The 72,089-nt window shown below is 37.7% G+C and overlaps 4 protein-coding genes across 6 annotated transcripts; 3 read left to right on the forward strand and 1 right to left on the reverse strand.

The window, feature by feature from the left end:
* Positions 1 to 20,322: 20,322 nt before the first annotated feature.
* Positions 20,323 to 26,651, forward strand: LOC115996340 (GEM-like protein 4). The gene is made up of 2 exons (XM_031235547.1): positions 20,323 to 20,495; positions 25,996 to 26,651. The coding sequence occupies exons 1-2, from the start codon at positions 20,410 to 20,412 to the stop codon at positions 26,531 to 26,533; spliced, it is 624 nt and encodes a 207-aa protein (XP_031091407.1). The 5' UTR covers positions 20,323 to 20,409; the 3' UTR covers positions 26,534 to 26,651.
* Positions 26,652 to 32,074: 5,423 nt separating this feature from the next.
* On the forward strand, positions 32,075 to 33,183 carry LOC115997304 (GEM-like protein 4). Its single transcript, XM_031236840.1, has 3 exons — positions 32,075 to 32,291; positions 32,380 to 32,460; positions 32,563 to 33,183. Exons 1-3 carry the CDS (start codon positions 32,141 to 32,143, stop codon positions 33,018 to 33,020), a joined length of 690 nt encoding a protein of 229 aa, XP_031092700.1. The 5' UTR covers positions 32,075 to 32,140; the 3' UTR covers positions 33,021 to 33,183.
* A 6,667-nt stretch (positions 33,184 to 39,850) lies between these two features.
* LOC115996767 (pentatricopeptide repeat-containing protein At2g13600) lies at positions 39,851 to 43,344 on the reverse strand. 3 transcript variants are annotated; one of them, XM_031236168.1, is made up of 2 exons: positions 43,024 to 43,344; positions 39,851 to 42,154 (listed from the first exon to the last, which is right to left on the reverse strand). In XM_031236168.1, exon 2 carries the CDS (start codon positions 41,966 to 41,968, stop codon positions 40,118 to 40,120), a length of 1,851 nt encoding a protein of 616 aa, XP_031092028.1. In that variant the 5' UTR covers positions 41,969 to 42,154; positions 43,024 to 43,344; the 3' UTR covers positions 39,851 to 40,117. The 3 variants fall into 3 exon arrangements, with proteins under 3 accessions (XP_031092028.1, XP_031092026.1, XP_031092027.1); XM_031236166.1 differs by having other exon boundaries at positions 39,851 to 42,225; XM_031236167.1 differs by having other exon boundaries at positions 39,851 to 42,347.
* Positions 43,345 to 54,036: 10,692 nt separating this feature from the next.
* On the forward strand, positions 54,037 to 58,101 carry LOC115995951. Its single transcript, XM_031235098.1, has one exon. It carries the CDS (start codon positions 54,037 to 54,039, stop codon positions 58,099 to 58,101), a length of 4,065 nt encoding a protein of 1,354 aa, XP_031090958.1.
* The last annotated feature ends 13,988 nt before the right edge of the window (positions 58,102 to 72,089 follow it).

Below are 72,089 nucleotides of genomic sequence, written 5' to 3' on the forward strand. Positions count from 1 at the left end.
TTAGATCAATGTTCGGGCTGGGTCCTCGGCCTCGAGACTTGACTAGTCAATCTCGACCGTAGAGAAAGGACAATATCACAAAAAATATTTTTAACGTCGGTTTGTTAGATCATACAACACTGGTTAAAATTAAACGTCGTACAAATAGACGTTATAAATGATACGACGTGGATTATATAAAAACCAAAGTCGTATATTATTTTTAATTTTTTAAATAAATACATACAATGTTGGAATTTAGAAAATACTCGACGTCATAAATTAATTAAATATAAAAAAACAAGGGAAATAAAAATATACGACTTTGGTTTTTAAAGTAAACCGATATCATATATTTTAAATTTTTTTTAAATAACATACCACATCGCTTTTTAACAAAAAACCACGTGGTATGTTTTTGTTTATTTTTTATTTAAAAAATATACATAACCAACCACGTAGATTTTTTATCAAAAAAAAAAAAAAAACCGATGTGGTATGTTATTTAAAAAAAAATTGTTACTATATGATGTTAGTTTTTTGACAAAATCGACGTTGTATATATATATTTTTAAATATAAACATACCACATCGGTTTATGTAAAAATCTGACATGACATATTTATTTGTTTATTAAATATTAGATTTTATTTATTAATTTATACTCAAAACTTGCTCAAATATACAGATCAGATCACATCCAAACCTGCGCAATTTTATATTTATAATCTCACAATTAATCAAGCTAATAAATCTCCCAATTGATACTAATTAATAATAACAATTTAAAACTAAAATTATCAACATCAGTTATTTCACTGAACAAGTATTATATTAACCCATTTATCAATTAGGAACTTTGCCCATATGTCTCTAACTTATTCATTAATCTCTTGTTGATTATACCTCAATCTACCAAATTTGACAAATTATTGTGTAAACCATGGTCCACGCAGTGCTGTGTGGACCATAACAAAAAGTACATTTAATATACTAAAAGTACATTATTCGAGTACTAAATGTACATTATACAAAATAATATATTTTCGATACTTAAATAATATAATTTCCCTGAATACAATATACATTTTTTATATACTAAAAGTACATTATTTATGTATTGAATATACATTATTTGATAGTATGGTCCACACAGTTGTGTGGACCGTGGTCCACATAATAATGATTGAATCTCAGCTCTACAAAGTTGAAAATAAATAAATAATCAATAAGCTAGTATTTTTAAATTTTGAAGGAGAAATGTATTTTATTAAGAGTTAATGCCATATGGGGTATTCCGAGTATGGTGATTTTTCCATATTTATTCTTAAACTTTCAAATTGACCACTCGTTGCCCAAATTGTTACCATTCATGGTCCAAGTTTACCACCCATGGTATGGTCCTTCAACTTTCAAAATTTTAACCAGTCGTGGTAATCTTGGAAGGACCATGAATGGTTAATATTCGATAGTTGAAGGACCATGGATGGTTAACTTGGACTACAAATGGTAACGATTTGAAAGTCGAAGGACCACGGGTATTCAAGTTGAAAGTTTAGACTAAACGTGCCGAAACCATATACTTGGAGGATCCTAGATAGTATTAACTCTTTTATGATACCCTCTAGGGTCCTTTGAGTATAATGATTTTGTCACCTTTAGTCTTAAACTTTCAAATTGACCACCCATGGTCATTCGACTTTCAAATTATTATCATCTGTGGTCCAAGTTAACCATTAATGGTCCTTCAACCATTGATGGACAATTTTACTATATGCCTTCACAAGTGCACGAATTAGTTGAAGTAATAGTGTGCAATAGCAATAGCAAGGATCGAACCCACAGGGAATTATAACAATGCAATTTAATAAACTAATGAAATTAACAATTTAAAGTGCTAGAATCAATTACCAATTCCAATAATAAAGATCAACTTAAATGCAACACAATTGAATCAAGACTCAGGAAAGTGAACAGAAAAATTACCAAGATTTAGAATATCAAATAAACAATCAAACTGGAAAAGCCTAAGAACATGAATCAAATACTCTTACTAACTCTGCATTTTGAGCCTAATATTGCCACCCCATTAAAGGTTCGTTCTTTCATTAATAAAACCACCCTGTATGGCGTCCAGAGCTAGTTCCGTGCATTAACAGTTGATACGCCTAAACCTTTTTTCGAACCATTTAAACTATTATGCCTAAAAGAACTTACGGGATACTCGAGTTTAAGAACCAAATAAACAACCCAACAAGACAGTCAGATTATTTACCCTTTTATCCTACCGAGCCTAGAATTAACAGGCATGATTTATACTCAATTAATCCTCTCAAATCAATTAATCAATATGCTAAAGTTGGCCACCTTATAACACAGTCAATTAACAATTTACGATCAAAGGATAAATCATAATTCGAGTGACAATATTAAAAGACAATGCAAAAAGTTCGTGGTTAATAATAATTCTTGTTAATAAAAGACAAGCCAAGGACCTTGTAGTCCAGTGGCATCAAACCCTTCCCTTTATACGGGAGGTGGTGGGTTCGAGCCTTAGTGGGAGCAATACTGACTCTTGTGCTTCAATACTTTGAGAAAGTAGTTTAGTATTCAAAAAATAATAATAATTCTTGTTCCTAGAATTGCAATTTAGCTAGACATCCTTTAATTAACAATAAAGGAATAGCAATAGTAAAGCTAGCACTTAGCACCAGTGCTCTAATTCTTCAAAGCAATATCCACTCAATTCACATTAAGAAATTAAATATTGTACGTGAATAATGTATTGCAAGAAAAGGGAGAAGAAATTAAATATGAAATTAAATAATGTATTGCAAGAAAAGGGAGAAAAACCAGAGAATTCCGACCGCCAAAATCCAGAAATCGCCGAATGCCAATTGCGATGCTGTATTATCATATGAAAATCGAAGGTTCGAAGGTTCTGATCGTAAGTTCAGAAATCTCCGAATTGAATTTTAGTGAGGAGACTTGAAGTGTGATCGGTGGTTCCGATCGTGATTCCTTCGTTGTGAATTCCGCCCTCAATTTATACTGCTCAGGCTCAACATTTCTACCAAAATTTCTCCGGTCGTTAAATGCTTCCATCGGATCTCCAAGGATTTGTCGAAGACTCTGCTGCCATTCGTCGACTGGTTCGCGTGAACTGTGCGTCTCTCCTTCTTTCTCTCTAATAATAATAATAATAATAAAGCCCAACATTTATTTTACAAAACTAGTTAATAAGTAAAAGTACAAAATTGACTAAAAAATAACAAATTAATTATAACAAAGTTATTAAAAATAACATAATAAAAATGATCATCAACCATCAAATATTAACCAATCGTAGTCCTTCTAGGCAGATCATGGCTGGTTATATTTTAAAAGTTGAAGGACCATATGTGGTTAACTTGAACCACTGATGTAACAATTCGAAAGTTGAAGGGACCACATATGGTCATTTTGAAAGTTTTGGACTGAATATGACAAAATTAGAGTTAATTCCATTTTTTGTCATAGATTTATAGGTGACGTCGACAATCCACTTTTAGTCTTTTTTTATTTAGAACATCCACTTTTGGTCCTAGTATTATTGTGGCATGACCAATTTTGGTCCTTTATCAACAAATCAGTTTAAATATCGTTAAATACAATGACATTTCAGTCTTCAATTATGAATGTTTTCAAAAAAATAAACATAAAAAATATAGCGGTTCAACCTACTTTGTATAAAAGAGATTGAAATGTCTTTGTATTTAACGATATTTCAACGATTTTGTTGCTAGGGGACCAAAATTGGTCATGCCACAATAATACTATGGCCAAAAGTGAATGTTTTAATAAAAAAGGACTAAAAGCGGATTGTCACCTATAAATCTAGGACCAAAAATGGAATTAACTCACAAAATTACTATACTTGGAGGACCTCATATAGCATTAACTCTTGCTAATATAATAGTTATGATAAATGAAATTAAAAATACTATAAACAAAAAAAATTACTAAAGAACTTATTACCGTATAAAGAACTAAAAACAAGAAATATCTAAAGTCTCCATATTTAAGAAACGCATGATCTCCAACTTCTCAAGATGTAAGTCAATAAGTCATAATCAGCATTGCGCACAATACCATGAGGCATATGCATCACAAAATTTTATTCAAGATTGCAAACAATTTTATATGCCTTTTTACATAGAGTACTCAAAGAAATCAAATCAGCTACAGTCAATTCAAGAGGAGATTGTTAGTTGTACAATCGATTGACAAGTCAATTTGGACTTTCCTTTTAACTGTTACGTAACAATTATTATTTTTAAAAAGTAAATGAAGTACTAATTTTAAATCCAAAAATTTACAAAATACACACTACAAGAAAAAATGCGATTCGTGACAGAACATATTCCATCGCAAAAATCGTCATGAATGGACAATAGATTACATTCCGTCACGATTTGTGATTTTTCTTGTAGTGACATACCTCATTAGCTTGAGTACAAAACTCTACCATCTTCTTTGACGAAATAATAAAGTGTTGAATTGCAGGACCTAAAAGCTGAACCTCATCGATGAGGAAGGTTACCTTTGCACTTGAATCAATAACTTTATTTACATTCACCTTCAGTTGATTTACATTTAGTTCTACCATTGTGAACCTTTCCACCATTATAAGCTATCCCAAATGTCACTGTACTGTACGTCTAATGGGATCTTCTAAATACAATTGGCACTAGTGTTCCTAATTGCTTGATTTCATAATTACAAATCATCTAAAATGTTATTAATAAATAATACGTAGTAATAATAAGATTAACTATAAATGATTATTTAGAGCCGGTAAATCAGTAAAAGGGTTTGGAGAACTAGTTTTCATCACTATGAAATTGTGGCTCAACATCTACACATATGTCATCCTTTTACCTTGATTGTACAACTTGAGAAATAGGAGTCCGCATATTACTAAATTGCTTCATCATCTCAACCATGGTTGCTTGAAATTCCACTTTTTGTTTGGCTAACGCCTCAACAATTGCAGAACCAATCATTTGTTTAACTTCTTCTAAAGACATCTTGCTTTGACGATGTTTTGCATGGCCAAAGACACTTTGTATGTCATATCCTCTTCCCATGCCTCTAACACCCCGGGATTGTAACACCCCAATTTTTAAAGTTGGAATTTTGAAAATAAGAGACATTTTATTTATTTAAAATAAGGATTTAGATGCGGAAATGAATTAAAAGAACATTTAACACACAGGGTGCTACCACTACGTTTGGGGTATCAACCAAGCCCAAATGCACAGGCTAAAAGGTTTTATCTAACAACAACATCACTATATATATAATCCAAAAAACTAAACTACAATTCTACAACATTATACAACATTTATATACCATGCATCAAATATTTCTAATCTATTACCATCTACAAGGTACTACGCTTCTACAACACGCTCTCAAGCTAGCCTCAACTCCAATCCTAAAAACAACAAGATTTGGAAAAGAAACAAAGTAATAAAATTAGCATAAAAATGCTAAGTAAGGTTTACTCCGCCTTGTTAAATAAGTACATTTTTAGTTTGAAAATAATTTATATTTGCAAATAGGTTTTGAAACTCGGATAGACTACAGTTTAGAAAACATTTAGGCAATGACTTAGAAAGAACATTTTCAAAAGAATTATTTTTTTAGAATACGTAAAAGGCAACATTTAACCCAATAAGAAGATTTTTCAAAAGGAGAGAGAGACTCTACAAGCATGACTCACACTGAAACATGTGGTTTTTTTTTTCCAAATTAAAACAAGGATTTAAGATCATTTTTCTAGAAAGTAGTACACACACTGAATTGAAGATAAGATTTACTTAAAGAACAACATTTGCGACTCTAGTTACACAACAAGTACCAATAACCACACTATAACCTAACTTTTGTAAAATAAGTTTCACTTGACACCATAGATAAAGGTTTATAAAACTTATATACATATATTCCAAAATAATTTACCCCAAAGTAAAATAAGTACCATATTTATAATACACACTATTTGAATATAATTCCATAAGTCATAATGGATAATAGATTTTAAAATAATAATATTCAATACTTTGACATCATAACCATAGCACACTGTACTCAAAACATAGCATATTGTTCCATATAAGATAGCAGATTTCTCAATAGAATAGTAACTAATTTAACACTTTCATGACCTTACAACATAATCAATACTCAAGCATAGAACTTAATTAAAAGTTAAAATTCAACAATATTTACATAAGTTTAGACAATAGAAACCCAAATTGGAGTATAACATTAGATATAGGGAAAATTGTAATTTATGCACCTTCACAGTATGCCAATTATCAATGTGACTCTTGAATTATTAGATGTATAAATGTTGCCCCTCAATTTTTAAAATGGTACATGTATCCCCCCCCCCCCATCGCGTCACGGACCTGGGGTTTAAAACGATGCGGTTTTAAAACGGATCTAGGGCAATATATGTACAATTTTAAAAATTGATGAGGGGCAACATTTACAACATTAATAATTTAGGAGTTACATTGATAATTGGCATATTATGGAGGGGCATAAATTACAATTTTCCCTTAGATATATATTAATAAGTTGGAATCATAAGTTAAATATGATTGACTCAAAGCCCAAGTGAACGATAATCCATTCTACCGAACATTCTGCGAGTTTGTCCCTTTCGTGGAATAAAGGACTAAAACATTCCGTGTGTACACTCCCATTGGGCTTCCCAGTCCCAAAGAGTAGTAACTAGTTCAAGTAGCTCAAGATGTTTTCTACCAAGCCACTTTGCATATTAGGTATCCAGGATGTTTTCTACTAGATACAAACTTACTAAATGGAGCCAGAGCTCATACTACATAACCTTCGAACATCCTGTTTCATCAAAATATACATATAGATATACATATAACTTTACCGAAGATATGGTTTTATAACATTACTCCAAAACATGAACCGGAACCATAACTTCACAAATTATAAGTATAACTATTTTTATACTTTAAAATGATCAAACTGTAACATAAGTATTTTTGCCACATAGAACATTTACAAATAATTAAATGTATTTTATTTTAAATATTCCAGTTTTAAATTCAAAATACATACAAAATAATTCATAATGTTCGAAATATATATACAATAATTTCAAATTTTCAAAATATATACAAAATAATTCATAACATTCGAAATATATATACAATAATTTAAAAAAATACAAAATATATACACAATAACTTATTAAATTTAAAATATATACCTAATAATTCCTAATATTTGAAATATATTAAAACATAATTCTAAATATATTAAAATAATTATTTTCAACTCATAAAAATTCAAAATTTAAAACAATATTCAAAAAAATACAAAAACTCACAATGTAGGAGGTGGTGGTAGCAGCGGTGGTGGCACGGAAAACGGAACGATGGAGTGGCGGTGGTGGAGGAGAACGACGGTAGCGGCAATAGAGGTGGAAAATGGTAGTGGCAGCGGTGGCTGCGACTGGAGCGGAGAGAAGAAAAAGTAGAGGTGGAGATCGGCTTTGGTGACAGTGAGAGGTGGAGAACGGCGGTGACAGTCGTGGCAGCGACTAGAGTAGAGAAAAGAAGAAGAAAAGGTGTAGACCGGGGGTTTGGAGCGGTGGCAACGGCAGTTTGGCGTTTGTGAAGGAGTAAAGGAGAGAAGAAGAGAAGAGTCTGCGGTCTATTTTCGAAATTTTTAGAGGTGTTGGTTACTGCAAAGAGGGAAGAGAAGAGGGAAAATTAAAGGATTATATGTCAATGACGCTGGTATGTTTTTAAAAAAATCGACGTCGGAATTGAAATTTTATCCTGGGTCTTGAATGCAAGAAACACTTAAAGTTCTACTCAATTTTAAACACAAATTAACTTATCCTTCATTAGATTAATTTAAGAAATAAAAGAAAAAAGATAAGAAGAGTATAACCAGAACACAGCAAATGGTAACGCTGTTCGGAGCTAAACTCCTACGTCTGCGGGGCACTCACGACAGCCCAATCCACTAGATGCTTGACAAGATTACAGGGAGATGAAATGCTAATCATACACAAGGTCCAAAACCTACTACATAAACATTCATCAAACAATCTTCAAAACATCTTCAAGTGATTGGATAAACATTCATCAAACAATCTTCAAAACATCTTCAAGTGATTGGATTCGTGCAGCCTCAACACGCCTGACTCAGCACCATGCCATGGAACCAAAACCCAGTAATAAGAACACAGATTAAGCTGACACACTGTCAGAAAACTCTTCAGATTAATGTTGTTCGAATTTCTCACTTGTAAGTTGCTAATTAAAGCTTCAAAACTCCTTCCTTCCTTATATAGTAAAGGTAAGTAACAAACTCTCCCAACAATATGCTTGATAATCTCCTTAGAAAAATGCTGTCCATTCATTTAAAAACCAACTACAAGACATGCTGAAATAAAACTGATTATTGTTAGGAAAATTCGCTGGTAACACTGACCCAGATCCAGTAAACCGGTGGCTGTGATCCAGAAGACCAACTGTGAGCTTTGAACGAGTCAAATGAAATAATGGACCAACCTAAGCTTAGAAAATATAAATAAATGAAAACTAAGGTTTGTCAAATGATTTAGCCAACTAAAAATACTAATGTGCATCATTTGTGCACTTACAGTAGCATATTTAATTTCTTTTTTAAATAGTGTAAGGATACCACGTGGGTTTTATAAAAAATAAAAAATAAAAAATTGACACCGTATATATTGTGGTTTTTTTTAATTAAAACAAAATACAATATCAGTTTTTTTTTAAAAAAAAACCTGGATATATATTTTTATTTAAGAACATTGAAATTTAAATTCCTATGCATACGACGTCGGTTTTATTAAAACTGATGTCATATACTTAATGATTAAAAAAATAAAAAATAATAATAACAATACGACATTTGTTTTATTTTAAAAACCAACGTCATATATCACCTATTTTAAAATTTAAAAACAAATTGAGTAGGACATACGATGTCAGTTATATAAATAATCGACGTCGTATGTATTTTCTTTTTTATTATTTTTTATTTTTGATATACAATGTCGATTATTACAAGTAACCAACGTTAAAGGTTTTTTTTTTAAAAAAAATATTATAATTTTTTAAAATATTTTTTACGTCGATTTATTTAAAAATCGACGTTATATGTGAGACGTTGTATGTTATTTTTGTAGTAGTGGAATTATATGGTAATTGCGCGTTTATGGATGGACAATCAAGGTCAACATAAATCATCTCCTACTTCCTAAATTATCATCTTCTTTCCTAAATCACCTCATCCTCCCATTAATTGCACCACTATACCATAAATATCCAATTACCATAGAGAGCCCATTTACCATATAATCTACATATTCTTCTACTAACAAAGGCCTTAGTTAAATACAAGAAGGGGAGAAAAAGATATCAAAATTGTACATGTACAAAATTACCTACAAAGATAATGAATTTTGGCTTGGTACTATCGAAAAAAAGACCTATAATTTTCACTTTTTTGGTTTCCTTGTAAAATATATTGTGTCTATTTAATTTTCCCTCTCAATTATTTCTTTTGTTATTGATCTGACTGATTATGTTGGCCTACCCACTGACTACCTGGTAGTCATAAAACCAACTTTAGCACTGTCGCAGTGGGAAAGATCACCTTTTTCTAGCTAGGTGTTTACCGTGTACTTCGCTTTAATAATTACATCATCCAATAGTTATGCCGTGGACCCAAGTCCACCTTGCAAGGTGGACCTGGGTCCAATACGACGTCGTTTCACACTTTAAAAAAAAAATTAACAGTATTAACGGCTACTCATCGCAACAGAACACAAACTCTACATTCACAGACCCTATACTCTATATTCACAATTTGAAAACTCCACATTCACACATTACATGGCTATATGTTTAGTAACTATATTACCATTGTTATGCATTCACACATTCAAAACTCTATATTCACAGGTCCTATACTCCATGTTCACAACTTGGGAACTCCACATTCACACATTACAGGGTTACAAGTTGCTAGAACTCTGTTAACTCTACTATAGATTCACAAATTCTATACTCCATATTCACACCACATTCACACATTTCAAGACTATATGTTTAGTAATTTTTTTTAAAATAGTGAAACGGCGTTGTATTGGACCCAGGTCCACCTTGCAACGTGTACCTGGGTCCACGGCATAATTTGCATACATCATCAGAGTTGGCTTTTGGCCTGACATATATATTTTTAGTAGTAGGAATATTAGAGGATTAGTCAGCTGATCTTTTCTAGCCAGCAGTCGGAGAGCGTGGCACTCAGGGGAGCTGTGTCCTTCTTCTTTTCGGCGACAACAACAACAAAAATAAAAGTGGGTGACCCGCTGATGATAGCTGGGCGTTAGGACAAGGAATAACTGGTCAGGGTGGAGTTAGTAGTCATCGGAGTTTTGCCCTTCTCACTTGCAGATGGTTTTTTTTTAATACAACTGACCATATTACCTTGTAGTATCTGTTCATTAATATCGTCATTGTTTTCTTGTACTTGGCTTGATAAAGTGCTTGGCGGTTAGCCATCTCAATTGTGCGGTCGGTGGTAAGGTCGACTGGCTCTTGGAGTGGGGCTAGAGAGTGACGGGCCACCAAAATATCTAGCTAATTTGGCTCAGGTTCCTTTTGTGAGGATTCCTCATTATCGTCATTGCTTGAAAATAGAGAAAATGGTTAGTCAGCAATGGAGGAACAAACTTGCTACTCGTGAGAAAGGGTCGTCGGTGCAAGACAAGAGGTGGCAGCATTCTCAAGCAATAGATTAGCCTTTTGCAAGGCTCTTAGTCGCACTAAGAGAGCTAAGGCGGCTAAATAGGAGGGTGACTAGGTTCGCTGCCTCGTCATCGCAAGGCCGCCTTTTGTATGCTAAAATAAGAGCTCCGCCATTAGAGAGAAAAATCAAAGGATCGATGATGGGGGCAATCGGGGCTAATAAAGAGGAACATTTCCTTCTACTTTTTGTGAGTAGATTCCAAGTCAACAAGGATGCATTGACCATCTATCCCTTTGAGAAATTTGGATATAGCAAAGAGAGGTAGAGCCCATTTTAATCACTAGGTATAATTGGTTAAAGGGTAATGGACTGACTATACAAGTTCGAGTGACTCTCAAATAGTTAGAAAGCAAATAAGTAGTCAATGGGAGGTGGGAACAACTTGTAAAACCTTTCTCAATATGGCCTTAATAATGTGGTACAAGTGGGCTAGGCCCATTAAGCTATAGGTTGGATTGGACATCTAGGTTTAGTTCAATCCACCATATGCCTATATAAGCCTGCATTGATGGGATGCAGGACAGACAATCATATAGACACCTATAGACATGTATTCACACTGCTCAGACAATACCAGGACACCATCTAGGTTTCTGAGTCAAGTGTGAGACAAAACGATTGAGACAAAACGATTAACACAGACAACACAACAAGGCATCAACTATGGCTGGAGATGGACACGGTCTATGCTTCCGCTATTACGAGGTTAGGTTACTCGTAGTTTCATTATATATATGATTAGACAATATTTTGTGATATTACATTTGGTATCAAGAGCCTTTGTAATCTCTGTCTAGTTATAACCTGGTTGATTGTTTGCCTGAAATAATATTAAGTTTTCATGTACATTAAATTTGTGTATATGATTTTTTTGGATCGCTAAAAATTATTATTTTTTAGCATGAAGCGTTATTCTAATATTAAAAAAAAAAAAAAAAACATCTGTTTTTCTGATTTTTTTTTCTTTTTTTTTTTCTTCCGTCGTTTTTTGGCCATGTTTGCCGGTACCGTTTTTCCCTCCTGTTGCCGGTTGCCGTGAGAAACTACGGTGAGCTCGAGGGCGGTGGCGTGCGACTTGGAGTCCCGGGCAATGGCGCGGCGTCGGCGGAGCAGCGAGATGCGGAGGAGATGGGCTGATCCCTCTCCTTCTTCAATCTGCATCTTCGCGTTCTCCTCTCCATAAGGGCGTCAGCGGTGCTGCGGTGGCACTGCGAAAAGGTCTATCGGCGGCGACGAGGCTGGGCTCCCAGAAACGTCCGGTTTCCTCCTTTCCTCCTGGCAACAGATTGTCGCTACTTCTCTATCGGAGTGGTGCTGGTTCATGGTGACAACGGTGAGTGGCGCTGGTTCATGGTGACCGCGGTGCTGCGACGGCGACAATTGGTCATTTGTGACGTCGTCCTACGGTCGCTGCTTCTTCATCGACGATGCTGCTGGATGTCCGGCGGCTTCACAGAGGCTACGCGAAGAAGACGGAAGGAGTATTTCGTACTGGTACAATTCCTGCAATTATTTTATTTACCATATATTTTATTTACCTTATTGATAATTACTTATTAAATATGGTAAATGGTTTTATTATTGCCATATTTATATTACCTTAATCAATTTGTATATTATTTTTTGCAAATGGTAATTATATAGTAATATGATACATATTAATTTTGGTAAATGGTAATTATTTGGTTTAATATTGCCATATTAATATTACCTTAATTAATATTGTATATTATTTTTGGCAATGGTAAATGTATGGTAATTACTTGTTTTGGAATATTTAATACCTTTAATTTTTTTTTCCTTCATTGTGGTATTAAATTCATAATTAAATTATTATTCAATTTTGAACAAATTTATTAAGTTTTAATTTGTTTGAATTTTAATTTTAATATTGAATATTCAGTTTAAATTGTATTCAGTGTTACAGTTTAAATATTTAATTGTGTTTAAATTGTATTCAGTGTTACAGTTTAAATATTTAATTGTGGAGTTTGAGTTCGTAATGTTACAGTTTAAATATTTAATTGTGGAGTTTGAGTTCGTAATATGCATAATCTGAGCATTAATTGTGGAGTTTGAGTTCGTAATATGCATAATCTGAGCATGCTATATATGTTTTTCTTTATTGCACTAATTATATTAGTTGATTGTTATATTTAAATCCATAGAAAAGCATGTTCATTAAGATTGAATTTAGAGCCTTTTAGGACTGAATTATATGCTTATTATACATGTTTTAATGTCTTTTAGATGAATTTAGTGCCTTTAAGAATAGATTATGCATATTCTTACTTTTTCAGTCAATACTCCACTTCTTTTGGAGGATTTCAAAGCACATAAAGTACATAAAACTTTTCATAGTACTACCCTATTTAAAGCCTTATCCTTAGGTGAATCTACATTCTTATAGATCAACCAAACGATTTTACTTCAAATATGAGAACACATGATTTAGGGAAGTTTCTTGGGGAGGAACACTAATTTTATGGCCCTGGCTTAAAACGCCTTGCTGGCTGAAACTGCTTTTATGGCCCTGGCTTAAAACGCCTTGCTGGCTGAAACTGCCATTATGGCCCTGGCTTAAAACGCCTTGCTGGCTGAAACTGCCATAATGGCCCTGGCTTAAAACGCCTTGCTGGCTGAAACTGCCATAGTGGCCCTGGCTTAAAACGCCTTGCTGGCTGAAACTGCCATAGTGGCCCTGGCTTAAAACGCCTTGCTGGCTGAAACTGCCATAGTGCCTTCAGCCATATTGCTACTAGTCCCCTTGCGACGCTACTCTGTCTAAGGAGTTGTTTTTTAATGGAGCCTTAGCACCAACCAACTTTCCTGGGAGTATACCTAAGGATTGTCTATCATGTTTTGGTTTAATTTGTTTGATTAGACTTTAAATACCCTTGCCATTGTGATTATGTTCAGTTTTGGTCAATTAAAGAGTAGCTACAACATCTTTAATTTACTTAAATTACATATTAAGGATTAATCACATAAAGTTTTAGCAAGAAACCTTGTAGTTAACTCTGCATTATATAACGAAATTTAGCCCACAGGCAATTATGTTATATATTTAAAGGGTTAATTAGGATAAAATACTAAGCTATGATCATATTTTGCCCAATGCGAATATGCATCGGCATATAGCTTAGTAGTTTTGTCATTAAGGGTGGATAAACCTTACCCATTCCGTTTCCACCATTAAGTTTTGGTAATATTATGTACTTCAGTTACTCTCTCTCTCTCTATTATGTGTTTTAAAATCCTCACCAAGCCTTAAGTTAACCGCTTATTTGGACTAATCACATATGGTATCTTTATAAATATGGAAACATTAAGAAGGTGTCTTACCATAATTTGGTTGTCATTGTTAAATATTAATGGTGGTTATAATGTTGATTATTACCATCAAATATTTTAATTAATGAAACCGTTAATGTTAATATGGTATTCAGTTATAAATCCTGAATTGTTTGCAATTAAGTTTATGTGACAATGTTCCAGTAAAGAAAATTTTTTGGTCATTATTATATTCTTGGCATTTTTAGGACTTTAAATTTTATTAAGTTTCAAAATTATATCCGAGAATGTTTCTACGGTTAGTGGTTTTAGCTTTTGTTTTTCCATATTTAGTCTCCTATTTAATGTGATAATATTATTATGGCTATTGCTTTTTGGATTATTTGTAATTTGCCATTAATGATAATAATATTATTAATTGGGTTATGGAGAATCAATTTAGTAATTTTGGAAAAATGTATTTGCTAAGCCAACTGGCTATTGCCACTAATTGCATAATTCTTTAAGTTCTTTGAATTATGATTTTAGTACGTTAGGCCCATAATTGATTAAGTATGAATAAATAATATTTAGTGTAAACACACTTTGTAGTTGGTTCATATTTTTCAGTTAGTTTTATACATTCAATCACATTAAGTGCATAATATTAAGTTTAACTATGCAATTTTAGTTTGTGAGAGTTTGATTTACAAATGACAATATATACTTTTGGTTAGATATTGTTGAAATTTGTAAATTCGGTCTATTTCTCATAAATTTGATTTTTATATTAAACCATTTTTTTCATGGGCTTAAAGTTTAAAATTTCAAAGTATATATCCATTATGTCATTATTAAAAATGTTGGGTCTCTTTGATTTGGACTCATATTAGCATTTGGATATTAATTCTATATTTTGAAAGCTCATATTAAAAATTGTTTTAAGTTATGCAATTTGTTTGGAATACATGAGTTTAATGCCTACTTTTATGCATATTAATTTGTCCAACGCATAATATTTTGTTATGCAAAATATTTTTTTTATTATGCCTTTAGCAATGCATAAATTTAGGATGGAATTATATTAGTTCCTAATTAAATTGGACTTATGCATAAACTTTAGTTACGGTAGTACCTGATCTTAGCACATTTGGTCAGTTGATTTAGTTCACCCATTTAAGCTTTAATCATAGGTGAACCATGTAATTTTGGTGTATACCCTACAATTTTAGGTTTATACCCCAGACAGTTATACATTGAGTACATATGAATTGATGAGGGATACTAGTTTTATGGCAATGACTTAAGAACATCTTGTGCCACTAGTCCCCTTAAATATCATATATTTGGATTTTCCCATCACAATCTGGTATAATTTGTTTGTTAAAATTTTTTTTTTTCCTTGCCAATGTGATTTGATTTCAGTTCATTAAAGAATAGCCATAGCATCTTTAATTTACTGATTTCTCTTAAATTTGAATCACATAAAGGTTAGGCAATGAATTGATAATTGTCTAGTGATCTTATAATTTTAATTTGGTTGGGGAGTAGCCACAGCATCCTTTAATTAGTTAAAATTATATATTGAGCAGTTTATCTTGATCACATAAAGTTTTAGACATATCATTTGTGATTAATTGTATTTAATATGATGGAATTTAGCCCACAGGCAATTTCATTATATTTGTATGATTAATTAGGAATAAATACTGGACTATGATCATAATTTAGCCCACAGACAATTATGTATCGGAATATAGTTTAGTAGTTTTATCAGTGATGATGGAAACAAATAAATTTATTTAGTTTATGATTATTTCCATCTCTATCATAAAGTTTAATTTTATGATGCAAACTTTAGATCATATTTCTTAATTTACCCACAGGGATTAAGAAAAGGAACATGATTTCTTAAGTTTTATCATAATAGTTGTAATGAATCTCATTGATTAAAACTTTAGCCTATATGCAAGTCTTATATCACTTGATTCTTCAACTCATTTGATAATTGTTTCATCATAAAATTTCAGTTGGATCTAATTGAGTAAAACTTTAGCCCACAGACAAGTTTTATGTCTCTAGATTCTTCTGTCTATTTAATAATTGAGATGAAATTTTATCATAAGGGTTTTAATTGGATTTAATAGAATTAAAACTTTAGCCCATAGGCAAGTTTTATGTCAATAAATTCATCACCATTAGATAATAATTTTATCACAATTTCTTAGAATTTATAAATTTAGTTAAATTATACTTCTAAGTTTTCATGGTTTGCATTGGCAAAACATGTATTTAGTTACTTCCCAAAATTTAACCACTTTTATTAATTATTTCGCGACTCTTGCTCGGTTATTTGGACTAACTGTAGTAAGTTACGTGATATATTTGATATACCTCTTTTGGTTTTCAAGAATAAAAATGTACCTCTTCGAGCCAAATTCCAACTTGGTTTTGAAAAGTGTATTTTAGTATATCCAACTAATGGTGGGGAATTATATCTTCATTATTTAGTTGGATTGGAACCAAATATTGATTATTTAGTATGCCCAACTAATGGTGGAGAATTATATATCTTCATTATTTAGTTGGTCAAATCAATTCTGATTACGTATATCATTAATTCTGCTGAAGAATATTTTAATCAGTGGGAGTGGTAATTTAGAAAAAGATCATTAAAATGCTGCATTAAGAAATTCCACAAGTATTAACCTTGTATTTGTTCATATAAATTCATAAGTTCAAATTATTGAACATTTGGTTGTGCAACATATTTATGAAAATGTTGTAACAATATTAAGGAGTTTATTAGAACAAAACATTTAACTTGTGATACTTATTTAAATAAATTCTTTAGCATTTAATAAAGTCTTTAGTTTCTTCAAAATTGATCCTGGGCCATTCTGGTTTATAAGGCTCAAGACAATTTTGCAAGAAAGTAGGACTCATAATATTCAGTTTATTATAAAGTGGACCTTAAAGTTATTTGGGAAGTTATGGTATATATTTAAAATTTCACATTTATGGACTTAGAATTTTAGTTTATTGTCTAAGTTGTTGGAATGCTTCTATGACTAAACTATCTTTTGGCTATTTTGATGAGTGGGAGTGACAGACGTGTCAACTCCAAACTCTTGGCTGTTAGAGTTAGTGCTTAAGTTAAGTCATGGAACATAGTTAGCATTATGCTAACATTAAGAGATCTCTACTTAAGACATAGTTAACATTAAGGATCTTAGAGATCATGAAGTGTATTCTCTTATACAATTTGAATGGTTTTTCTCTTTTAAGTTGCGCATATATATTTTATTTTGAGAAACATCCCTTAAGGTACCAAGAATAAATGTTGGGTTTGTTCATAAAGAACTTAAGTTGGGGAATAAAAATGCATGTGATGCATAGAAGATATTACTCTGTCGAGTAGAGGACATGTCGCTATGATTCAATTATGATCAGGAACAAATTATTTATTTCTTTATATTATAAAATGTAAACAAAGTTGTAAACCTGTATATATGACTGATTAATTGTTGAAACTCAAACATTTCCAACTCAATAGCAATTGTTGGAGCATTGCAATCTTCTTGTAGAAATCAATTAACATTAGTGAATAGTGACATAATTTAATATAGCAATGGTGGCACTTGTAGGATCAAATCAGCATATTCTTTTATCACAGTATTATTGGATCAAGTTGAATATATATATATATATATATATATATATATATATATATATAGGATCGCGTTCAAATGCATACTGGCCGCCCAGAGAGAAATGCGGACGAATCACAGCGTGCCACGTGTCCGGAATATAGTTGCACCTAACGTTATAACTAGGTGCACGTCATGTTATAACTAGATGCACGTCATGTTATAACTAGATGCACATAGGTGCACCCAGTTGCATAAATGTTAACAAGGTAAATTACTTGCACCTGCAAGTGAAAATAGGTCCACACGTGCAAGTAAAATGTATTACAAGTGCAAGTAAATTGTATAATGAGCATCAATACTAAGTGCACCTAATGTTATAACTAGGTGCACATAGGTTGCAACCAGGTGCATGAATGTTAACAAAGTAAATTATTTGCACAAGTGCAAGTAAAATGTATTGCAGATGCAAGTAAAATGTATTATAGGTGCAAGTGAATTGTACAGTGAGCATCAATACTAAGTGCACCTAATGTTATAACTAGGTGCACCTAATGTTATAACTAGTTGCACCCAGGTGCATGAATATTAACAAGGTAAATTACTTGCATTTGTAAATGAAAGTATTTGCGAAATTATGTACACGAATATTAATAAGGTAAATTACTTGCACTTGTAAGTGAAAATAGGTGCGAAAATAGGTGCACTTGTAAGTGAAACTAGGTGCACCAAAGTTTCAGTTATTTACGAAAATGCCACCGCGTCATTTTTTTAAAATTGCATTTGATTCGTTGATCTGGACACGTGGAGGACTGTGGAGCGTTCTCATTTCTTACCTGGGCGACAGTTCGCATGGGAGTGCAACCCTATATATATATATGTATATATATATATATATGGGTTAAAAAGTGTTGAGCTGGAGGATGATGTGTTAATGTGCACTGACCTTAAAATGCATGTAACATTCAGTCATAAAAAACAATCTAAGATAAGGATCCTTAATTTGGATAGTTAGTTGTCTTACAGCTTATAGCTTTACACATCAAAGAAACATAAACAAAAGGAGCAAAGTAAGACAAGCAAAGTTTTTATGGTGGAGATTCACATACTATACGCATTCACTTGTATAGTATGTGCTCACCCTTAGCTTTAACATACATAATTTCTCGCCATCATTGTCAACAAAAACAAAAGGAATACAAAGATGACGCAAAATCAGAGGTTCACAAGAATCAAGGGAATATGCTTCCAATATATACTACTGGCCTGGCCATGTTTATCAACTCAGCCAACAAGGAATTGGCTTATTATATTATAAGGTATTAATCCCAATTCCAATATATACTCCATTTTTTCAAACTCAAATGAGTCTATTTTGAACATCTTCATTTGTGATTTATGGGATTTAAAAGCATTCAAATAAACTTGATTTGAATGATTTAGTCAGTTTTGTCAAAAGAAATAATGGAATGAAAGATGCAACACATAGCTACAGCACCGGCCCAGTAGATATTACACGAACATGCACGGCAGGTTAAGAAAGAGTGCAACCAACATGAAAGTTCTGTTTTATCCAAAATAGGTCCAGTTTGTCCACAATTTTATCCACAAAGTTCTGCCATCAGATCGAATTCTTTATTCACAAAATTGAATTTTATGAATTCAAGATTTGATGAATTGAAAGAGGGTGATGTACAATGACCTCAAAAGTAACATTCAACTGTAAACAACCTGCCATCAGAACATTTTTCTTGACAGGGTTAGTGTGATTGGGATGGCTGGATGGCCTAAAACTTACACCTTTACACATCAAATATGAGAAAAGTAATTAAATGTTTAGATGGTGGTGATGCAGATAAGCACTCAAACACCTGCTTTTTCACAACTTGTGGCCTCACCTGCTAGCATGTGGGAAATAATTTCCGTAGCCCATGAATCAAAGATTTTATTTCATGAATCAAAAATTGTAAGTACATATTAGGATCAAATTAAACGCTTACCATTATGCCAAAAGGTAAAGCTAGTAGCGAATGTGTAACTTTATTTTCTTGTACCGCCACCCATTTTCAAAACGCTGAATGCTGGACTTGGTCCTTTAACCCCTTTACCCAAACAATAATCTCCCAACTACCGGGTGATAGGTGGCCTTTATCGACCTCTGTCCAACTACCGGGCGATAGGTGAACTTTACCGATTTTTGCCCAATAGTATGTTACATCACATGCAAGCTATCAACATAAGAATGCTGAGTCGACCTATCATCTACCTGTTAATTAAGACCAGGCACCACCCAACTACTTTTTGACACAGGGAGTAGTATGATTTCTGACTCATCATGTAATGCTAATGTCTACTTTAATCTTTTAAATAATATGTATGATATCTTTCCTAAAAGGGTTTATAGTCATCTTCTCACTTTTTTGTCTCATGATGACATAAATCTGACTCATCAGACTCAAACTTCAGATCCACCAACTCCCTACTTAACCCCCTATAAATACACATTATTTGTGAAAGAATTAGTTATCCCAGAAAGCAACTCATTCAAGTCTACATACTCACCCAATAGCAAAGATAATTTCTTGTTATCCTTGCCAATACAAAGAAGAAAATTTTGTCAGAGATGAAGCAAAATCAGACCATCAAATCAAGAATTGAGAGCCAGGTTCCAATAAACTGGGCAGTTTTATTGAATCAAAGCTCAAGAAAATGGGCTCTTCCTGATTCTGCCACCCAATGCCATCTGTCTCTCTCTTCAAAGCCATCAAAAACAAGAAATGGTAAGACTTCTACCACCTTAAAGATAACAGACAGTGTGAAGGGCAAGCTGATACTAGGGGCGAAACTTCTCCGAGCAGGCGGTGTTCAAAAGGTGTTCAAGAAGAACTTCGGTGTTAGAGAAGGTGAAAAACTGTTGAAGGTTTCTCAATGTTGTTTATCAACAACAGCTGGTCCATTGGCTGGTTTACTTTTTGTTTCTACTGAGAAGGTTGCTTTTCTTAGTGAGAGATCAATCAGAGTCCCTTCTTCTAGTGGGAAGTCAAAGAGAATGCATTATAAGGTGTTAATCCCAATTGCTAAAATTAAAACAAGTAAGAATTTGAAGAATCCATCAGAGAAGTACGTGCAAGTAGTGACAGAAGACCATTTCGAGTTTTGGTTTATGTGGTTCCAACAGCATCAAAGAACCTTGAAATATTTGCGGGATGCAATTTCTCAATCAGCTCAATATCCATAGAAACATTCATTATGATGAAGCAAAAAAAAAATATGTTTCTTGTAAAATGTAGAACTCAAAAGCCTGTATATATGATTTGACAAATTATATTATATTGTTGAAGCAGTTCTTGAAATTTGTTAAGTATCCACATTAAACCTCTCCCAATATTAGAGGATGAGAATCTATCTGAAGTCAAAAATTGATTTTTAACTGCTGTAGTTTTGTGGTGGTTTGGTTAGGACAAGATTAAACCATGACTTGTAGAAGAAAAGGCAATCAAGTTGGCCGCCTTCAAGGTTGGTCTGCCTCCAAAAATAAATAAATAAATAAAAAGCAAGATAGAAAAGGAATTCCTAAAAGGATCGGAGCTAATCCAAAAAATCAATTCATATTGATTGGTTATGGCCCTATTTGGTAAATAATCAGCCTATCAGTCAATTTTGACTTATTTGACCACTATTAGTTGTTTGGTTAATAAGCTAACAGCCTTTTCAATTAGTTTTTTGAAAAAAGAAATTATACCAAACAGCTATCAGCTAACAGCTAATTTATCAAACAACTTTCTACAATCAGCTAATATTATCAACAAATCATGGCTCTGTTTGGTAAATGGTTGTTGGCTGTTTGGGTTAAAAGGTATGATTTGTTGATAATATTGGCTGATTGTAGAAAGTTGTTTGATAAATTAGCTGTTAGCTGATAGCTGTTTGGTATAATTTCTTTTATCAAAAAGCTAATTGAAAAGGCTGCTTTGAGTAGCCTTTTGAATTTTAGCATTTTGGAGTTAAAAAAGCTTACTAACCAAACAACTAATAGTGGTTAAATAAGCCAAAATTGGCTGATAGACTGATAATTTACCAAACAAGACCCATACCTTCTAACCCAAACAGTCAACCGTTATTTACCAAACAGGACCTATTTGAATTAAGAATGTGGGGAATTGGAAGCTCCTTCCCTGTTAAGTATCATTCCATTTTCTCAAAGCCTCTTGCTTTACTACCTAAAGGCAAATTAATTAATTAATTAAAAACTGCAAATTCTTAACCTTTTTACAAACAAAATGTTTTAGAACAGCGGTAAAAAAAGGGATTGAATAAAAATGGTTTTACTTTGTTAAAATTTGTTTGAGACCGTCTCACGGATCCTTATTCGTAAAACGCGTCAGATCAAAATAAAAATGTAATACTTATATTGGAAATGTAAGGAACAAACTATTTACCCATTCTCTGAGGATGATCTTAAACAAATACACTCCTCAACCAGAAGCTGACATTGATCAGGATTGGGACTCCCTTGCTAGAACCCTCACTGGAGGACGGAAGAAGTATTCACTGATCAACCAATGATAGGATATGCTCTTTGCAGCTGATTTGAGTTGTAAATATGTCATATTTCACTGACGAATTGGATTCCTTCAATCCATTCTCACACTCTTTCAAGAGATTTGTGTGCATTCATTTACAGGATTGGAATGAAAAAGGCGTTTTGATCTTGGCGCAACCATCTTCATTCAATCATATTAATTAAGACATTTGTGAAGCCAAGAGAGCTGAGCAAAAAGTCAAATTGCCCTTCCCTAATTTGATTTATTGCATTCTGATTGCACAGGGACTGGGGATTTAAGACTGACGGTAAGAATGTTACCGGTATATTTTGTATTATTAATCTCAATGTGAAAGTACAATAGTGAGTTCAGTCTAGTCAATGTTGCGTGTGTAATAAACAAAGTGTCTCCCCATCGTCCTACCACAAGTCTGCTACTTATACTATGGCTGCAACGGCTCTTCTTCTGGTGAGTGTAACGGACTGCTAGTAATGGTAAGCATACATTTGAGTGTTGGCTCGTAATAATGGAGAGTCGTTGGAGTAATTATCATCTCATTAATGTCTAGACTTTGCATAATTGGTGGCCATTTGTCTTCCTCCGGGTCAATGCTTGTAGTTCGGGTTCAGGTGTTGCTTGCCTGATTACTCTGTCAAAGACAATAAAGTCAAAATGAAGGTTGTTTATTCTTACAGGGTTGACCATAAGCTGCTGAAGGGTAAACATGTGAAAGATGTCACCCCCATCATGTCTCCACTTATCCCGGTCCTTGTTTCTGATGAGCCAGAAGATGATACCCCCAGGAATTGATAGGAAGCTTGCTGCTTCCTTAAAGAGACCTCACTGCAGGGTTAAAGACCATAATAGGACGAAAACCAAAATCATGGACAAAAATAGAACATTTTAAAAATTGGTACAAAAATAGAAAAAACTCATTTCCCAAATGCTTTTGTTGTCAAACCCGGTCAAATACAAATGCAAATAGGATTTCCGTATCTCAAGATACGCAAGTGAACTTGTGTTGTGTTTTTTTTTAATTTGGTCTTCGGCGACCAAGCTGGTAGCTGGCTTCTCCTTCGTTGAAGAAGCTGGATTGGTAGCCAGAGACCAAATTATTTAAAAAAAAAAAAAAAAACACACACACACACAAATAAGTGAGATTTGCCTATCTCGAGATATGCAAGTCCCATTTGCGTTTGTGTTTGACCGGGTCGGACAACAAAGGCATTTGGAAAATGAGTTTTCCTATTTTTGTACCAATTTCTAAAATGTACGTCCTATTTTTTCCATGGTTTTGGTTTTTGTCCTATTATGGTCTTTAACCCACCTATCCATTGCTCAAAAGTTGATAGGTCAGCAGCGCTCCAAAAAGATCAAACTGATCTTGCAGTTTTTCCATCTCTAGAGGATAAGCATTGCTGATCGAGCTTGGACCTGAACTATCTAGAGCCTGAAGTGGAAGTAGATCATCTTGCTAAGGAAAACTGATCTTTGACTATCCATTTGCCAAAAGGGGGAGTAATATGAGAAATTTAGATTTTTGTTTTTTGATAATGCTGCTGTGTAGGGGAGCATTAGAGTGTTTATCCCTGTTTTTGATTTGGTCGTTGGAAAATCTACTACCTTGTTGAAAGTAGATTTTATGATTGATGGTATTTTAGACAATCAGACATTTGCCCTTCATTCTGCTCCGTTTATGTTTAACGTACTGTTGAATCTAATTATTATTTTCTAATGTATTTGATATGATCTTCTTAAATTGTTTTTGGCCCTGTTTGGTAAATGAGTGTTAGCTGATTGAGTTAGAATGTATGATTAGTTGATAACATTAGCTGATTGTAGAAAGTTATTTGATAGATTAGCTGTTAGCTGATAATTTAGTATAATTTTTTTTCAAAAAGCTAATTGAAAACGCTGCTTTGAGTAGTATTTTAAATTTTAGTATTTTGAAGTTACAAAAAGTTTATTAACCAAACAACTCATAGTGATCAAATAAGTCAAAATTGACTGATAATAAGCTGATTATTTACCAAACAAGGCCTTTGTATAGCATGTAAAATAGACAGGACTAGAGTACTAAACTGATTATTCTTCAGTCTGCCTAAAAGGCATAGTAGTTACGTTGAAAGCAAAGCGAAATTTGAGTTCCTCCCTATTTTGAAACTATCTGAAATTCTTAAAAAAACAAAGCCATGTTTGTTACCTGGACATATATATACAACAGGCAAATTAAAATCTTGCCTGCTACGTTGTTGGCCATCATATTCGCCTATATACGTAATATTTCAATAACTTATCATTAATGATGACAAAATTTCTTATTCCAATTCAAATCGGATCAGAGCTTCTTTCTCTTTCGACCCTTAATCCAGATCTTAGCATAGCGTACGCATTCTAGGCTAATCAAACCAACCATGTCTCTCTCTTATATTATCAATTAATTAATTACTCATCATCTCCATCAATAAAATTGCCTTAAGAATGAGAGCGATCTCTCAATCTCAATAACTTGATCAAAATTTGTCTGTATACTTAATTTGAATGATTCAATTAGTTTTGTCTTAAGAATGAAATAAGGAAAACAAAGATGCAACACATATATAGCTACAGCCCTAGTAGATACTACAAGAACATGCATATATATGGCAGCTTAAGAAAGAGTGCAACTAACTATAATGAAATTAAATTCTGTTTTATCCAGTTTGTCCACCATTTTATCCACATCAGATCGAATTCTTTGTTCACAAAATTGAAGTCTATGAATTCAACATTTGGTGAATTGAAAGAGGGTGATGTACAATGACCTCAAAAGTAACATTCAACTGTCAACAACTTACACCTTTACACATCAAATATGAGAAAAGTATGTAAAAGTTTAGATGGTGGTGACGCAGATAAGCATTAAAACACCCTGTTTTTTCACAACTTGTGAGTGATCTCACCTGCTAGCATGTGGGAAGTTTCCCTTGCCGCATACATGAAACAAAGATTTTATTTCATGAATTGAAGATTGTATGTATATGTTTGGATCAAAACCTTACCAATAAGCCAAAACGTATAGCTAGTAATGAATACGCAACTTTATTTTCTTATATCGCCACACATTTTCAAGGCGTGAGTGCTGGACTTGACCTTTAAGCCCTTTACCCCAACAATCCCAAGTCACCGGAGATATATTTGACCTTTACTGACCTCTACTTAACAGTCCGTTACATCGCATACAAGCTATCAACATAAGAATGCTGAGTCAACCTATCATCTACTTGTTAAGATCAGGCACCACCCAACTACTTTTTGACACAGGGACTAGTATGATATCTGACTCATCATGTAAAGCTAATGTCCACTGTAATCTTTTAAATAATATGTATGATATCTTTTCTAAAAGGGTTTATATTCATCTTCTGACTTTTTTGTCTCATGATGACATAAATCTGACTCATCAGACTCAAACTTCACATCCAAAAACTCCCTATAAATACATATTGTTTGTGAAAGAATCAGTTATCCCAGAAAGCAGCTCATTCAACTCTACTCACCCTTTAGCAAAGATAATTTCTTGTTATCCTTGCCAATACAAAGAAGAAAATTTGGTCAGAGATGAAGCAAAATCAGACCATCAAATCAATAAACTGGGCAGTTTTATTGAATCAAAGCTCAAGAAAATGGGCTCTTCCTGATTCTGCCACCCAATGCCATCTGTCTCTCTCTTCAAAGCCATCAAAAACAAGAAATGGTAAGACTTCTACCTCCTTAAAGATAACAGACAGTGTGAAGGGCAAGCTGATACTAGGGGCGAAACTTCTCGGAGCAGGCGGAGTTCAAAAGGTGTTCAAGAAGAACTTCGGTGTTAGAGAAGGTGAAAAACTGTTGAAGGTTTCTCAATGTTATTTATCAACAACAGCTGGTCCATTGGCTGGTTTACTTTTTGTTTCTACTGAGAAGGTTGCTTTTCTTAGTGAGAGATCAATCAGAGTCCCTTCTTCTAGTGGGAAGTCAAAGAGAATGCATTATAAGGTGTTAATCCCAATTGCTAAAATTAAAACAGCAAATGAAAGTAAGAATTTGAAGAATCCATCAGAGAAGTACGTGCAAGTAGTGACAGAAGACCATTTCGAGTTTTGGTTTATGTGGTTCCAACAACATCAAAGAACCTTGAAATATCTGCAGGATGCAATTTCTCAATCAGCTCAGTATCCTTAAACATTCGTTATGATGAAGCAAATATATATATATATATCTTTCTTGTAAAATGTAGAACTCAAAAGCCTGTATATATGATTTGACAAATTATATTATATTGTTGAAGCAGTTCTTGAAATTTGTTAAGCATCCACATTAAAACTCTCCAAATATTAGAGGATGAGAATCTATCCGAAGTCAAAAATTGATTTTATTTTAACTGCTATAGTTTTGAGGTGGTTTGGTTAGGTCAAGATTAAACCATGACTTGTAGGAGAAAAAGCAATTAAGCTGGCTGCTGCCTGCAAGGTTGGTCTGCCTCCATAAATAAATAAATAAAAAGTATGATAGAAAAGGAATTCCTAAAAGGAGCTAATCCAAATAAGCAATTCATATTCATGGTTATGTGAATTAAGAATGTGGGGAAGCTCCTTCCGTGTTAAGTAACCCCTTCCATTTTCTCAAAGGGTCTTGCTTTACTACCCACGTCTAGAAATCTTCAAATTTCTTACCACCGTAAAATATAATGATTAGAAATTTTCAATTTCCGGTCAGAAGGAATGATTTTGAAAGAAGAGGAATCAGAAGAAACAACTTAAGAATGAAACGGTTGGAAGGAAAGACTTCATAAGTGAAGAAAAATCGAAAGAAGACCTTTGGAATCAAGTCAAGGATGCCTTAAACGTTCTATCAAGAACATTCTCCACTACCACCAAGCTACAAAAAGTCTTTAATGAAGGCTTTTCATGGAAAATCATCGTCGGAAGAAGGTCATACGAGGAAGAATACAAGAGCTATTAGACACATTGTAACTTGTTTGACACCTACAAATCTACACAGAAGACAAAATGGTGATAAGTAAGGGAAGGTTTTTGACCCAAAATGTGCTTATACACGAATAGGGAAACAGTGTCTATCCTATGGTTCACAAGTTGCACAAGTAAAGAGATTTGACAACGGATTTTCGAGGATTGTGGTAGATTTTGGACGGCTGAGTGACAAAGTGCAAATTAAAATTCAAGTTGATGCTCACCCTTCTCATCTATAATATGAAGACGCCAACATTAGAAGAAGAGGCTGAAAAAAACGATTTCTTGTCATCAAGTACTGAAAGCTATTGAGTAAAACTGCTACATTACAAAATCTAGTCTTCTAAGCTCCAAGAAAAATCTCTTTGATTCTTTAAAGGTTCAACACTCAACGAACATCATCTTTTCAAGTTGAGGAAGTTGAGAGATTATTCTAGCAATGCGACTTGATGATTGACCCTTAGCTTGTTTTGATCCCGCAGTGAAAGATAAGTCAATAGGAGTTTGTAACTATCCCCAGGATGACCCTCAGGAAGAACCTACAGGCTTGTAATTCACTTGTAATATAATGTTGTAACCCAAAATACATAGTGATAATCCTCTTTAGAGTTGGGAAAGAGTGAAGTAGGAAGTTTTTCTGAACCACTATAAATCCTTCTTCCGCTTTACATTTCATTTCTATTATTTATTCTATCCAACTAATCACATACTCTATAGTCCACACACACTTTTACATGTTAATCTCATCAAACTTAGCTACACTTATTTTGTTGGCAAGCTCTAAGAGAACTTGTTTTCCTTTTTCTTTTTTTTTTTCAATTTTTAAATTCAAGATTGCTTAAAGTTATCTTTTGAAAAGTATTTAAAAGTCTATTCAACCCCAAAGACTTTTAGTATTGCTCGGGACCAACAAGTAGCATTAGAGCAGTTATTCTAATAAATGATCTAACTAGTCTGACCATACAGAGTTAATCGTGATGATCTCTAACCATAGTTGATATCCTGTTAGTCGTTTTGTCTTACTATAACTTTGGGTACTATATAATTATATATCATGCATCCCATCAATACAGGCTTTATATAGGCATAATGGTGGAATATGAACTAACCTAAGATGTTCAATCCAACCTATTACTTAATGGGCCTAGTCCACTTGCACCACATAATTAAGGCCCACAATATATAATATATATTGTATGAGAAAAGTCTTACATGATCAACTGGTTTGGTCATCTTGACCATATCTCAACAAAATCATTTTTCAAAACCTTGCATTGTAGCTAAATATTTACAAATGCATAAGAGTATGGATCTTTATTTATGTCTAATAATTACTCTCAAGAAGACTTTGAAGAATGGATAACAAGACTTCAAATTCATATTTCATCTATACACTCTCAAATGTGGGACGTTGTGGAGGACGGATCGGACCAATCAAGATTGGGAAGATCAACATTGTGCATCTAGCCACACATGTCGAACCATTAAGTACAAGATCACAAGAGGAGGATAAGGATGAGTAAAATGATGAAGAAGAAGCACCACCTCCACCTCCAAGACCAATTAGGGTTCCAAAACCCTATGATGAATGGACAAAAGAGGACCATATTCTAACAAAGCTCGACAATGATGCCAAAAATAAGATCATGAAGACCCTTGATAAAGTTATGTTTGGAAAAGTGAATGGCACACGGCAACAATGAAGCAACTTTGGGACAAACTAATATAACTTTCTACAAGAAATGAACATATTAGGGAGAATAAAGTAAACATTGTTGTGTAAAATTTTGATTCATTTGAAATGTTACCAAGGCGAATCCATTGACCAAATGAAATAAACCAATTTTACTAATATTTTGGGTGGGTTGTCTGTGTAACAGAAGCATTATACACTACAGAAGATCAACTCCAAAATTTTGAGAGCACTACCCGAAGAATGACTATCCAAATTCACAATCATAAAAAGTTGTAAGGAGTTTTCCACCATTAATACTAAATCCTTATTTTGGGATGTCAAAGAACATGAATATGAGATGGTGAGGGGTGAGACTAGTTAGACAAGAAAGAGGCTGACATAGTGATGATGATCTGATGCTCAAATGATTATATGAATATAATTTGGAGTCATTTCCATTTTTGGTACTATTATTATTGTGGCATTGTAAATTTTAGTTCACTTCATTAATTTTTGTCACATTGCGGCCAATCTTATTTAGTCATTGCCACTTTTAGTCCACCGTTAAAATTTTCGTCCAAAACAGAGACATTTTGATCTTTTCATGCTTTGATAATCTCATTTACTCTTTGTACTCTTTGTAGTGGTTTTCCTTACAGATTTTCATCCAATGAAGAGGTCCCACGAAAGCCATGGCTTTGTAATGTGGCTCACATGACTTTCACCGGACCTCTTCAATGGATGAAAATGTGAAAGGAAAACCACTGCAAAGGGTCAAGGAGATGACCAAAGCATGAAAAAACCAAAAATACCCCTATTTTGGACGGCAATTTGACGAAAATTTTAACGGTGGACTAAAAGTGGCAAGGACTAAATAAGACTGATCACAATGTGGCAAAAATTAATAAAGTGGACTAAAATTGACAATGCTCCAATAATAGTAGGACCAAAAATGGAAATGACTCATATAATTTGTAAATGAGGCATCCTATACTATTTCATTTCTTGCAGGTAGTTCTTTTATGGCTAAATTTCATATATCACTTTTTTTTTTTTTAAACAAAGAGAATTTTATTGATAATTAAAACCTAGGGGATGAAAATCCCCGCTGATCATACAAAAGAGCCAGTTTGACCTTTATAGGTAAAGAAGTACAAGAGTGAAAAAGAGCGGGCGAGCTACTGTTAAGTCCTTCTGAAGCAAGTGCGTCAGCCACCTGGTTGGCCTCCCTATAGATATGTGTCAGGGTTGAACCCCACAAAGAAAGGCAAGAACGGATGTACTGAACTGCTTCCATTATCTTCCAAGGATATCAATTCATTAATAAATTTTAGTGCCCAATAGTACTTGAGTACGTGTAATCATACATGCAATTACAGCATCTTATCAATAATGTTCAAATCCTAATATACAAATGTATGTTCATATAAATTATGTTACTACATAAAATGATATTTGTTCCAAGAACAGTGAATTAATGTTATAATGGTTAAAATAACATCAATTACTATATCAACCTCCGAATAAAGGTAGAGGTGCCTTGTCAACATCATGGGAAGGTGGCCTCGGCCAACCTCCGAGGCTCTGAGGTCCAAATCTAAATGACCAAACCTCTCAAGATATTTCTAAATTTGGACCTTGAGAGCTATGGTTGACAACTATATATGGGTATCATTAAAAAATATTTAAAACATTTTAATGATAGTCATGGTTGTCACAAAGATAATCAGCGCCTATTCAACATAGGCGGCAATTGCCGACTGTCCAATTATTGGTTGTTTTTTATTGTTTAATTTTTTAAAAAAAATATTTGTATTCACTTCAGCATAAAATGTTAACTGTCTAAGTATAAAATGTTCATGTGTCAGTCAAATTAATAGTAACATGTTGAATAGGTCGCAACAAGCTTAATATCACTTTTTTTTTAACAGTTTAAGAGGCTTAGATTGATTTTTTTTTTTTTTTCAATTAGCTAGGGAACTTAATTGCACTATTATCTTGATTAGGGATTTATTTGACAAATTTTCCTACAAAATATGTTACTTAAGATGATGTGTTTCGACAATAATAAACTAATGTTCAAATAGTTAAAATGACATGAATTACTGTATCAATATATGAAACTTGAAGATATCTTTATCTGGATATATAGAATTGATATGATATGATGCTAACAGGTCCAGTTTGTCGGCCATATCATGTTATAAAGTTGTGCAATCAGAAATCTTTGATCACAGATTTGAAGTTTATGAATTCAAGATTTGGGGATGGAGGGTGATAGACATTGACCTCAAAAGTAACATTCAACCGAGTCGGCCATACAGGCACCAGGCTTCATGTAACTTGTGCCTTTACACATCAAATATGAGAAAAAGTAAAGTTTTGATGGATAGATGGTGGTGATAAATGCATTGGCGGGATTCAAACTCGTGACCTGGCTCTTTAATCGCTTCTTAGATAAGGACTTACGACTACTTCAAAAGCTATATAGCTAATAACGAAAACATAACTTTATTTCCTTATACCGTCACACATTTTCTAAATTCTGAACGACTCTTTAAGCTCTTTATCCCACAGATAAGCATTCAAACATATATACATATGCTTCTTCAAAACATGTGAGCAGCATGTGGGAAATTTCCCTTGCCCATTACAAAGAAGCAAAGATTTGGTTTCATGAAGATGAGATCGTAGTAGGTTACATCAGAAAGCACTATATATATGCATATATGCCACCGAAAAAGTTGCACTAACAATACACATGCAACCTATCAGCATATATATATAAAGATTAAAGGCTGACTCATCATATCATTATATCTCCTCCTACTTATTTAGACTACATTTTGACTCAGAGAACAATATGATTTAAAAATTTACAAATAAAATGCTATCATCTTATCATATCTCTAATTTCTAAAAGGATTTAGAATGTTATCTTGTAATCTTTTTGGCTCATATCATGATGACCTAAATCTGACTCACCCGCCATACTCAAACTTAAAATCCACCAACTACCTAACTTCCCTATAAATAATACATATTTACCTCATTCCAATCTACTCACCCTTTACCAAAGATAATTTCTTAATTATTTTAATTATATTTCTGATAGGATAGATAGAAGAAAAAAGTCAAGAGGAGATGAAGCAAAATCAGATGAAATCAAGAATAGGAGAGGATTTGGTTGCTATATACTACTGGGCAATTTTATTGAATCAGAGATCAAGAAAAAGGGCTCTTCCTCACTCTGCCACCCAATGCCATCTCTCTCCTTCTTCAAAACTAAGAAATGGTAAGATTACCTCTTTCAAAAATCTTTACTTCGTTTAAAAAAATCAAATAGAAAGATGTCTGAGTGATGAAGTGTTATGAAAATGTAGGTAAAACAAATTCTTCAGTTAGCAAGATTAACAAAACTGGAGAAAAGGTGGACTCTTTTGCAAAAGGCATCAGAGAGCATGGTTAGTATAGTATATATTCAAACTAACTTAACACTCTAGCTGCAACAAACTATATATTATAAATTATTAATAATTACTAATTAGTTGATTTCTATGGTCCAGTGAGACTAAGGCCAAAGATAACAGACACTGTGAAGGGCAAGCTGATCCTTGGGGCAAAACTTCTCCAAGCTGGTGGCGTCCAAAAGGTGTTCAATAAGAACTTCATCAGTACTGTTAGAGACGGCGAAAAGCTATTGAAGGCATCTCAATGTTATTTATCAATAACATCTGGTCCAATTCCTGGCCTGCTCTTTGTTTCTACACATAAACTTGCCTTTCTTAGTGAGAGATCAATCAAAATCCCGTCTTCAACTGGAAAGTCCATGAGAATGCATTATAAGGTATCAATCCCAATTGCAAAAATTAAGAGAGCAAATGAAAGTGAGAATTTGAAGAATCCATCAGAGAAGTACATACAAGTAGTCACAGAAGACCATTTTGAGATCTGGTTTATGGGGTTCCTATATCATCAAAGAACCTTGATATACCTCCAGGATGCAATTTCTCAAGCTCAGTAACCTTAGAATATCCATTATGATCAGGAACAAATTATTCTTTCATTATAGATTGTAAACAAAGTTGTAGAACCCAAAAATCTGTATATATATATGATCTGAGTAATTGTTTAAACTGTTCAGGAAATTTATTGAGCATCCTCATTAAAACTGACCAATTCTGTGACCTTATGAGACAATAAGACTGCCTAGTCAAATAACCTGTTATAACTGCTGCAGTTTTGTATTCATACTTTCATAGTAAAAAATATCTCTAACAGCTTTTCTTCACATGTGGCTAAATCACATTGGTAAAAAATTAAAAATAGAATTTACAAGACGATTTATCTTCCTCCTGATTGCTTGCATAATGCATAATAATTTGGGTTATTAAGTAAACGGACTAGCCCACCAATACATTGAAATTCAAAACTAAACATTTAAAATATATAAAAAAAAATTAAAATAAAAATTGCACATTTCAGTCCCTAAGTTATCATTAGCGTAACTTAGGGACGAAAAGTGAGTATAATCAAACAAATTCTACAACTATATCTTATAACTTAGGGATGAAAAATACAATTTTCCCTTAAAAAACAATGTTTTTGTATATTAATGTTAATATAAATTACTAGTGAGAGGATAATTGGGCACGATACCCAACCCGTCAAAGGCAGTTAAGGCAGTCAAACAGTAACAGCCATGAGATGGAACGCTGCAAGAGCCCGCACACTCATTTGTAACACTGCCTCATCAAAGAGCAATTATGGGGAAAAGCGCACAGCAATTACTAAAGAGTTTTGACACTTATGGAGGGGAGCCGTTGCACTTACTAGGAGGCTATTAGTGCCTATTATGGAAGTCGTTATCAGTGTACAGTATAAAAGTTGAGCACATGTAACAAGTAGGGGGACACTTTTGATTCTCATACTCAGAACATACACAAGCAATACAACTATGTTTACTATTATTTTCCAAATATATTATCCGAGAAAACGGGTCGAGCTAACCAGGTGTCGTGCTCTGCTTCATCAAGGAAGGGAAGTAGAGATTAGGGGGATCCCGTTTGGTCCTCTTGCATCATTTAACCCCGCTGACTCATCCGGTTAGCGTGATTCTGAACCAAGCCGAAGAGATGGGGATAATAAAATTCCCAAAGGGTAGGAATGCATGAAAGTTTCCCGTAAGGTAAACCAAACCAAGTACTCTCAGTTTCACCGACAAGTTGGCCACAACACTAACGAGTGTCACGTTCTGAAGAGACAGATAGAGGAGCTCATTCAGAGGGGATACTTTACTCAGTCTGTAAAGTGTCTAGGGCAACAACAGCACCAGCACCAACAATAGGGTCAACCCAAAAAATTATGGCTAAAGGACAAGGGCCCCGAGCCATCCACATAGAAAAAGAGAAGGTACGACCAGATCGTGGTAGAAGGAGACAAGGAATTAGAGGAGGAGCTCGCACTGCACAAAAAGCAAGTCATCCGCTAAAAATTTGAAGATCAACAATAGACTAATGTAACTATTGATCATGGTCCGCCCTGATCAACCTTGTTGAATAAAACTTTACCAAATTTATTTTAATTATCGGAGTCCTTTGTGTTTGTAGAATGGGGAAGCCGAGGTCGTGTCCCTCACGACCTCACCCACCATGGCTAAGGCACCTCGGCCAGGAAAAAAGGGAAGAGGATGAGGCTGTGTACTCGACCTCATTTGACTAAGGCATGTCTTCATCACAAAAAAAATAAAAATAAAAATAAAAATAAAAACAACCTCGCAAACTCTATTCTCTAAGGGCGAGCATGGATCCGTTCCCGCTAATTACCTGACGGAAGGGTATTTTCTTGGCTAAGGCTGTGACTTGATTACGGAAACGCCAGATATTTCCTAAGGGCTGGCATGGGATCTGACCCCGCTAGCTACCAGACAGAATGGCCTTTTCTTGCCCAAGCCCGCAACTTGATTACGAAAATGCTGTCCCTTAAGGACCGGTATAGGGTCCGACCCCGTTGACTACCCTACGAAAGAGTTAGACCTTTGACTGAGCCCACGGGGGGCCAAAGTGAACCAGTGAGCTATCAAAAAATAAATAAAATAGATAAAAAAAATTAGAAATCCATATGGCCGAGGCAGCGCCCCAGCCACCTTGGCTGAGGTCACTCTTCAGCCATGGCCAAGGCCTGTCCTCGACTGGTTCGATCATTTCGTCGATCCTGGGTCAAAAAAAATTTCTAGCCTGCGTCTTTTTGCTCATAACTTGCGGGCAGGGGGCTAGTGACGAATTATTTGACAAAAAACAACATTTTATTACTCCTTAACTGACTGCACTGCACTCGCAACTCGGGAGCAGGGGGCCATGATAGGATAATTCGACACGGTACCTGACCCGTCAAAGGCAATTAAGGTAGTCAAACAGTAACATCCAAGAGCAGAGCAAGTGGAGTGTTGCAATAGCACGCACACTTATTTATAGCACCGCCTCATCAAAGAGCATACAGTTATAGAGGAGAACACATAGAATGGAGGGGAGCCGTTGCACTTATTAGGGGAGGCCGTTAGTGCACATTATGGTAGTCGTTACCGTTTTATAGCATAAATGTAACAAGTAGGGCGACACTTTTGATTTTCATACTCAGAACACACAAGCAATACAAATCTATTTACTATTATTTTCCAAATATATTATCCGGTAACTTATTTACCGTCAACTAATTTGCTAAACCATTATAGACACCCATACATATTTCACCTCTAAATGTAACACTGCTTTATTGAATACATATATTCCATATTAACTAATGGTGGAATCAATTAATTCACAATAGTTTATGACAACAAAGAAAAATTTCTATCTTAATTAATGAGAGAGAGTGACTAATAGGAAGTGATAATCGTAGGCGTTAAAAGCATTATCCATATTATAAGTTGATAATAAATGAACAAGCTAAGGGAAAAATGCAATTAGTCCTTCTAACTTTTGAGGCTAAGTGTCATTGTTTCCCCAGTTGATGAGTTGATGATATGATGTAGTGTATCAATTACGTATCTTGTTGGAGCCAGCCATTATTACATGGCACCCATTAGCTGTTGTTATTGGGAATTTCTTTTGACTCTGCTCTCCATTTCTTCATCTGAGTTTTTGTTAGATGAGAGAAATATTAGGCCGTTTTAACATCACTTCAGGACTGCTTGCATTTATGCTTCAGCTCTGATCTTGGGCCTGCTTTTAATTCCTCAATCTCCTAGATGGCTGGTAAGTTGAATGAAATATTTACCCAAATGCAACTCTAGAGTTCTTTTTTTCATGTAAGTATGTGTGTTACAGATGATATATTCAAGATTTGAAGAAAAGGCATTGGTTTACTTGAAACAACTTTGACATAGATATGAACTGCATATTTTTTTTGCCTAACGAGGAAACCGCAATCACTATCTTGCGACCCTAGCCAGCAAAGGGCAGGTAAAGCAGCTTAGGTTGGTTGTCCATAACTGACTGGCTCAAATCAAGAAGGTCAATAGGTCACTCCCACTAAAAGTTAACTTGAAATTTTGGGGTTACAAAGTCAACCGTACGACCAACTTGACTGAAGTTACCCTATATGAATTGCATTTTGATGGTTCCAGGGTTATGATTCATTGTCTAGAAGGTAGTCTTGTCTCTGATGATTATGGTGGTACATAATCTTTTAATCAAGAAAATCTAAATTCCTTTTTCCTCTCCTGTTTTTTAATTTTTCTAATTAATAATTGATATGCTGATGTTTTTGGTTTTTGAATTGAATTCTATGATTCTAAATTTAGATTTTAATGTATGATGAATTTTGTTGGTGAACAAAGTAGCTGTGGCAACTGGGAATACTTTCAATGTTCCTTGTTTTTGCTTTAATACCATTGTATCTGTGGAAATGTCGGCACAGGAGTTCTGGGTTCCCCAATGAACATAAAAGAAGAAACTCAGGTAAGTTTTATGATTTAAGAAAAAACAATTTGTGTTTTTAACTGTGGATCAAGTTGATGTTCCTAAAATTTCAGCTGCTCAACTTGGGTGCTTATTATGGTACAAGTAACGGGTGTGGTGTTTAGAACTTTAGAAGCAGGTGTTTTGTTTCGTCTCATTTCTTTTCTCTTCTCCACCTTCCACCTATTCCCTTAATTTCTAGTGCGAATCTGACTCTGTTCTTTTCTTTTTTTTCACCAATAAACTATGACAAGAACCAATTATTGAAGGATGGCAACAGTTGGTGTAGAGAGGATTCTCTGCAATTTTAGATTGTGTTGTTAGGAATAAATGTAAATTAGATTTTGATGAAACATTCTTTCTAATAGCTATATTGGAAGATGAGTAGATGACTTAAGAAGTTGTCTAACTTAGGGGGAATGACAAGAAGCCAACTATTCAGAGGAAATTTCAAACCCCAGCATATGACTATATGATGTTGTATTCACACTATCAAGTGGATGAAAACGTAATTGATACATTACTCGAATAGTGTTACTGCTATAGCGATTAGAATTGTGCTACTGCTACAGTACTCGAATAGTGCTACCCCTTCGGTACTCAAGAGGTGCTAGTGCTACAGTACTGGAAACATTCTACAGTAGCAATGAAAAATCGCTGAGCTAAAAGTGACTCAATGAGAGGTAAACTAATAAGAAGTTATTAGGAAGAAGTTACGAGAAGTCACAAGGAGTTTAGCAAAAATTCAAGTCAGGAGAATCTCTACAAAGTTAGTTTTGATGATTTCATCGTTTACCTAAGATTAACCAAGAAATTGTTTATACATTTTGGAATGCAAAAGATGTCTCACATGACAAAAGGAAGGGATGGGGTTACCCTGCAAGATATGGTATTTGATTTTAAAGAGATATGGATGTCTTTTATGTCGCACTCTTTGGTTCATTTTTTCATTGCATATATTATGTTTGATCAAAAAGACTAAGAGAGGTTTTAAATAGATTGTATTTTTGTTGTACTACTAGACTAGATAGTAATATTGTTCCACAACATATATGCTTTTGCTGCCCTGCTCTCATTGAACTGATATAACTTCTGTAGGGAATGTGCTGGTTGGATTTGCTTCATCTCACAATTTTAGTTTTATGTCAACTAAAATGTCCAAATTAAACTTCACTAGGCAATGTGCTGTTCCACTTTCTTGTCTTCTCAAATTAATCTTCACTTTCTGTGAGGCTGAAAAAATGGTGCCAACAGCCCATGCCTAGACATTTGACCACTATTAGTTATTTGACTTGATTAAACAATCAATATAAGTGTTTGATTAATTAGTTTTTTGTAACAACTTATTGCTCCAAAACGCTAAAATTCAAAAAGCTGTTCAAAGTAACTTTTTCGATTAGTTTTTTTAGAAAGTCATTTTGCATGTAATCAACTATCAGCTAACATTTAATTTACCAAACATCTGTCTACAATCAGTTAATACTATCAACTAATCAAACTCACTCACTAACTCAATCAGCTAACAGTTATTACCAAACAGCCGAAAAATTTAATTTGTTTCTCATATTGCTTCAAGGCCCCATGTGGTTGAATTGGTTTATCTAATAAATTACATATATAGCTTCTCACTTTCTCATAATAAATTATTGCTAAAATAATCTTTTTTTAATGCATTGAGAACCAATGATTGCTGTCCAGCAGGCAGCAACTTAACTTTGTCATAGATTAAGCATCCTATCCTGCGAAAAACATTGATTGTTTCCTTTCTACAGGCTTGCTAAATTGGGCTTTCTATTGTGTGTTAATTTCTTCATATATGGGAGTAACATCGGACAAAAGATTTCAAACGGAGAGCGAAGAGCAAAGAGAGAGGAAAAGTATATTGGAAGAAGGTGAGATTTGTCTTTATTTTCTCCAAAAAATGCGGATCCCACAAAAAACTCACTTTAGTACAATTATTTTCTCTTTCCTCTCTTCTCTCCCATATCCCCCTCTGCACACAAAAAAAATCATCTTCTCTCCCCTCAATCAAAAAAAAAAAAAAAACCTCCTTAAACCATTTTTGGGCATGCTCTGCAATTCATCTTATCTTTATGCTCTGTATGTATGTGCTTCGTTAATTTTTATGTGAATATTAATGTTACAAAATTGTTCCATCCCATTGATAATTTGCTTTTTTTCTTTTTCTCTTTTTTTCTTGCAGGATTGCCATGAAAGGCAAAGGTTAATATATCCTCTAAAGCCTTAAACTTTGAGTTGAGTAATTTCTAACTTTTAATTTTTTGAGTTTCAACCAATTGTAAATTTTAAGTTGAGTAATACTACACATACTTCCACTTTCTACTCCCTACTTACATGACATACTTTAATTCATTCAAAAAAAATTGTGAGCCACAATTTTTATTATTTTCTTTTCTTCTCCATCTAATAAAATCAAGAAATGTAACAATATTTTTATTCCTTTGAAATCCTTTTATCATTTTCCTTTTAGGGTGTGTTTGGTAACCCGTAAAATGACTTCCGAGTTTTCTGTGTTTGGGAATGTCCGGAAAATGTGATGTTTTCCGTTGACCAAGGAAAATCAGTTCATTTTTCCGAAAAATGACTTACGAAATTTTTTTTCCGTAAGTCATTTTACGGAATCGCCAGAATAGCTGTTTCCCATGTTTTCAACAAAAACCAAGTCATATCACCCATGACCATGGACCAAGGAGGTGGGGAAACCGCCGGGAACCTTTGCTACATTTTTTATTTTATTTTTATTTTTTATTTTATTTTATAAATTCTATTTTTTTTTATTAAATACCATTATTTTAATAATTAGTATATTTTTTTTATATTTTAAATAAAACAATTACAATGTTTAATTATACAATTCTATCCATTTTCCAGAAAATCAACCAAACACACAAAGACAGTTTTTCATAATACATCCAAACACTGGAAATGAAACTGTTTTCCGGAAAATGACTCATTTTCCTGCTTTCTAAACGGACCCTTAAGTTAGGCATACCAAAGTGCCATTTTTTTTTCACATTTTTTATGGCATTTTCAATAATAATAATTGCTTTGCTTTCCGCAGAGAGGGAGTCCCTAAACATCATTTCAAGCACATCAGGCAAGAAAAATTGTGTTGCCTAGAATCTGATTTCTCATCTTTACATCAACCTACAAAATGGTAACGACCCATACCCAATTCCTTACATCTGTTCAACTCATCACCATCCAAATCATCTTCAAATCCAAAGAGCCTCATCGATTTCGTCAGACTTTTCAACCAAAGATATATTTCCTCCTTCAAGGGATGCCTTCTATCCTTAACCATGAATACATGAACCTGGCTCTCTATTTCGATCCAACTGCAACCGGGCTGCTTAACAACACCGCGCTGTCTCATTAGTTTACGTACTCCTGCAACATCTTTCCAGCGCCCGAGCTCAGCATACATGTTTGAGAGAAGAACGTAAGGACCCGAGTTTTCAGGATCAACCTCCAAAAGCTTCTCGGCTACATGCTTACCCAACTCCATATCACCATGAGTTTTACAAGCAGAAAGCAAAGATCCCCATACAACACCGTCGGGGGGTATTGGCATTGATTCTATCAAATTCCTTGCTTCGTCTAGGCAACCGGCTCTACCAAGTATATCCACCATGCATGTGTAATGGTCTTTCAAAGGTTCCAAATCATATTCCCTCATAGAATAAAAATATTGGCGTCCCTCCTCAACTAGCCCCGCATGGCTACATGCACAAAGAACTCCAATCATAGTAACATGATCTGGCTTCTCCCCGGCTATCAACATATCCTTGAACATTTCAAGAGCTTCGATTGCTTGCCCATTTTGGGCAAGCCCTACTATTATTGCATTCCAGGAAACCCAATCTCGGTCAATCATATTTTTGAAAACCTGCCTACCATCTTCAACTGACCCGCACTTCATATACATATCTATTAGAGCATTACCCACAAAAACATCAGACTCTGGTCCATGCTGGAATTGAAAACCGTGTTTCAAAACATGGGCATGAGCTTGCCTGCCAAGCCTCAGATCAGACAGATTTGAGCATGCATTTAGAAGGTTCCCAAAGGTATAATGAGTTGGCCAAACTGACTCCCGTTTTAACATAAGAAATAGCTCTAGTGCCTCCTCATTTTCCCCATTTTGGGTGTATCCAGCTATAAGGGCATTCCAAGACACCACATTCTTTTCCATCATCCCAGTAAACATTTCTCTAGCGGCCTTCACACTTGCAGCCCTTGCATAACCACTTACCATAGAGGTATGAGAGACCACACTCCTTACAGGCATGCAATCAAAGATTTGTCTTGCCTCAAAAACCCTGCCACACTTTGCATACATATCCACCAAAGCATTGCTTATGATAAGGTCATCTCTAAACTTATGAAACTTCATAACTCGGCCATGAACTTCACGGCCTTCTCTAACTAAGGCTAAGCTTGCACAAGCACTTATGGCGCTTGCTAAGGTCACCTCATCTGGTTCAAACCCATAGTGCATCATCATAACAAAAATCTCAAGTGCTCTACTAGCTGGCCCGTTTTGCTCATAACATGTGATCAAACTATTCCATGACACCACATTGCGGTCCCTCATATCATCAAAAACCTTTTGAGCACACTCCACATTTCCACATTTGGAGTACATATCAATAAGTGCAGATCCCATGTAAACATCAGATGAGTATTTTGACTTGGCCACAGAACCATGAACTTGAGTACCCATTGTCAAGTCCCTAAGTCCAGCACAAGCACTAAGTGCGCTGCCATAAGAGTACTCATTCAACAGAAAGTCTTCCCTGTGCATTCTCACAAAATATTTCATGGATATATCAAACATTTCACACTGCGCAAAGCTCGAAACCATCAAGTTCCATGAGCACTGGTCAGGCTCCAGCATCGAGGAAAACAGCTCCTCAGCCTCATCAAGAAGTCCAGATGCTGTAAATGCATTGATCATCGAGTTCCATGTAAAGGTGTTCTTCTCACGCATTTGATCAAACACCTTCCGAGCGTCTAGTAACCGCCAACATTTCCCGTATGCATCTATGAGCCGATTGTTGATGAAGACCTCGCCGCTGAAATGATTCTTCAGGACCCTCCCGTGCACTGAACGCACGGCCAATGATGATCTGGTACTGATGCAAGAACCCAAGAACTCCGCCAAGAGTGTCGAGTTCTGGTAGAAAATATTGGCGGTGAGGATTTGTTTGAGAAACAAAGCATTCTTTCTGGCCATTCAACATGAAACTGAAAGAGCATTTTTGGTTTAGAACATCAGAGATCGAGGTTCAACAATGGAAGCTGCCGTTGAAGGTAACAAATGGAGTGGCACTCTCACCAAGTTCACAGAATATGTTATGCTCCGCAGTCTGCAGCATGTATCATTTATATTTTGTGAGAAGCGGTAGTTCATACTTCATAACACATTTCTTTATTTATTTTTAAAAAATAATCAAATATGTTATAAATATATTATTATTATGGACATTATGGCTATTCAATATGTAACGATCATCATTATTATATGTATATTATATATATGATGTATTCCCCTAATCCCCTTTGTAATTAGAATGGATGAATGAAAAATGATCACTTGTTTTCTACTCTCTCTGTACTTATATCTTCATGCTTATTCTACTTTAACCATATTATATGCAAGATCACTACATACAACGGTAATTTTTATAAAAAAAATTTTATATACCTAAAATCGCATATGTTCATATTTTTTTATGTTTTTCTGAATCTGTGATTTTTTGATCATATGAATATGCGTACTTCCTGATAGTATATATCTGCATCAAAGGTATATAATCTGTGAACTTATATATGTTGTTATCATCAATACATTCAGATAGAAGGAATTTTTTTTGAAATACACAATATACATGTATTTGTATACAGCACGAATTCTTCGAAATACAAAAATAAAGAGACAAATTCGTGTGCATATACAATAATTTCTTTTCCACTCCCATATATATTTTTTTCGAAATACAAAATAAAAAAATAAAAAAAAAAAAAACAAACAAACAAACAAACCTGCTTATTTTCGATCTCTGACCGGCGATGGCACGGAGGCGAGCGGTGGTGGCTCCGGCTGGCTTCTTCCTACGCCGGCGGCTCATCCCAGCGGTGAAGTGGCATCCTCGCCGATTCTCTCGCTGGTTGCGATCCGGGTTGCAGCAGTCCACGGCGGCTCCGGGTGGTGGCGGTTCTCTGCGGTCCCCGGTGACCCCTCGCCGATGTCCTGCTCGCCTCGAAGGGAGATCGACGGCGACGCTACTGCTGCAACGGAGAGTCCCAATGACTTGCGACCGTCACTACGACGACTGCGCGCCCCTGGTCTTCATATGTTTTGATAACCTAAACTAAACATCAATCATTATTCTCTGGACCATACTATTAAATAATGCACATTCAATATAAAAATAATGTATATTCAGTATAAAAATAATGTACATTATATTCGGGGAATGTACATTATTTGTGTATTGAATGTACATTATTTTTATAATATAAAAATAATGTATATTTAATACATTAAAAATATACATTTAATTATGTTCCACGTAGCTGTGTGGACCACCATACAATAATTTGCCACTAAACATACTCTTTTAATTGATTTGGGCCTGGGTTTTGGGCCATATGGCCCATAAGTTATTATTTTTATTGAGCTTTGCCTGGTCCAATTCAGCCAACAATATTAAAACAAAAATGAGCTTTATTTATTTAAAGTATTATGGACTTGTTTTAATTTTTGGATCGTTTTTTACTCCAAAATATTGATTTTGTGGCCCAATCTTTATTCTCTTCAAGAATTTCTGTAAAATAATAAAATATTTCTAGTGTTTTTTTCGAGACCTGGGATTATTAATTGAAAAATTGGGCATATTATGATTCTTAGGCTCCATTCATAGATTACAATGATGAATTATTTTGTTAGGCAAATTAAATTGAAGTCTATTTCAGTTATTAAATTTTAGGCTAATTTAATTTGGGTTTAAATATAATTTTTGGGTCCTTTTGTTTTGCTAGCTTTAAAAAGCTCGACCCATTTGTTTTTAGAGTTGGGCTCAATTCTTTTATTTTTGGATTAACCCAAATTCTTAAAATCTTCTTCCATCATTTGGGACTATGTTTAAATAAAGGTAAACCCTCGTTTTTAGCTCACAATTGCATAATTTCAATCCTCTTGTCCAAATTTGAGATATTTGCTCAAATTTGTTTTAATTTCTGACTATGTGAACCATCATTTATATTCTCGTTGCCTCGTTGCTCATAATTATAGGCCATGAAGTAGGCATGACCACGGTTCGGTTCCGTTCCGAACCGGCGGTTCCCGGTTCCGAAATTGGACGAACCGGAACCGAACCTTACGGGTACGGTTCCAAGTACGGTTTGGAACCGGCGGTTCCGGTTCGAACCAGATTTTTCTTTTAAAAAAAAATTTGTAATTTTTTTAATTTTTAAAATTGTCCAAATTCAACAATTAATATTTTTGTAGAAAAATTTTCATTCTAAAATGTTTTTAAAATAGTTATATTAAATATTTAAACTTCAAAGTTAAACTATATTTAAAAAAATTGTTATAGTTGAATTTTAAAATGTTATTTAATGTTTAAACATTAATCAAATAATAATTAAACTTTAACTAAATAATAAATAATAATTAAATTTTTTTTTTATATTTTCCGGTTTGGGTCCGGTTCCGGTTCCAAACCTTAAGGGAACCAGAACCGGAACCGTATAGGTTCCGGTTCTTAACCAGAACCGGAACCGTCCGTACGGTTCCGGTTCCGGTCCGGTTCCAACAGTACACAGTTCGGTTCAAACCGGGTTCGAACCGAACCGTGGTCATCCCTACCATGAAGTGAGTTTCTAGAATATATTGACAAGGATTGGTAACTTAACTCTCATACCACAAAACATGACATGGTCTTGTTCGGTTGCAATTGATGTTGCTAAAACTTAATTTATCCTTGTAATAACAATCCCTGAAGGATTCCTTTTCTAAAGACACAATTTAACTGCCTACAAGTTTTAAAGATTTTTTTGTGTCTGAATCTAATAAGCTATAATCGTGTCCCAAACTTCAGTTATCCAAAAACTCCAGTGCAAACCTCATATAACTTTTGGCCCAGCAGCAAAGTATCACTACACCAAAAAGGTTATTTAGTGGCGGTTAATTTGTTATTTAGAGGCGGTTCAAAACCGCCACTAAACTGTTTAGAGGCGGTTCTCCAACCGTGTCTAAATAGTGTGTCGCGAAGGATTTAGAGGCAGTTTTAGACAAGTGTGAGAATTAATGGAAAACTTATTTAGCGACAGTTTTTAATGCATTTAGCGGCGGTTTTGTAATTGCCGCGAATAATCAATTATTTTGTCTAGAGTTTAGCGACACTTACATAACCGCCACTAAATTATTTTATTTATTTTTACTTTAAATATCAGTGGCGGTTATATAACCGCCTCTAAATTAAGCTTTAGTTTTTAAATTAATTTTTAAATTATTTCTTATCTAATTGTAATGAAAATTTTTGAACCGACATTTTTATTTTTATTTTTATAATCCTCATCAAATTAAGTTTACATTCAAATTTGCATTGCAACCACAAACAAACTCTCTATACACATTTAATTGAAAAGAAAATCAATTGTAACGAATATTTGTCAAATAATATCAAACAATATTCATGTACAACGGTCTACATATTAATTGAACTGTATACATAACTGAAAAATATTTTAAATGAAAAATATAAAACAACATAGTAGTTTATTCATCAATATGATGGTTTCATGCAAAAGGAAATTGTCCATTTACATCATCACTAGACGATGAATACCATTTTTCACCCTCGATGAGAATTGATAGTCATGACTTGTAGTATTTTGAATCTTCGAGGACTCAAACAACTGAGGAGCTTGGAGAGCATGGCACTGCAAAAGGAAAAGACATCCGCTAAATCAATAATGCTTCAATATCAAATAAATAAAACAACAGCAACTGGAGAAAGGCATACAATTTGGGTCCCGGAGACAGATGAAAAACTCAAAAGAGACAAGTTATAGTGTAAATACATATTGAAAGAAACTGCTATATAAAAAACTGCCTCAAGTAAAATAACTGCTATAAAGTATAAGCAGGAGGCATTACTATGTTAGGCATGAAAAGTTCCTCTAGCCCAGTGCTTCTACAGTTCTACATAAAAACAGAAATAATACATAATGGAAGAGGGGGAATTACCACTTCATTTGATATTTCAACATCATTAGTCAGTCCCTCTACTTGTTTGCATAATCCTGCAACCAATAACAGAAGACAAACAAATAACCATTCATNTCCATGCATCTGCAAGGGTACATAAATTCCCTTGTGGCCTTGTGTATCATAATATACAAGGGTACAAAACATTTCTTACCTTTGACTCAGCTATCTCTTGATCTCATTTTGCAATATTTACTATAAAGGCAGTTTCTTTTTTCTTAGCTTTCTCCATCTGATGGTAAAGCCATGGAAATAAAAACAAATGAAGGAAAATTAGTATGGTAAAACTACAAGAACAACAAGTACTAAGAATGAAAATAACTTATGATCAAAACAAAACCTGTTCCCATAACAACTCCTCGGATGACCTTAGGTTTTGAAGATAGTTTATCACAATATTTGGTTCTGTAAGGAAACAAGTCAAATGAATAATTTGAAACTATTTAAAGGAAACCTAATCCACACACATAAAAATCTGCTAATATGGATACCAGATGCCAATTCATGACAATTAAAAAACTAGAAAAAACAAGTGTACACAAAAATAAGACATTAGAGAACATTTTAAAATATACACAAACCAGGGGTTGTTCCAGAAGGCATGAAAGATTCCTTCTGAAATGAAGAATGCCACTTCAGTATTTCAGACCATCAAATAGAAGTGACAGTAAGTATAAAAGTAAAGAATGTTCTGTAGGAAATTAAAGTGGAATAGCATTGGTAGCCTCTAGGAAAGCCATATCTAAGAACCTTGCTACAGCCCCTACCACATGAATGAATTAACAATTGCAGATCAAATCATAACAAAGACAAGATTAGAACAAGAATGAAGAATCTTGGTTACCCCAATGTGCTAGGTTCAAAGGCTTTTTGTCTACACTCATTGTGCTCTGCAAGGCGCTTGTGGCAATTGTGCTTTTTGTCATCAAATTCTTCCACCATATGAAGCATGCATGATAAAAGTCCATTACATTGTACACGTCATGAAAGAGGATATGAATGCCTATGTATTGCATAAAGAATAAGCGCATATTTACCTGCTGCATTGTTCGTAGAAGTGCTGCTCACTGGCATTAACAAGAACTTGCATTGGGCAGCCTTAGAATGTCCGATACATCCTTTATGCTTTCCATGGTAATGTTTAAAGGAGCTAAGGTCCCTGTTACAACCAATCAACCATCTTCATTTGTCAACAAATGGAACTAAATTAATTTGTTTGATATATTCAAACTTTCGTCCCTTGGTCGACTCTTACCTATTAACCTTTTAAATCTTGGCATACTTGCACATCAAATAAGCTTCCTAGCTTCTTGCTAATTGTAACTGATGCAAGATCAACATAATAAATAAATCGCCAAGTCAAGGGTTTTAGAATTTAAATAACTCAAATATAAGGATGGCCCATTCTACAATAAAGATATCATATAATAGCTCAGCTTGGATAATATCCTAAATTCATGAATGAGGCATTTCCAGCATCATAATGTGTATGACTACAATATCTGATGGTAAAACCAATTCATTAAAAAACAAGTATTTCAAGTCTGCTACACTTGAAATATATTGACTACAATCTTTGATGTTAGGAAGAATCTTTAACCCATCATATGTCCGAATGCCCTCAAATCAAATCTCCAAAATTCAACTGTATACAATTTCACCTATGAGGGATTAGGGTTTAGGGATCAGAAATGTGCTAACCTCTACTCAAATTATAACATACAACAATAATTTGCAGGTTCAATTCTATACATGCATATATCCATTTGTTAGATATANTCCATGCATCTGCAAGGGTACATAAATTCCCTTGTGGCCTTGTGTATCATAATATACAAGGGTACAAAACATTTCTTACCTTTGACTCAGCTATCTCTTGATCTCATTTTGCAATATTTACTATAAAGGCAGTTTCTTTTTTCTTAGCTTTCTCCATCTGATGGTAAAGCCATGGAAATAAAAACAAATGAAGGAAAATTAGTATGGTAAAACTACAAGAACAACAAGTACTAAGAATGAAAATAACTTATGATCAAAACAAAACCTGTTCCCATAACAACTCCTCGGATGACCTTAGGTTTTGAAGATAGTTTATCACAATATTTGGTTCTGTAAGGAAACAAGTCAAATGAATAATTTGAAACTATTTAAAGGAAACCTAATCCACACACATAAAAATCTGCTAATATGGATACCAGATGCCAATTCATGACAATTAAAAAACTAGAAAAAACAAGTGTACACAAAAATAAGACATTAGAGAACATTTTAAAATATACACAAACCAGGGGTTGTTCCAGAAGGCATGAAAGATTCCTTCTGAAATGAAGAATGCCACTTCAGTATTTCAGACCATCAAATAGAAGTGACAGTAAGTATAAAAGTAAAGAATGTTCTGTAGGAAATTAAAGTGGAATAGCATTGGTAGCCTCTAGGAAAGCCATATCTAAGAACCTTGCTACAGCCCCTACCACATGAATGAATTAACAATTGCAGATCAAATCATAACAAAGACAAGATTAGAACAAGAATGAAGAATCTTGGTTACCCCAATGTGCTAGGTTCAAAGGCTTTTTGTCTACACTCATTGTGCTCTGCAAGGCGCTTGTGGCAATTGTGCTTTTTGTCATCAAATTCTTCCACCATATGAAGCATGCATGATAAAAGTCCATTACATTGTACACGTCATGAAAGAGGATATGAATGCCTATGTATTGCATAAAGAATAAGCGCATATTTACCTGCTGCATTGTTCGTAGAAGTGCTGCTCACTGGCATTAACAAGAACTTGCATTGGGCAGCCTTAGAATGTCCGATACATCCTTTATGCTTTCCATGGTAATGTTTAAAGGAGCTAAGGTCCCTGTTACAACCAATCAACCATCTTCATTTGTCAACAAATGGAACTAAATTAATTTGTTTGATATATTCAAACTTTCGTCCCTTGGTCGACTCTTACCTATTAACCTTTTAAATCTTGGCATACTTGCACATCAAATAAGCTTCCTAGCTTCTTGCTAATTGTAACTGATGCAAGATCAACATAATAAATAAATCGCCAAGTCAAGGGTTTTAGAATTTAAATAACTCAAATATAAGGATGGCCCATTCTACAATAAAGATATCATATAATAGCTCAGCTTGGATAATATCCTAAATTCATGAATGAGGCATTTCCAGCATCATAATGTGTATGACTACAATATCTGATGGTAAAACCAATTCATTAAAAAACAAGTATTTCAAGTCTGCTACACTTGAAATATATTGACTACAATCTTTGATGTTAGGAAGAATCTTTAACCCATCATATGTCCGAATGCCCTCAAATCAAATCTCCAAAATTCAACTGTATACAATTTCACCTATGAGGGATTAGGGTTTAGGGATCAGAAATGTGCTAACCTCTACTCAAATTATAACATACAACAATAATTTGCAGGTTCAATTCTATACATGCATATATCCATTTGTTAGATATAATATTCAAATATATACTCCGCACAGTGCAGTAAAGTAGCAGACTAGTAGGGTTACCGTAGGAGAAAGGCCCTTAAATGTATCTGAAGTGAAACTGAGCAGCAAACTACTCTTCCCAACCTCGGCTGCGACGAACAACAAATCAAACTCCGGCTGCGACGAACAAGAAATCGAACTTCGGCTGCGACGAACAAGTAACCGAACTCCATCGGCTACGAANCCATGCATCTGCAAGGGTACATAAATTCCCTTGTGGCCTTGTGTATCATAATATACAAGGGTACAAAACATTTCTTACCTTTGACTCAGCTATCTCTTGATCTCATTTTGCAATATTTACTATAAAGGCAGTTTCTTTTTTCTTAGCTTTCTCCATCTGATGGTAAAGCCATGGAAATAAAAACAAATGAAGGAAAATTAGTATGGTAAAACTACAAGAACAACAAGTACTAAGAATGAAAATAACTTATGATCAAAACAAAACCTGTTCCCATAACAACTCCTCGGATGACCTTAGGTTTTGAAGATAGTTTATCACAATATTTGGTTCTGTAAGGAAACAAGTCAAATGAATAATTTGAAACTATTTAAAGGAAACCTAATCCACACACATAAAAATCTGCTAATATGGATACCAGATGCCAATTCATGACAATTAAAAAACTAGAAAAAACAAGTGTACACAAAAATAAGACATTAGAGAACATTTTAAAATATACACAAACCAGGGGTTGTTCCAGAAGGCATGAAAGATTCCTTCTGAAATGAAGAATGCCACTTCAGTATTTCAGACCATCAAATAGAAGTGACAGTAAGTATAAAAGTAAAGAATGTTCTGTAGGAAATTAAAGTGGAATAGCATTGGTAGCCTCTAGGAAAGCCATATCTAAGAACCTTGCTACAGCCCCTACCACATGAATGAATTAACAATTGCAGATCAAATCATAACAAAGACAAGATTAGAACAAGAATGAAGAATCTTGGTTACCCCAATGTGCTAGGTTCAAAGGCTTTTTGTCTACACTCATTGTGCTCTGCAAGGCGCTTGTGGCAATTGTGCTTTTTGTCATCAAATTCTTCCACCATATGAAGCATGCATGATAAAAGTCCATTACATTGTACACGTCATGAAAGAGGATATGAATGCCTATGTATTGCATAAAGAATAAGCGCATATTTACCTGCTGCATTGTTCGTAGAAGTGCTGCTCACTGGCATTAACAAGAACTTGCATTGGGCAGCCTTAGAATGTCCGATACATCCTTTATGCTTTCCATGGTAATGTTTAAAGGAGCTAAGGTCCCTGTTACAACCAATCAACCATCTTCATTTGTCAACAAATGGAACTAAATTAATTTGTTTGATATATTCAAACTTTCGTCCCTTGGTCGACTCTTACCTATTAACCTTTTAAATCTTGGCATACTTGCACATCAAATAAGCTTCCTAGCTTCTTGCTAATTGTAACTGATGCAAGATCAACATAATAAATAAATCGCCAAGTCAAGGGTTTTAGAATTTAAATAACTCAAATATAAGGATGGCCCATTCTACAATAAAGATATCATATAATAGCTCAGCTTGGATAATATCCTAAATTCATGAATGAGGCATTTCCAGCATCATAATGTGTATGACTACAATATCTGATGGTAAAACCAATTCATTAAAAAACAAGTATTTCAAGTCTGCTACACTTGAAATATATTGACTACAATCTTTGATGTTAGGAAGAATCTTTAACCCATCATATGTCCGAATGCCCTCAAATCAAATCTCCAAAATTCAACTGTATACAATTTCACCTATGAGGGATTAGGGTTTAGGGATCAGAAATGTGCTAACCTCTACTCAAATTATAACATACAACAATAATTTGCAGGTTCAATTCTATACATGCATATATCCATTTGTTAGATATAATATTCAAATATATACTCCGCACAGTGCAGTAAAGTAGCAGACTAGTAGGGTTACCGTAGGAGAAAGGCCCTTAAATGTATCTGAAGTGAAACTGAGCAGCAAACTACTCTTCCCAACCTCGGCTGCGACGAACAACAAATCAAACTCCGGCTGCGACGAACAAGAAATCGAACTTCGGCTGCGACGAACAAGTAACCGAACTCCATCGGCTACGAAAAAAAAGAATTGAATGAACGATTCAATGATTGCTGCTTCTTCGTGTTTTAGAAATCACTGTGGATTGTGGAAGAATTGAGAAAAATTGGAATTTGGGAGAAAAGACCGGATATAATGGGAGAAGAGTAGTGTTTTTGGCAACCGATTATTTTGGAGAGAGAAGACCAGTTGTAGGGTGCGGTGGAAAACAGGAAGGGTTAATGAAATTATTTTGTTTTAAACATTTGAATAAGTAATTTTAGTTTGACTTTTAGCGGTGATCATATAATCGCCACTAAAATATGCACTTAATTAACGCCACATTAATACTTTCTATGGATTATAGTTACTAACAATTAATTTTTTTAGTTTTAGTACATGATCTGGAGGCGGTTTGTATAATTGTCGCGAAATACTCATTTAGCGCCGCCGCTAAGTATATGTTGCTAAAAAAACAGTTTGTTGTAGTGTATGTTTCACGTGTGGATCGTGATCAAATACCTTGTACTCTTTTATTTTCTAAGTTTTTCCCACGGGATTTTCCTAGCAAGTTTTTAATGAGGTAAAATCGTGATCAAATAATGTCCAAAGGGGAGTGTTATAAATATATTATTATTATGGACATTATGGCTATTCAATATGTAACGGTCATTATATATATATAGGCCTTTGTTCACATGAGGACTACATACTATAGAGGACTATTAAGACCCATCATAACTATTCATATAAATTTAATCAAAGGTTTAGATTAAGCAAACAAAAGTATAAAGAAGCACGTTAGATATTTTAATGAAGGGCAAGGAAGTCCAATAATAATTTTCAATGACTGCAATTAAGGAAACGAAATTATTAAGAAGCATGACCACCGTTAATAGATGCAGTTAATATGGTAATAAATCAATTATATGGAATGGACATACAAGAGGGCTGTGTTGTGAGAAGCCAGGCGTGGGAATATTAAGAAAATAAAACATGGAGTTCATTGATTTGGTTGAAGAGCATACTGCAATGGATGAAGATGACAACCCGATGTTTGAAGAACACATAGACCCGGCAACAAACGACGGTAAGTAACGAAAATTGAAAAAGTAAAAATTATTGTTTAAATAAGAATTTTGTTGAATGACGTATGAGCATATTAATGGTAAGTGTGTGCGTATGGGATAATTTTTGTGTGCCAATAGTGTTTGTGTTGTGTGCCAGGCGTGAAGTATTTGTGAAGGCAAAAAAATTGCTCCGTAACGCTGTGATTATATGTATAAATATTGGAGGAGAATTTAATATCGGAGCGTTTTTTTTATGAGTATTGTAGTAACATAATTACAAGATGAGATTTTTGTTTATATGAGCATTTTTTTTGTATACTTATATATGCCTTTGATCACATGATCAGTTTTTATGAGATTGATGGACTTGGGTGTGTGCATATGGTATGAGAATTGGGTGTTGGTTTTTGGATGTGATGTGTGCCACAGAATGGGTTTTTTTTTTCCAGCAGTACACGTTTATATAAGGATGTGTTTTGTTGTAGTATTATTGGAGACGAGTATTGAGTGCATACTGATGGAATAATTAGGACCGGGTGCGGAGCAAGAGCCGGGCAAGAAGGAACCGGGGCAAGTACGACCCGGAGGAGGCCACGTGGCAGGCTAGCCACGGTCAGCCGCGGCCGAGCGTGGCTCGCGGCACGCTCAGCCCGGCTGAGCGTCCGCGGCACGTTCAGCGTGGCTCGCGGCACGCTCAGCCCAGCTGAGCGTCCTCGGCACGCTCAGCCTCGCTGCTCAGCCATGCTGAGCGTCCGGGCTCGGCGGTCCGCACGTTGCCCGGGTCTCGGGGCGGCGGTTACGGCCCGGGCGTTAGGCGCGCTTCCCTGCGTCTTTTCCGGATCAGTTACGCCTAGGGCTGATATAAAAGCTCGCTGGTTGTCTGATCAGGACATACTCACTTACTCTTCAACACACTTGTCTTGTTATTACATTGCTTACCTTTGTAATAGCGATATACAATTCAATATATATTTTACCCCCGCGGTATACTTACGATTCATTAGCTTGTCATACCCCCATTTATTTAATCGGGTTTTGTAATTCGGACCACCCGGGTTATTAAAATCCATCATTGGTGCTGTCGTTGAGAGCTCGACATGACAGCTCGAGCGTGCTATTTCTTTCCCACTGGCTATGGCAAGGTCTGGATCCAACTCCGGCAATTCCCATGGTTCACGTGGTAACCGCGCCCCGCCCCGTGCCGGCACTCCTGGTTCACGTGGTAACCGCGCCCCGCCCCGTGCCGGCACTCCTAACGGGACGGCGAGTCGCCAAACCATGCCTGCCGGCACTCCTAACGGGACGGCGAGTCGCCAAACCATGCCTGTGAGCACTCCTAACGGGACGGCGAGTCGCCAAACCATGCCTGTGAGGTCGACCGGCGACCTCAGGGGTCGCCAAACCATGCCTGTGAGGTCGACCGGCGACCTCAGGGACGTAATCAACAGTCACCGTCAGGGCGGACCGGCTCCACCTCCTCCACCCAACAGTCACCGTCAGGGCGGACCGGCTCCACCTCCTCCACCCCCAGCCCCGGGCTTTCAGGAGGGGATGGTCGCGCTTCGGCAAGCCACAACGGTGTTGACACAGATCTTGGATGGACTTCAGGGGAGCTTGGCGGCCGCACCACCCGGTCCGTCACGACGGGTGGGAGCTCCGAGCACCCGCCATCCTCCAACCCCCGAACCTCGCATGGATGCGGAGGTCAACTCCCCACGACCTTCGGCAAGAAGGGGAGGGGACGAGGCCCCTAGAGGACGACCCACGCAACGTGAGACGGGTGGAGCCCGGCCGGTTCGAGCTACCAAGTCCGCGCTCGGGCGGTTGGGCACGCGGGTCCCGGTTCGTGAACGCCTCGACTTTGGGCCTCACCACGAGGTGCCCGCCGAGGGATCGGCGTTGCGTCGAGCCCCGAGCGCTGAGCCCCGCGCCGCGTCCCGGCATGAGCAGGCCTCGCGGATAGAGCAATCTGGTGAAACTCGAGGCCGACCCTCGGGATCGCCTCACAACGAAATGGAACAGTTGCGCAGACGATTGGACGAGCTCCAAAGGAGATTGGAGATAGGGGAAGGAGCACCGGTGCCGCAGGAGGCACTAACCTCACCCTTCACGGAGGACATCATGGCCCAGCCCCTGCCACAAGATTTGCGCTGGCCGACCATAAAACTTTATTCAGGGTCGTCCGATCCTCGGGCTCACATCAACAGGTACCGGGCGGCCATTCTGATGATGGACGCCAGCGACGCCGTTATGTGCCGAGGCTTCTTCGCGACCCTGGACGGCCAGGCTCAGGATTGGTTCACGACCCTACCCGAGGGGTCTATTTCATCCTTTGCCGACCTCTCGGGGCGATTTCTGTCACACTTTGCAAGCAATATCCCAAAGAAGAAACAATTCGCGACCATGTGCAAGTTGGAACAAGGGAGCACAGAGAGCCTGACCGACTACCTAGCTAAGTGGAAGAAGGAGGCGAGGTCAGTTGACAACTTCGACGAGAACGCGGCCGTGCCAATCTTCACTAGCAACGTCAGGTCAGGACCTTTTCATCGTGACCTCGTCCAGAATCCGCCAAAGACTTATGCGGCATTTCTGGATCGAGCAACGAGGTTCGCGGAGGCGGAGGAGGCCGAGCGGAAGAAGAAGGAAGAGGAGAGGGGGCGTCGAGACAAGGCCCCCCAGGAGGACCGCCGTGCTCCGAGGCCCCCGCGCCAAGGCCCACGGTTGGCCCCACTGCGTTGCCTCACGCCCCTGACACACCCGCTGGCCGCCATCCTAGAGCATGCCGAGGTCATGGGTATCGTGTCGTACCCGGCTGAGTGTTTGAAGATCTCGCCCAACGCCGACCCCAACAAATACTGTCGGTTCCACAGGCAGATAGGGCACGACACGGAGGAATGCATGGTCCTCATCGAGGAACTCATTCGAAAGGGCTACCTTGGCCAATACGTAAAACGACCCAGCCAGGGCAAAGCTCAAGGCCCAGGCAACGTTTGGAAAAAGAAGGGTGGTTCCGGGCCACCCGCTCCCGGGTCCCGCAAAAGGGAACTCGACCAACCCACGGAGGAAGAGGAGAAGGAATCGGATGACTCCCACCCCCCCCAGAAGAAGCAAATCCATGTCATATTTGGGGGGCCGGAAGGGGGAGACACGCAATCGGAGAGGAAGAAATGGGCTCGAAGCCTTTACGTAGGGGAAGTCGTCCGTCAGCCACACGAAAAGAAGCCAAGGAGGGATCCCATTGTGTTCACGGACGATGACCTCCCGGAGGGCCCCCTACCACACCGCGACGCAGTGGTAATCAGGCTCGACATTAACAACATTATCGTGCACCGAGTGCTGGTGGACACGGGGAGTTCGGTGAATGTCATGTACCATGACACATTCGCCAAGCTGGGCTTGTCGAGGAAGCAGTTGATGCCGGTGCGGACCCCGTTGGCGGGGTTCACGGGGGATTCCATCGAGGCAGAAGGCTCCATCAACCTGGAAGTGGAAATAGGCGACCTACCACACGTCAAAAGGTGGGAGGTTGAGTTCGTGATTGTGAGACTCGGGGGCGCGCACAACATCATCCTTGGCCGCCCAGCCTTAGAGGACCTCCGGTGTGTCATATCTATGGAGCACCTGTGCCTGAAGTTCCCCACCCCCACCGGGGTCGGGACAGCGAGAGGAGATCAGAAGGTCAGCCGGAGCTGTTACTTGAAAGCGTGTCGCCAAATCGGCAGTAGGGACCTCCAGGTCCACACCATCGCCGAGAAGGCACTACAAGGCGAGGAAAATCGGCCCCGTGCCGAACCCATAGTAGAGACGGAGGATGTAGTGTTAGACCTCGGACGGCCTGAAAGGGTCGTGAAAGTCGGAACGGGACTGCCGGCCGAGCTACGGGGCCGGATCATAGAAGTCATCCGGCGCTTCAAGGACGTGTTCGCCTGGGGCCCGGAGGACATGCCGGGACTCAGTAGGGAAGTGATCACACACAAGCTGGCGGTCGACCCAACGATTAAGCCGATACAACAAAAGAAAAGGTACCTCTCGGCGGAGAGACGGGAATTTGTGAAAAAGGAGGTTAACACCCTCTTGGAGATCGGGCACGTCAGGGAGGTCTTATACCCTGGGTGGCTTGCGAATGTGGTCCTCGCACCCAAACCGCCGACGTGGAGGATGTGCGTGGACTACACGGACCTCAACAAGGCATGCCCAATGGACCCGTTCCCGCTCCCGAACATCGACCAGCTGGTGGACGAGATAGCAGGCTGCGCGCTCATGAGTTTTCTCGACGCATTTCGCGGCTATCACCAGATTTTTATGCACGAGGAGGACGAGGAAAAAACGGCTTTCACCACGCCTGAAGGTGTTTTTTGCTATAGGGTGATGGCCTTCGGGCTCAAGAACTCCGGGGCCACATACACGAGAATGGTCGCCAAAGTCTTTAAAAAGGTGCTCAGCCGGAACCTACAAGCCTACGTCGACTACATGATAGTTAAGAGCTCGGACACCGACCTCCACACGGAGGACTTAACAGAGGTATTTTCAATTATGCGCCAGTTCGATTTACGCCTAAACCCCAAAAAGTGCACCTTCGGGGTACATGGGGGGAAGTTCTTGGGGTACATGGTCTCCAAGAGGGGCATAGAGCCCAACCCCGACAAGGTGAAGGCCATACTAGAGATGGAGCCCCCGAGGTCCCTCCGCGAGGTCCAGCGCCTCAATGGTCGCTTGGCCGCCCTCGGACGCTTCCTTTCGAGGTCGGCCGAGAAATCCTTACCTTTCTTCGGGGTTCTCAAGAAGAGTAGCGGTTTTGAGTGGTCGGCCGAGTGTCAGAAGGCCTTCGAGGACCTCAAGGCCTACTTGATGTCCTTGCCTCCCCTGGCCAAGCCGGAGAAAGGGGAACTCTTATATTTGTACTTGGGTATCTCGCAAGCCGCGATCAGTTCCGTGCTGGTCCGGGATGATGCGGGAGTACAAAGACCCGTGTATTACGTGAGCAGGGCCCTACGGGGGGCAGAGCTCCGATACTCTCCAACAGAGAAGGCCATATTCGCTGTCGACGCCACAGCAAAAAAGTTAAACCATTATTTTCAGGCTCACCCAGTACACGTACTCACGAACCTACCGCTGGAGGCGGTGCTAAGGCGCGCAGGGTCGGCATCCATTTCAAGCCTAGATCAACCATCAAGGGGCAGGCCCTCGCAGACTTCATAGTCGAGTGCACTGCCCGCGACGCCACAGAGCAGGCAAGGAACGAGGAGGAAGAGTGGTGGACCCTATCAACTGACGGGTCCTCGAGTAGCAAGGCATGTGGAGGAGGGGTCGTCTTGGTAACCCCGGAAGGCTTCCGGGCGTATTACGCCCTCCGTTTCCATTTTAAATTATCAAACAACGAAGCCGAGTATGAGGCGCTGCTGTGCGGACTCCAACTCGCAGTGAGCATGAAGGTCGAAAAGCTGAAAATTCGGTGCGACTCTAGGCTCGTGGTCGGCCAAGTGTCCGGCGAGTTCGAAGCGAACGAGGAGAGGATGATCCGGTACCGCGACGTGGTGCTCCGAGTCTTGGGGCAGATCGCCCAACACGAAATTTTGCAAATACCAAGAGAGCAAAACGCAGAAGCTGATACGCTCTCCAAGCTCAGCCAGGCCACCCCAGAATACATCTCGAAAATTGCAAGGATAGAGGACCTCCATAAGTCCAGCTTGGAGGCATATCCGGTCATGCCCGTGCAAAGCCGTCCGCCCTGTTGGTTGGACCATCTCGTGCAGTACAAGAGGACGGGCACCCTACCCCCGGATGAGGCCGACGCTAAGGCAGCCAAGAGACGCGCCCTGACATACGAGCTTATCGGGGACATCCTATACAAGAGGTCCTATAACGGGGCGCTGCTAAGGTGTTTATACCCAGATGAAGCCCGGGCTCTCATCGAGGAGATTCACGAAGGAACTTGCGCAGCCCATCAGGGAGCTTATACCATGGCCCGGAGAGCCATACTTCAAGGCTACTTCTGGCCGGGGATGGCGAAGGAATGTGCGGATTACGCACGGAGCTGCCCGACTTGCCAACAATTCCAGACCGGCCCGGGCCGACCCGCCACCAACTACACTCCGATTAGCTCTGTCATACCATTCTCAAGGTGGGGCATCGATATTGTAGGAGCCCTGCCCATGGGCTCGGGCAAGCGAAAATATGTCATCGTCGTGGTGGATTATTTCACGAAGTGGGTGGAGGCCGAACCCCTAGCAAGCATTACCAGCGTCTGGTGCAAACAGTTCATATACTCCAACATACTATGCCGTTTCGGGGTGCCAATGCAAATCATTTCCGATAACGGTCGCCAGTTCGAGGGAAAGGAGTTCAAGTTGTTCTGCCAGGAGTGGCGCATCACCCACACCCAAGTCTCCGTGGCCTACCCCCAAGCGAACGGCCAGGTGGAGAATGCCAACCGCACAATAGTAGACGGGTTGAAGAAGACCCTGGAGGCGGCGGGAGGAGCGTGGGTCGAGAACCTAGAGGCGGTCCTCTGGGCGTATCGCACCACGCCACGAAAAGCAACAGGCGAGACCCCATTTGCGCTGTGCTACGGATTCGAAGCTAGAGCTCCGGCAGAGGCTATCATTCCGATGCGACGAAGTGAGGAATACGATCCCGAACGCAACGAGGAGCACCACCGGGCTGAACTCCACCTGATAGACGAGAAACGCGAAGCAGCCATGGTGCGCGCGGAAAACTACCAAAGACAGGCTAAGGCATACCATGACAAAAGAGCACAGCCCCGATACTTCCAAGTCGGCGATTACGTGCTAAGGCGCCGCGAAGCCAGCAAGCCCCTAGACGGTGGCAAGTTAGCCAAGCGCTGGGAAGGACCTTACATAGTTTCAGCCGTGGTCCGCCCCGGCAGTTACAAGCTGAGGACGCCGAAGGGCAAAGAAGTAGAAAGGGTCTGGAATTCAGAACATTTAGAGGGCAAAGAAGTAGAAAGGGTCTGGAATTCAGAACATTTAGTTAAGTAAGAAGTAGAAAGGGTCTGGAATTCAGAACATTTAGTTAAGTACTTCCAGTAACGTTAAAAATGTAAGGCGGTCCGCCCTCCTTTCAGTTCGTTTTTTTTCTTTTCTCGTGACACAATAAATCAGCGTTTTTTCCAGCACACGCTTTCTGGATCGACCGAGTCTTTTGATTCCAGCGAGCCAGGGACCTCCAACTCGAAACAACCAAAACACCCTAGGGGCAACACAAGGCCCGACCTTGCCTATTGCCGAACGGAAGAGTCCCTAGACGCAAGGCTAGATAGCCTCGACTTAGGACGACTACATTCCCTAGGGGTGACACGGGGCCCGACCTCGACTGTCACCGAACGGAAGAGCCGCTAGGCGCGGGACCACAAGGTTCCGGCCTAGGCCGGCTAGCACCCTAGGGAGGGTACGAGGCGCGCGCCTCACGTACCATCGAACGGGTGCGCTAAGGGTCGAGGGACTAAGTCCCGCGACCCGACGCCAACTCAGAAAAAGCAAAAGCATGTAAAAGCAAAGGAAAGAAACATGGAAAGACAGTGATCACAAAATACCCAGACGCTCAGGGAAGGGGCTTAGAGCCACCCAAGACCAAGTGCAAGTTAACCGAGGCCGAGGCCGAGCGCCGCAGCCTCAGCAGCGCGCCGCGCTCGGCCGAGGCCAGGGAGGGACACGCCGGGCCGAGCCTGACTTGGAACCCAGAGCACGCAATAGAAGGCAAGGATACGCAGTTTATTGAAACCAGTTTATTGAAAACAAGGCGAAACAAGCAAAGTCGAAACAAGCATGCAACGCAGTTTATTGAAAACAAGGCAAAACAAGCAAAGTCGAAACAAGCAAGGCTGGGGTTGAGAACAACCAAATTCCAGCCATAATGTCAAAGCACAAGAACGAGTAGTCCACGCTACGACAACAACGGAAACAACCAACGATAAACGACCTAGAAAAGATAACGACATGGGAACCTCCAAAGACACTAAGGATCGCGCGCCCCAGAGGTCCCTGCCTGGTCATAATTGACCATGCCCAGGGAAAGACGAATCTGGTCCAGCGGGGTGTCTGCCGCACCGCCTAAGCCGAGCGCGAGACCAGGGAATGGATCATCACCGAGGGCAGCTCCAGTCCCAGATGCGCCATGAGAAGCAGCAGTTTCGATTTGGGGCTCCGGGTCCATGAGTTCCAAAGGGAGTCCCCACGCCTCGGTGTCGAAGGACGGATCTCGGCACCGCAGTTGCGTGTAGATCTTGTGCTGCATGTCGTACTCACCAATGTCGGCCATGTGCGCAGCCTCCATGGCCACGTATCGACTCCCCGCCCTAGTGGCCTTCAGTGCCTCATAGCTCTCCTCCACGTGCTCCGAGATGTAAGCTCGCACATCCACGGGGAAAGCCGAGGACTCGCGGTAGCGCGTCACAGCCGCGGCCGACCGCTCCTCGGCGGCTCTTTGTCCCTCGAGGGCTCTCCTCTCCCGCAAGGCCATTTGCTCGCGTTGAAAGTTCAGCTGCTCACATTGCAGATTCAGCGACCCCATCTGGGCCTCCAGCTCCTGGCGCGCCTTGGCCTCAACCTCCAGAGCGTCCCCCATGGCACCGTAGCGAACCACGGTCTGCAAGCAGGAAGACGAGCAAACAAGATAATCGCGGAACCGAAGGAGAGGGGGAGGATCGCGGAAATACACAAAATAGGGACATACCTCCATTAACGAGCGGTAATCCGGGCGGCCACGACACGACTCCTTATCGCGGGTCGAGACAAGGCTCCGCATCACATCTTCCGCTAGCACATCCCCCTGGAGCAAAGAGACCGAAGGAGGGATGGACACAGGCCAACTTGGAGGGGCGGAGGGCATGGCAAACGTGGAGCCCATCGGGGCTGCAAAGCCGGGAGCGGAGGTAGCAAAGCCAGGCGCCGGGTTGTCCGCTGTGGTGGACGCCGAGCTGTGGCGACTTCGTGGAACCGGCGCTTGACCCGGAGGGGAGGACCGAGGCGCGGCACGCGGTACACGTGACCGGCTGGGCTCCCCTCGGCGGGCCCTCTTGCTGTTCTGGCTCCTATAGGCTGCGAGGACCGCGCGGGCATTCTCAGCTTCGTCGCTCATCCCTAAAACGCGCAAGAACAAGCAAGTTATATACCAAGCAAAGCATGTATCGAAACAAAGCAAGCAAAATAAAATCATGGGAAAAGAACGAACCACGATAGTCAGGGTCGGAAGCACCGGACGACGACTCCTCGCCCTCAACTATATCGCCCTCGGAACCTCCGGACTCCCCGGAGGACAACACTAACAATCGGGGGACAAGGGGTTGAGGGGGAGGGGGAAGCGGCACACCACGCACGCAGCCTATATCGTGCAGGGCCTCGGGAGTGACCAGAGGCTCCGAGCAAACCCCCCGTTGACCGTTGAGGAAAGCGTTCAAATGGGAGGAGAGGTAAGGTACGGGGTCGACCTTGGCTTTTGAGAGGTATCCCCCCCAGGGAACCTCGAAGGGAAGACCGGGACCGGTGGAGATAAAGACAAACTTGGGTTTCCAATACTTGTTAGCCACTTTAATATCCTGGAAAAATCGGGTCTTAGAGCGGGCAGAGATTCCCGCATAGCCCCTACCCTGGGCCCCCCCCGAACTACCGCCTACTTGGAAGAGTTGCTGGAACAGACTGAGAGATGGGTGGACGGACATCTGACTACACCTGACGAGGAAGGCGGAAAGGATCCTATGGGAGTTGGGCACTAACTGCCCCAAGGCCACGCGGTGGTGGTTCAGGAACTCAATAATGAAGGGATGTAATGGGAAGGCGAGCCCCATTTGGAGCGAGGTAAGGTGCACCCCGAAGTGGCGAGGGGAAGGGGGCTCTAGGATACTTCGACCAGGGACGGGAAGGACAAGTTCTACTGTAGGCCCGACAAGAGACTTGGCGAGCTCGATCTCATAGTCGGTCAAGGCTTGAGCCAGAGTCCCGCCAGGGACGCGGGGGTCAAGCAGTGTGTGGACAGACTCGTCATAGGGCTCGAGTAGCGGCGCCGGCTTTATAACATAGCGCGGAGCTGCGTTCATGAGATTCACGGAAGGCTCGGGAACCCCGTCAAAAGGATAGGGAAAATTCTCGTAGGTAAGAGCTTCCTCGCTGGAGGAGGGGAGCTCAGAGCGGTCGATGGAATCTAGAAAACTCTCGTACGGGTTGTACGAGGAAGAGTGCATGCAGGCTAAGCGAGACTCAGACGCTGGGAGGAAACCAAATTTGGAACATGAAAAGGGGAGAAGGACTACTAACCGACTCCAGGGAAGGCGCAGAGGGGTAGACGCACTTGGACGGGTGACACGGATTACGGATGCCCGGACTCAACGGCGGGGCCTCGACGCTCGGCGGCGGCGGAGCACGGTGCTCGGTGGTGGTTCGGTGGCGGCCGACGGTCGGTGGCGACGGCGGTAACGGCGGCCCGGCGACGGCGAGGTGGCGGCCGGCGGTTGGTAGCGGCACTTTGGTGGTGGCTAGGTGGTGCTTTGGTCGGTTGGAATGTAGAAAGAGAGGAGGGAAGTAATGTGGCAATGTAAATACGAAAGAAGAATGAAGGGGGTAAAAGGGCTTATATAGGGGGAATTTTAGTGAGATGATGAGGGGTGAAAAGTGTTGAATGGTGTGGGGTATTTATAGTTTGGGAAGAGTAAGAACTTTGAAGGGATTGAACTTCTGGACGGATAAGAACAACTTTGAGATAGAGTTTCGGATAACACTCACAGTGCAGCAAGGACTCTAGTTGGGACGGACTCTGATCCGGTCTAATGCGAAGGCTTATAAATAATCCGTGTTTACTCTCTTTCGTTGCCGAAATCTCGCAACTCAGAGAGTGGGGGACTGATGATGGAATAATTAGGACCGGGTGCGGAGCAAGAGCCGGGCAAGAAGGAACCGGGGCAAGTACGACCCGGAGGCGGCCACGTGGCGGGCTAGCCACGGTCAGCCGCGGCCGAGCGTGGCTCGCGGCACGCTCAGCCCAGCTGAGCGTCCTCGGCACGCTCAGCCTCGCTGCTCAGCCATGCTGAGCGTGATCTGCGGCACACTCAGCCCGCAGCACGCTCAGCTCGGCTGAGCCTCCGGGCTCGGCGGTCCGCACGTTGCCCGGGTCTCGCGGCGGCGGTTACGGCCCGGGCGTTAGGCGCGCTTCCCTGCGTCTTTTCCGGATCAGTTACGCCTAGGGCTGATATAAAAGCTCGCTGGTTGTCTGATCAGGACATACTCACTTACTCTTCAACACACTTGTCTTGTTATTACATTGCTTACCTTTGTAATAGCGATATACAATTCAATATATATTTTACCCCCGCGGTATACTTACGATTCATTAGCTTGTCATACCCCCATTTATTTAATCGGGTTTTGTAATTCGGACCACCCGGGTTATTAAAATCCATCACATACCGTAATTGTTTTTTATGAATATTGGAGTGATGGAGTGTTATGGAATTGGGTGTAAGCGTATGGGGTTAATTTTGTGTGTCTGTATAAAACAATTATGGTATGTGCATTTTGATTTGAATTATGGTGTGTGCACTTTGATTTCAATTAGTATAAAGTGCATATTTATTTCCCTTTGATTTGAAATAGTTATGTGCACTTATGTTACGTATTGTCTTTAGAAATAAGGTTTGGTTGATTACTATAAATTGTAGATTTATTAGGCTTTTATTTGAATTAATTTATGTGTGCTTTATGATACATACGTAACAGTTGTGGAATGACCCATATAATGTGTTGTAGTTATTGATATATTCTAAGCCTGAATATTTGAGTTGTACATACTAATGTAGAGGAAGGGAATACTGAGTCATGTGGTGTAGAAACTTGGCAAGGAGATACTGATTATGTTGTCCCGGAATGTGAGCAAACCAAAAAACCGTATATCAAGCAACATTTTGCATCAATAGAAGAAGGTGTGGCGTTTTACAAGGAGTATGCAGGGAAAAGGCAGTAGATAAAAAAAAAAAAGAAAAAGAGAGAGACGGGCGACAATGCCTGATGCGTACACGGATTGCTTCCCGCAATAAGTGCACACTCAAGGAATCACTCAAGAACCCTTCGTGTCCAAAAGAGGATCTTACCTTGTAGACTCTTGGATTTTGAGATCCCAACTCTACAAATGTCTCACCAAACTTAACAAATAATACTCTCAACCCTTAGATTATTAAGCAAGGCTAAGAATTAGAGTATTAGGAATCTAGCACTAGAATTAAGATACAAAAATAAAATTAGCTATATAATATAAGTAATAGTATTCTTTTTGGGTTTTTGGATATGTGTGTGAATATAAAGAACAAGATAGGGGGATAAACTAGCTTCTCACTAGCCTACCAAGATTGAATGCTTCTCACAAACAACCTAAACTTCAATGCACTTCTCATGCAAAGAAAAGAGAGAAATTTCACTCAAATTGAATTCTTACAAGGTGTGTCTCAAACCATTGGGTTTATGGGGTATTTATAGGGGAAAATAAGGTATTAAATATTCTAGGTCACTAATCCCACCCAAAATAAAAAATTACAACTTTGTAAAAGTAATTCCCACTCAAAATTAAAAATACAAAATAATTCCCCACCCAAAATTAAAATACAAAATAATTTCCCACCCAAAATTAAAAATACAACATTTTGCAAAAGTAATTTCCACCCAAAAATAAAAAATACAATTCTTGCAAAGTAGTTTCCCACCTAAAAAAAATACACCTTGCAAATAATTTCACACCGGGAAATTTGATCTGATACTGAAGTCTAAATTGTCTTCAAAAGTTTTTATGTGAAGACAATTGAATAGAATTATTTTTCCAGATTGATCTTCTTCTTCACAAAAAGATGTTGGACTCCAATCTGTTTGCACAAAAGTGTTAAAAGCCTCTTGAATCTTCCTTGACTTAGATCTTGTTACCGGGCCACTCGAGACTTTTAATGGATCATTTATTTGTTGCATTCCGGTCTCATCAATGCCATTATTGTGATCAACTACCAACACGCCATGACTTCCGTAACTGTCCTTTGAACCCAAATTCAAAGGAGAATATGAAGAAGAATGGAAAGGAATAGCAAGAGAGTTATGACTTGCGGTGGTAGATGAAAAGTAGTTTATCTATTAATAAGAGCAGAACTGATTTATTGATTGTTGTGACTGATGTTGTTAATTGCATCCTTGGATTGACAAAGTTTAGTTTTGCCTTTATTAAAATTTTACTTATTAATTGTGTGCAATATTCAAAAGTATAGGGGCCACAACACAATTCAATGTTTAACTAGTTTTTGGGTGGATTAGTTAATATCGAGTGCATAATTCTAGAATATTGGTGTGCTTTGTGCTATTTGTGAGTAGTGACAGAAAATGGTGTGCCCGAGATATTTAAGCCATATGGCAGAGTGCGCAATGACAGAATACCATGTGCCATGACGTATAAACCAGATGCCTAAATGTGATTATAAGTAGAAGCAGTTGGGTGGCCAACAGAATAATAAGGTGTGCCAGTGTCATGAATTTGTTGTGCCAATTACAATTGCGCCATGTACATAATATAAATAAGAAAAGCATAACTACTGTGGAGACACATTTAGTATCCATAATTCGTACGACATAACATAAAGCAAACTATATCCAAAAAAGTTGTAGTTGCATGCCCAAAGTATAACCAAAGTGTAACAAACAGTATTTTAAACATGACCTCCGTAACTGCCATCTAAACCGAAATTGAAAGGGGAATCTAAAGAAGGGAAAGGAATAGCAAGATAGTTATGACTTGCAGTGGTAGATGAAAAGTAGTTTATCTATTAATTTTAGAAGAACTGATTTATTTATTGTTATGACTGATGTTGTTATTTGCATCCTTGGATTGACAAACTTAATTTTTGCCTTTATTTAAATTTTACTTATTAATTGTGTGCAATATTCAAAAGTATAGGGGTTATAACACAATTCAATGTTTGAGTATTTTTGGGTTGGAACAGTTAATATCGATTGCCTAATTCTAGAATATTAGTGTGGTTTGCGCTATTTGTGCGTAGTGACAGAAATTGGTGTGCCCGTGATATTTAAACCATATGGCACAGTGCGTAGTCAAGATGTGAGTAGAAGTAGAAGCAGTTGGGTGGCCAACAGAATAATAAGGTGTGCCAGTTCCATGAATTAGGTGTGCCATTTACAGTTGCGCCAAGAACATAATGTAAATAAGAATAGCATAACTTCTGTGAAGATACATTTAGTAATATCCATAATGCGTACGGCATAACATAAAGCGAACTATATCCAAAACAGTAGTAGTTGCAAGCCCAAAGTATTACCAAAATGTAACAAACAGTATTTTAAACATGACCGCAATCCCATGTGCAATGAACTAAAGAACACAAAAACAAGCATGGCATAATGACGTAGGGCAATCAAATGCCAGTGGAAGACCTTGATTGAAAGGCAAGTGCACGAGCAACATTGCTTGTACGGTGTGCGTTAACATCAGCAGTGCAAATCCCCTTTGTTAATCCGCAAACCCAGCTGTTTACACCTTCCCCGTAATAACTCTCCATGTGCCTCATGAGGTAGACCCCACAATCAATCTTGTTCCTGTACTGTGGTCCCGCCACTTCATCTGCATCCTTTTGGTTGCCAAATTCATGCACAAACCAGCCTTGAAAGGCTCACCCACTCGTTTAAAATACTCATGCAGCAACAGTTTCTAAACAAAACGTAAACATAACAATGTTGAGCCTCTTTACTAGCAGAGGTAAAATATAGTATAGGCAATCATAAACAATCACATACCACATTATCTGGAGTGTCACCATATTTCAGCGCAATTGCCTCTGGTGAGGGAGAATTATCAATAATTTCCAAACGTCCAGATTAAAAGTCAGCGCACAACAAGTAGTAATGTTCTTTCTCAAGGATAGGGAAGAACAACTGCAACAAAATGAAATAGGCAAAAATGAAAAGGGGAACAAGTAATGACAACTTAATATTAATAACAAGTAATAAATAAGTGTAGACACTTTTAAAACACAAATGGGCACTCAAATCAAGCATATATTGGCACAGATGAGAAATATTCTTACAAGATTAACAAAACTCCATTGCTTGTAAGGTCCAATAGCAAAATCTCGGCCCACAAATAAAATGCGACCAACCCACCGTAAAACTAACTGCAGTGGCACACAAATAATTACACATAGGCATATAAATCCATTCCACTAGGCAACAAAGTAAATGAACCAAAAAAATATATATTAAGTTGCGATTGTTTTTTTTTTTTTTTTTTTTTTAATGTTTTGTTCTAATCCAACTAATAAAACATGAACTAAAAAAAACTATAATCAAATACGTACATATAGCGATTGGAAAACACAACAAACATAATTAATAAAACAGCACAATAAACAATTTAATTCCAACCTGTATTACTTGAAAAAAGAAAACACCTACTGTGCAAATAATAAAACCAAATGAGAGGCACAAAATATACAAAACAATGGCACACAATTAAACTAACACTTCAATTAACATGAGTTTTTGTAAATGAAAAAGAAAAAAACAAGAAAAACATTCACAATACGTAATTAACAGTTTATTCCAATCAAAATCTATTTTAAAAGTAAAATTAAAAAAATCAAAATCTATTTTAAAAAAAAAAAAAAACCATAAGTCAGAATGTATTATTAAAAAAAATCAAAACTCACCATAAACCCAAATAAAATGCGAGCAACCCACTGTAAAACTAACTGCAGTGGCACACAAATAATTACACATAGGCATCTAAATCCATACTACTTTGCACCAAAGTAAAGAAAGGAAAAAAAATATTAAGTTGCGATTGTTTTTTTTGTTTTTTTTTTTTGTTTTATGTTTTGTTCTAATCCAACTAATAAAACATAAACTACAAAAAACTATAATCGTACATATAGCGATTGGAAAACACAACAAACATAATTAATAAAACAACACAATAAACAACCTGGATTGCTTAACAAAGAAAACACATACTGTGCAAATAATAAAACCAAATGAGAGGCACAAAATATACAAAACAATGGCACAGAATTAAACTAACACTTCCATTAAAAAATGAAAATCTATTTTAAAAATAAAACAAACCGTAAGTCAGAATATATTATTAAAAAAAAATCAAAACTCACCATAAACCCAAAATAAAATGCGACCAACATACCGTAAAACTAACTGCAGTGGCACACAAATAATGACACATAGGCATATAAATGCATTCCACTTGGCACCAAAGTAAATGAACCAAAAAAAAAATATATTAAGTGGCGATTGTTTTTTTGTTTTTTGTTTTGTTTTATGTTTTGTTGTAATCCAACTAATAAAACATAAACTAAAAAAAAAACTATAATCAAATACGTATATATAGCGATTGGAAAACACAACAAACATAATTACGACCAATAAACTCACAATTAAAATCACATACTGTGCAAACAATAAACTCACCGTAAACCCAAATAAAATACGACCAACCCACCGTAAAATATGACCAAAGTAAATGAACCCAAAAAAAATATTAATCTGTGATTGTTTTTTTTGTTTTATTTTTTGTTCTAATCCAACGAATAAAACATAAACTAAAACAAGCAATAATCAAATACGTACATATAGCGATTGAAAAACACAACAAACATAATTAATAAAATATCAAATTCAATGAAAAACACCTAGGAACAAAATTTAAAAAAAAAAACAAACCAGCACGGAAACAACCGCCCCCCCCCCCCCCCCCCCCCCCCNTCTACCCTCCCATCAGCCGAGCTTCTTCTCCCAAAAAACCTGGCCGACGAGATTCCTGGCACAAACATCGTGTAGCGCGAACGAGGGTAATGCCATCTGCATAGAGGAAACAGCATAACAGTGTTGATAACTGTAAGAGAAGTTTCTTCTCTGTCTCACTGCTTCGCCGCCTTCAACACTCCAAGGACGAATCGAAGCAGCCTCGTTTGCAGAGCCAGCAGCATTCGTGTGCACGTAAATCCTTCTCTCACTCACCAATCATGGAATCTTGCTCACCTTCTTAATCCCATAACCAGCTTTGATAATTTAGTATCCCAAATCAAGCTACACTACAACCCTCCCATCCCAACCCAAGCCACAACACACGCTGATGCCGCCGGAAAAAAAAATGCCGACGAACCAAAACCACAACCCTAGCAACAAAGAGAATATTTTTTAAAGAAACAGAAACCTACCTCGACCAGCCGCCCTAGCCGACCTCTCCAAACGAAGACGAGAACCATTGCTCCCTGCCATCGCCGCGCCGGAGAAACTTCGCGCTCAACCTCGGAGAAGATGCTACCGTACGTCGCCAAACCGCCAAACTCAACCAATGAAAATATTCCCCAAACCGAAGCGTCGATTCTCCTTTTTGGAATCCGAAAGATCTGCTGTACCAAATTTAAAACAATGCAAAAGACAAAACTACCCTCGACCTAATATTCTGTGCGAAATATATCCTAATTTAACCAAACTATTAAATAAAAAAGGACCTAAATCTAGCCATTAATTTTATAAGATCACTGGCTAATGTGAGTCCTATGAATCCTCTATAATCTAATAGTCCTAACCTGAATACAACTCTATATATATATATATATAGAGAGAGAGTGTGTGTTAGGATCATATGAGATCACTTGTTTAGGTAAGATCGTGAGATGAGATCTTGTGCATCCATTTAGTAATTTAGTGGTCTAGATTGATTTAAGATGCTAAGTTGAAGTGTGTGTGAACGGTGATTAAGTGTGTGCGGACGGTGATTAAATGTGTGCGAACGGTAATTAAATGTGTGCGAACGGTGATTGATGTACAAGATTTAATCTTAAAATTTTTTAATGGTCTAGATTAGATTGATTAAGATTTCAAGTTGAAGTGTGTGCGAACGGTGATTAAATGTGTGCGAACGAAGTGTATGTGTGTATTAATCAATCTAGATCACTAAAAAATATTACATGGATGCACAAGATCTGATCTCACGATCTTATCTAAACAAATGATCTCACTAGAACCCTACCCTCTATATAATATATATATATATGATGTATTCCCCTTTGTAATTAGAATGGATGAATGAAAAATGATCACTTGTTTTCTACGCTCTGTACTTATATCTTCATGCTTATTCTACGTTAACCATATTATATGCAAGATCACTGGTTAGGAGCTATAATATGCCTGCAATCAAACATGTATTGCAACAAAATAAACTCCCAAGAAAAAGTAATTAGGATCTTAAAATTTAAAGAGTCGTAACTAAACACATCAATTTATCATTGGATAAGGGTTAAAGTGTAATTAAACCATTGAGTTTTTAAAATTTTTTTTTTGAATACTACTAACTCTATTACAATGCAATATCTGTTCATAACTACTTTCTCAAGTTATTGAAGCACAAGAGTCAGTATTGCCTCCACTGAGGCCTAAACCCACTACCTCCCGTATAAAGAGAAGGGTTTGATGCCACTGGACCACAAGGTCCTTGGCTAAAATTAGACCCTTAAAATTGTTAAAATTGTGCAAGTAACCTATTTAATAGGTTTCAAAAGATAACTGGTCAACTTTACTTGCATGGCATCTTACGTGAAATCCTATTCATAAATTTGCTAGTAGGCTTCTCCGTCAAGCTTCTTCATCGTTGCCATGGCAGATTATTGTCTACTTTTCTATGTTTTTTAATTTAAAAAAAAAAACTACAGAGTAATTTAAAAAAAAAATATTAATTTACGTGGCATCTTGCATGTTATGTGACTTATGAGTAACATGCTATTATAGATCAAATAGCTTAGTTGCACAAATTTAACAAGTTTAAGGGTCTAATTGAAGTTCTTTTTTTAGTTCAATGATTTAATTACACTTTGGTATATAATTGAAAGGCCTATATGACCTTTTATCCCATTTATCATTTTGGTGCATCTTGAACTAATAGCCGATTACCATATGTATAAACCAGAAATTGTTATACCATGCATCATGGTCAAAGTCGACCAAATTAAATTCTTTTTTTTTTCTTTTTTTTTTTTACTGTAAGTTTATTTGTCTGTTATCTTTTCATACAAATAAAATTAATATCCAAAAAATATATCTTTGAAAAGATTTAATTAAGATTTTTAAATGGCATCCATATTAATATTTTTATTTTAATATTTTAAATTAACATACATTTACATT

Source organism: Ipomoea triloba, chromosome 11 (assembly GCF_003576645.1).
Source record: "Ipomoea triloba cultivar NCNSP0323 chromosome 11, ASM357664v1".
NCBI classification, from domain to species: domain Eukaryota; kingdom Viridiplantae; phylum Streptophyta; class Magnoliopsida; order Solanales; family Convolvulaceae; genus Ipomoea; species Ipomoea triloba.

Bases quoted from the DNA above. Each gene is read 5' to 3' on its own strand.
- LOC115996340 (XM_031235547.1), top strand. From the start codon at position 20,410: ATGAAGCAAAATCAGACCATCAAATCAAGAATTGAGAGCCAGGTTCCA. The intron at 20,496-25,995 runs ATGGGCTCTTCC...AAGCTCAAGAAA, and splicing joins TTGAATCAAAGCTCAAGAAA to ATGGGCTCTTCCTGATTCTG.
- LOC115997304 (XM_031236840.1), top strand. From the start codon at position 32,141: ATGAAGCAAAATCAGATGAAATCAAGAATAGGAGAGGATTTGGTTGCT. The intron at 32,292-32,379 runs GTAAGATTACCT...ATGAAAATGTAG, and splicing joins TTCTTCAAAACTAAGAAATG to GTAAAACAAATTCTTCAGTT. The intron at 32,461-32,562 runs GTTAGTATAGTA...TCTATGGTCCAG, and splicing joins AAAAGGCATCAGAGAGCATG to TGAGACTAAGGCCAAAGATA.
- LOC115996767 (XM_031236166.1), bottom strand. From the start codon at position 42,214: ATGGCCAGAAAGAATGCTTTGTTTCTCAAACAAATCCTCACCGCCAAT.
- LOC115995951 (XM_031235098.1), top strand. From the start codon at position 54,037: ATGGCAAGGTCTGGATCCAACTCCGGCAATTCCCATGGTTCACGTGGT.